At 33.7% G+C, this 72,089-nt stretch overlaps 1 protein-coding gene across 1 annotated transcript; it reads right to left on the bottom strand.

Annotated features, from left to right (window-relative positions):
• Positions 1-9,292: 9,292 nt before the first annotated feature.
• On the bottom strand, positions 9,293-32,057 carry LOC129228434 (uncharacterized). Its single transcript, XM_054863115.1, has 9 exons — positions 32,051-32,057; positions 28,074-28,276; positions 21,618-21,849; positions 21,056-21,073; positions 20,032-20,325; positions 18,655-18,815; positions 14,795-14,928; positions 10,658-10,843; positions 9,293-9,491 (listed from the first exon to the last, which is right to left on the bottom strand). The coding sequence occupies exons 1-9, from the start codon at positions 32,055-32,057 to the stop codon at positions 9,293-9,295; spliced, it is 1,434 nt and encodes a 477-aa protein (XP_054719090.1).
• Between the last annotated feature and the right edge of the window lie 40,032 nt (positions 32,058-72,089).

Consider the following 72,089-nt stretch of genomic DNA (forward strand, 5'->3'; position numbering starts at 1 on the left):
TCTAAAAGCCCCTATACATGAATTCCTGAGCATCAATTTACCTCTGTACCAAATTTGGAGGAAATCCGACGAAAACTGTAGATTTGTATAAGGAACATACACACACCCACAAACATACATCCATTTTTGTACGTATAGATTTTGCTATAAATGTGCAATAATTATTTTGTTTCGTATGAAACGTGAAATTTAAGAATGATTCACATTGTTTTACACAACAGATTGATGCATAATTTTCCTTTCTGAAACCATGTATCATAAATCACTTCACTGCGAAAAAATAAAAAGTTCCTGGAAAATAATGGGCAGATAGTGTGCCTATTTCTGCCAATAACATGTCCAGTAAATTTCAGGAAAGTTTCCCGCGAAAAGATCGTAATCCTTCATTAAACAACTTGGAATCTTTCTGAAATATTCAGAAACCTTCATAGTCAAATCCATTTCTAAAAGTAACCCAAGAACCTTCATTGAAAACTCATGTATGTATAAAGTAATATGTTGACCTTCCTGATAAACCAGGAAAACCCCTATATGGCTGAAGCTGTGACGGACTTGCAAGCAACTCCCTCAAGATTACAATATCCGGATACATTTTGCTCTTGATAGGGGCTCAGTCAACCCGGAGCTGCACTAAATAAGCTGAAGGAGAAACACCAAATAAGGATGCATTATAGTATATTTTTACACTGGTCGGTAAAAATGTTTTTCACCACAATGTAAAATCAGCATTTATGGAAATTGTCACGATTCAGGAAACTTTTCCAAAAAAAAAAAAAAAAACTTGAGTTTCACAGGAAACTGATGTAAACACTTGAAATTCCGGAACGTTACCCGGAAGTAATCGATGACATTTCGCATTTTTTTTAGTGTTTAATACGTAATGTTTTATTTCGCGTCATTAAAATTTTTACTCTTTACTTTGTAAAAAACCAGTTCTATGTAACATATTTCCATGGTAATAAACTATATATCATAGTGTTCTATATAGCATATTGGGATGGACAATATTATATCTCTTCTCTACTTAGTATAAAATTAAGTCTTCAAAAAGCGTCTGTTTGTTTAAATGCGCAAAACTCGAAATCTCCGGCCGATTTCGCTGAAATTTTCACAGTATCATTATTTTAGCCTCGGAAAGGTTTGCAGACCAGTTCGAAAAAAAAAAAAAAATAAAAAGAATCGAAGAGAAGTTCTTTTTTTATTCCAAGCCCAATTTTCACATAAATTCTCGAATATGGAGGTGAAAAATTACTTGCACATATTAATACTACATATCGGTAGAAAGGGTAGAATTTTCTGCCTTCTACGCAAATTTGTTCCAATGCTCTAACTTTATTACGGTGGGAGTTATTTGTATTTCTAGCTAGAATGTTTTTAAGCTTTGCAAGAATTGCAAGCGGGTTAGATTCTTGTTTCTTACTTGCAATTATGTCTTAGCTTTGGCCATGCTTGAATTAATGCTTTTGGAGCTTTCTTGGTAAATAAGGAAGAATGCCAAGCTATTATAGTTGACCTATCTGAATTTTAGCTGAGACGCGACTGACTTTAACCGGGGTAATTTCTGAATTCTTAAGAAAAATGACAGCATCCAATCAAGAAGGTTACTGAATTCTAGCGGGAAAGATTCTCGTTTTTTTGCGAGGTATGTTACTTGCAGAAATCGGACACATTAACTGCCAATTATTTTCAATTAAAGTTTTTGATTTTTTTTTTACAGTGTAACGCCCTGGTAGTGTCCAGCGTCGTCCGGGTAAAGTCATCACTGCCATATGGAGGCTGTTTTTGAGTTCTTTTACGCTTTTGGTAGTGGGGGGTACATAAACAAGGTCATTAATGTGTCCTCAAAGCACTGAGAGAACCGATGAACATCACGTATACTACTCTGTAAAAACCATGGAGCTATGAGTAATAAGGAGACGACATGAGCGAGATACGCTGAAGCCGTTTCGGAAGCTTAGTTAACTGTTCTTTTGACTGGCAGCCATCTTGTGGTGTTCAAAACATTGAAAGACTGCATTTCATAACATGGTGTGTTTCTCATGTTCAGGACCCCGTTGTAGGCGCAATCTATCATTTTTTATTTTATGTCAATGTAATTGCCCTTAATTTATTTTTTGTATATTTAAAATTTTTCTCAGCAAAAATACTTCTGAAAGCTGATCAATATTATTCTATTATCCGAGGGCTTCTTAACGTTATCTATGGGTAAAAATTTGGTTCTAGGATTTTTTGTTCGTATAAGCGGAGCATTCGTTTATCCTTTACCTAATTAAGCAGGCTGACAGTATTTTCTTTAATCCTAAAGTACAAGTGCTGTCCAAGAAGTATCTGACCTTACTGTTTTTGTGTGAAAAGTGTAAATAAAACTATTTTTGTTTATAATATATTTAAACTCATTTCACAGCAATTGTTCAGTTTTTGTTATTGTTCTGAATCCTTTTATTTATACTTCTGTGGTACAATGCTTTTACGCAAGTCCTTTTTATGTCGAAGTGGAATATTATAAGGGTTTTATTTCCTGTACGTTTTCAAAAAGTATTGTTGTCCTTGATTCAAACATTGTAAAATATTGTACTCCCTTTATTTTTTGGAATAAATATTCAAAAACACATTTTGTTGCTCTGGAATGTGCTTTTCAAAACTGAAAAATATATTTTATATTGATACAAGTAATATCCAGAGTAAAAATTCCTGTTTTTTTTTTTTTTGGAAAATAATGAAAAAAAATCGGATTTATTTGATTTAAATCCGATTTTTTTGATTCTATAGAAAAAAAAATAGAACATTTGTAAACTATAATTAAATTTAATATTGATATTTTTCTAAATTTACCACTATTATATTTTGAGTATTTCAGTAAAAAGCTTTCATGACATGATGAAAAATCTGTTTAATACAAAGCATATGATTCTTGTCAAATTTAATTTAAATGACATATTAGTGCACTTTAAATTGGTAAAAAAAGAGGAAAATAAACAAATTGGCCTTATAGCATATGCCTTTTTCTAATCTTCACTAGCTTTGTTATTTTTTATTTATTTTTTTTTTTTTTTTTTTGTATAAAAATTATATTTTACAATAGGAAAGAGCTGGCAATTTTATTTGCCCACTTTCTGGTAAAGTATTTCGAAAACTGGTCCCGAGACCATCTACAATTATAGTTAACAAAAAATGTATAAACTTCAATCTCTTCGATTGATGATTTCTCAAAAATAAATTTATGAGCATACTCTAAATTTTTTAACAACAATTTATGCTTGGAGCAGTATTAATAAGTTTATCTTTTCCAATGTGTACAAAATGCACACAATATAGCAACAAAGTATGGAATTTTTCTGCACACCCATTTTATATCTATGTGCAACAAAATCCCTCATTGTTTTCATAAAAAAAGTTCCTTAATCCAGTGACTACTTATTGAAAAAAATATTGTGCAGACACAAAAAAAAAGAAAAAAAAATGTGGTAAAAGAGAGATAATTTAAATAAAAATGGTCAAGTGAGGAAAAACACCTAGGACAAAATCAATATAATAAAAGAGGGTTAGACTAAAAAAATTCAGAACTAATAAAATTAAAAAAATTCAGGGAGATTTCCAGGGTTTAAGTTAAAAAATGATTTAAATCATTGACACCCAGGTAATATTTTTGTTATGTAATCCTAAAGTATTCAGTAAATAAATATTTGTAATATTCATTTTGATTTGCATCTTCCCTTTTCAAAAAATAAATTGGGAATAAGTAATTCAAATCAAGTGGAAAAGGCTCTATTCATTTTCTTATTCCCATCTTTCAATTATGTTTAAAGCTCTTTTTGAGAACATTTACTTAATGCAAATTATTTCGTTGGTTTTAGTTAATTTTACTTTACATAATACTTGATGAATAAAGTATTCAAATATCCAGTGGTTTAAATTTATTTCAAACACGATACGTAAAGGATTTGTTCGAAAAAAAGTCACCGTTCTTTATATAAGAGCCTTGAAATTATTACTAGACGGTTGGAAATAAATTTTATACCCTGCTTTTAGCATTATTTTTGATAAAACCTCCTTCGCTCTGAAAAAAAAAACACACACACACCCTATACAAAAACAGAATATATGCACAGTAACAGCATTTTAATTCTTGAATTAATTGAAGAGCTCTTATTCTTAGAGCACCGATTTTCCACCATTTCTTTTCATTAAACTGACGGGAAAAAACCCTGGATTATTGCTCTTCAGAAAACCATAAATTATCTATTATTGTTCAAAAGCAAAGGCATTGAGTCAACCAGCGCATCGAGTCGAAAGCGTACGATGAAAGCCACAAGATGGCCGCGAATCTTCGCGGTTGCTTCACTTCCACTGCGGAGTTTCAGTGGTGATGTCTTCTCCTTATTACTCATAGCTCCATGGTAAAAACGATTCAGAAACGTTCCTGAAAAATAGTAGGCAGCTTATGTGCCCAATTTCTTCCAGTAACATATCTTAAAAACCAGGAGCGTTTTCCGATAAAAGTGAGTAACGTTCCTAAAATACTTGGAAATCTCCCCTGTTAAAACCAGTCGTGAACTTTCTACAAAAATTGAATAGATTTCAAGTATTTGATTAGAACCTTCCTGGTTTATCAAGAAAGCTCCAGAAGCATAAAGCGCAACCATGGTCAAAGCTACGCCAATAATTGCCTGCCTCACAAAGCTGCAGCTATCCAGTGACTTATTTGCTCCCGTTGGGAGCTTAGTCAATCCAGACGGGCGGTAGTTAAAGTAAATCCTACACACTTAATAAACACGCTCAGTCAACCTTTAAACTGGTTGTAAAAAACATTTTTCACACCAGTGAAAAGTTTGCATTCGTGCATCTTTTAGTAATGCAGGAAACTTTCTTCCGAAGATACTTGATTTTGCGGGGAAAACCTCTGAAATTCGGAAACGTTTCACGGAAATAACCAGTAACGTTTCGGAATTTTTTTACAGCGTATGTAACACACACAAAAAAGTAAGAAAAAACACTTTTCTTGTTTTGTCATCATTTAAAAAATACTGAATTCGCATTATCATTTGGTTAAAGCAATTCCAAATCTTGGTAAGTTTGTGGTTATTTTCATATATTTCTCATTGTTCCAAGAGCAATACTTTTGGATATATAGCATTTCGAAAACAAATGATTCATTTATAATAATAACCCTGTATTTTAAAAACCTGATGGTATGGGTTGAAATATAGTATAACTCCTGAAATTAGTGTGAACAATTACGTGTATTTCGTCTACTAGTGGCACCCTCACGGCTTTGCCCGTAATAGAAAAATTAAAACATCTTTTGGTTCGCCTGTATATTTACAAATAATGTATGGTGAATTTTCTCGCTAATTAGCTTGTACCCATGCTACGGTAACCACGTTATGATAATTTCGTATCTCGCCAATTGGCTTGTGCCCATGTTACGGTTCCACGTTATGATAATTTCATAATTTACTCGTCCATCTTATGATAATTTTGCTCTTAAAATTGGAATAGAAAAAGAACCACATGGTATTTTCGAAAAATCGCTTCGAGATGCACACCACCCCCTATGCTACAACTAACTTTGTGCCAAATTTCATGAAAATCGGTCTAGGCGCTATGCGCGTCCCTACAGACATCCAGATATCCTTCGGACATCCAGACAGAGAGACTTTCAGCTTTATTATTAGTAAAGATATTTAAGTAGCTAACCCCATAAAAGGACCGTCGCGAGATAAAAGTTGAAGATATCACCATATCAATTATTTATGCAGACATAATTATTGAATTACTTGTTCTATGTATAATCTGACTAAATTCATGCTGATTTTTGTAAATTTCAAGTCGAATCAAACTATTTTTTTTCAATCTCAAAACGAGGTATTTATATATTTAATCTACGAAGACCAAACATTCAGTATGATATTACGCATTTATGATGTTACTAAAACCTTTAAAGCATATTCCTGCTCATAGAAGAACTGCTTAACTAGGTTTCAAAATCAAATTTAAAATAAAACAAATATTTAAAACGGGTGAGCATGATCTAGTCCAAGTAATAATTCTCTTTTAGAAGTACATCTGCGTCATAAAAAATTTATTTGGATTAAAAAATATTGATTACAGGCAATACTTCGGATAAAAACTGAAATCTGCTCCGAATTTTGATTGCCTTTCTAGATGTAGAATTTTTGTTTTCAGAATTTACTCATTGTACGAAAGACTCCTCTTCGCTGGAAACTAACTCCTAAATCTACATGCAAAATTATGCTGCTTTCCCGGAGCAATAAAACTAGAAGATGAAAATACACGCTACACACGTTTTGAACCAAAAAAAAGGCGAAAAGATCCCTTCAAAAAAATAAGTCAATAAAGTGGAAAAAAAAAGAAATAAATAATAATAAAAAGAAAAAAAAACTGTAAAAATTGAAACAAAATTAAAAAATAAAGATAGAAAATAATTTTAAGATAGAAATGGTTTTAGAAAAAAAAAGGCATTATTACTGCTCTGTACAGAGTTAAGTGTGTTGCCTGATAGCATAATATTTTTCATCAGTCTGCGACGCGGAATTAAAACTCCAAGAATTGTCTGCAAAATAAACCAACGGTAGAATGATCGTAAAATCTAAATCGGTAGGAGAAATGTTTAAAAATAAAATACTAATACAAATATGTGCTACCTGTGATAAATCCCGGAAAATATGGTAAAAATATTGATTAGCTGAAATTCTAGATATTATTCTTTCAAAAATATCTTAAATTGCGTTGGTGCGCTGGTTCATCATACGGTGTGGCGCTGCATTAAACGAAAACGCACAGAAATGAAGTCAACTAGCCAAGTTAAAAACACTAAAAATAGTAATTTGTGTTATGGTAATTATACTTCTTTCTTAATTTTTCACTTAGTTCAAATGAAAGGTTTGGTATAAAACTCACCTCAATCTATTTCATTTAAAAATACCCATTTCCTTTAAAAACAAAAAGTTTACAGAAGAGATTAAAAAAAAAAAAACTTTCATGCTCATGATTTTGGCAAAATATATTTTTTCCTTTGAAAAACATTCGGTGTACGGCTTCATAGTATTTCTTTTCCATTTTAAATTAGCAGTATTTACCAAGAGATTTTTTTTCCTTCGGAAAACATTTGTTTTTTCTTGCCCATTGCTGGCGGACTGTGCTATTTCATGGAATTCTATATGCCCTGTCAAATATATTTTATTTATTAAAACTCCCAAGGAAAGGAATGGAATAAAAATTGTGTTTAAAAGTAACATTGTTGCTTGTTTTGACAATAACTTTATTTTTTACTTTTTAGTGCAATTTGCAACTTCATGGATGTTGTCGCCTTTTCTTCCCTCTATTTCCTTTTGAAGTCCATACTGTATTTTCGCCTCAAAATGGGTTTAGTATTATTTTTCTATCTTAAACAATATTCAAAGTCATATAAATGTTAAACAAGAGTCCTAAATTTTATGTATTTGACAGATATCAACTGAAATTCGTTGCTGACATTCGCAAACTTCTATCTCTATTTTAGAAACGAAGTTAGAAACTCAATGTTTGCTTTAAAATTATAAGAACCATGGATTGTTAAACTTACTGAATTTTCGGCATAAGGTTTGATGTTTAAATAATTTGCAGTAACAGAGAATGAGTGAAAGCGGATTTGTCACGTAGATGACGCGCGGAAGATGAGCGTGGAAATGTCAGTGATGAAATAATATTGGGTTGATAAGATTTTCGGCTAAGTGTTATGATAACTGAGTTGTGATAAAATAAACAGAAAAATAAAGTCGAATGATGAACGAAATCCTTTAATTTCTGTACAATAGATACAAAATAATAAATGATAAATATACAACAGTTTTATGAGCATGATGAAGGAATAATTTAATGTATTTACCACAGGTACTATTAAAATAAAATTTTATTAAGTTAAGAAAGAAGACACGATGACGATATTTTTTGCATCATTTTTCAATGCTCATGGCAATACTTAGTAAATATACGGTAGGAACTCGCAAAATACACACAGAAATGATATTGGTGAACTAGATGATGGGGAGTATCTAATCTGCTAATATTTCGTGCGAAATATTAGCAGAAATTTCTTGTGCCGAAATTTGAAATAAAAAGATACATCAAAGTAATATCATTCATTATACAGCAGAAGTATTAATTTTATAGAATAACTCTTCTGAATTTAGCAGTCGGTCAAAATAAGTTCTTCAAAAACGAAAAATGGTTTTCACTTGTCGTTTTTTAATAGACTTTGGATAATTTAGTAAAGTCACCCAATGACGCATTTTCGTCCAAGACTTAGAAATACATGTCTTATTATATAGTGGCGAAGACCGAATACAAGAACTTAAATTTATTCAACCCTTTAATCTATTGCAATCAAGCAACTACTAACTTTAAGAAACGAAAATATAAATTGAAGCAGTTGGAAGAAAAGGGTTGCAAGCGGACTTTTTACAGTTGCAATAAAACACGTGCAAAGTTTGAACATTAGGTAGGCTTTCATTGAAAGATTTTTCTATATCATGCTGCATAGCAAGAGTTCTCAACCTTTGCACTGCTGAGGACCACTTGGTACCCTTCCGAATTCTACGCGGACCACATAAGGTATAAACAATATTTTCACAAGAATTATATTAAGTAAAATGAGATGAATTCAAAAGCGCAAGTGCGTTATTTTCACCCCCCTCCAGATTCAAGATTACTTTTCACAAGCTGTTCGCGGACCACATGAAAATTACAGACTCCATACGGACCACATATTAAGAATCACTGCTGTACAGCAACGCCTACCAAGTTCCCCCAAGTAGTACGCACGGTGGAGATATGGTTGGCCAACGGTGGCTAGGCAGTGTAGCATATCACTGACCCTTCGTTGGCAAATGATTGTCTGGTAACGGTTGCCAAAGCGGACATTGTCTACCGTTGGTCAACCATGAGCTCCACTATTCGACCAATCATCTTCCTACCGTTTGGGCTACTTGGAACTAATACCATATCTGTCTTAAAAAATCCAGATGAAAGTTTCTCCTACCATCTGTACTAGTTATTTCTTAATTTTCAATCTTGGCACTTACACCCCTTTGAATGTATAGTTGAGGCAAACCTAAACTAGCAGGATTGTGCAGATCCTAATCACAGCATTACGACGCTGCTGGGATAGGTTTGCACCTAACTAGGTGCTTCAATTAAAATGTAATTTTTACAGCTAAAGGTTAGAAAAATATGTGCGTCATGGAAAGTCGAGTTTGGGATATCCATCTCTTAACTTCGCTCACCGAGCGCCTTAAATAAGCGAGAAAATGGGGATCGTGATGTTGTTCAGCTGCTGCCGAATGACGTGGGTGACTTGTGCTTCGGCAACGGGGATGACTGCTTTAGGATCTTCATTGATTTGATACGTGAGGAGCATGGACAGCGCTGACGTCAAGCTACCCAGTCCGCGGAGACGCACGTTGACACGACCAAGTTTCCAGATTTTCAGCCTGTAATGTAATAAATAAATGGAAAAGATATCGAGTTAGTTTCTCACAAATTAAAGTTTTCGAAATCAGATATTGTAATCAGCTTATCTCTCAGAAATCCGTAAAATTTTGTCTACATTTCATTTTTTTTTTCATATTCTTTTATTCAAACTAAAATCATACAAAAAAAAAAAAAAAAAACTTTCATAAATCATAATGTAGTGAAAGTTATCTCATGATGTGTGAAGCAGTAATCAAAAGATAAATCATCTTTGCGGTAAAAAATATGTGAAATTGCATCAAAAATACTGACAAAAAACAATAATATTAAAAAAAAGTGCAATAACCTATTTATTTTAAAGCATACAAACTGATAATGAAAAAAAAAAATAAAACAATAATTCATTTAAATGTGCTTAGCTCAAGAAATTCTCAAGTAAAATATGATTTAAAAGTAATTATGCATAATTTTCTTTCGTACTAAGCTTTTAAAACAGTTATTAAACAAAAACGTTCAAATGTGCAATCTTAAAGAATCCTCGTGTGTGTACACGAAATTATCATAAAAATGATATAAATAAATAAATAAATGGAAACAAAAGTCAACAAAATATATTTTGTAGTTATACATGCGAAAAAGCATGATGCAAAATTACAGAGAATACAGTTATTTGGCCTTGTTGCACTGGATCTCGCGATCGCTGTCTGCCAATCGCAAATGCAATGGAAGGAAAACGTGAAGAAATCGTAAAGTGTCACCAATGAACAATCTCGATTGCCCCCCCCCCCTCAAAAAACAAGGAAGGAAAAAAAGTAAAAATTAATTTGAACTTTGACATCTTGAATTCAAATTATGTTTTTCGCAATCACGAGTGTGTGTGTATGTAGGCGTGTGTGTGGGGGGGGGGGTATTGTGTGTATGTGTTTGTGTGTGTATGTGTAGGTGTCTGTATGTATGCGTGTGTGCGTATGTGTGTGTAGGTGTATGTCTAAGTGTAGGCAAGTAAGTGACGCAACCTGGAGACGGTTTTCGCTAGAGGAGCAGCATCGTGAGGCGGCCGGCCGACGGTGGTGCTGCAGAGGGAGGCGGAGTGAAAATAAAATCATAGGAATTCAAAACTGTCAAGTGATAATTATAAGCAATCGTGATTGCTCAAAAAATGGCAATTAAACTGAGCCTAACAAACCTGTCTAGTCGCTGTCTCGTTTCTCCACCAGGTAAGGTGAATTGTGTCAACTGCACTAAGGTGATAACTTCACTAATTCGAACGTCTCCTTCACCATTAAAGAGCAGCAGCCTGTAGTCTTGCAGGACTCTGTATTTCATAGTTACTCGCAAATTCTCCAGACGTACGACTAATCCGAGAGTTGTGCTGTAATAAATAAAAAATATTCAGTAAGAAAATGTTACATAGGAGTAAAACCAAATACGCATGTTTTTAAATCACTTTTGAAATCTAGGATTATGTTTAGAGCTACTATTTTCGACTAGAACTAAACTGTGACCACATTTAAAATATTTTATTACTGTTTCATGTAGCAAAATTACGAAAGAAATTCGTGTGTCTTTTTTTAAAAACAAATTAATCAAAAGCGTTTATGTAATTTCACGCAACGAACATTGTATAAAATACAGAAAAGTAGTATGAGAGCATTATATGAATTAAGACCGAAAAAAGAAATTAAAAAAAGAAAAATATATATATGAGAAACCAACAATTCAAAGAAAAAATCGCAAAATACACGAGTTTCAGGATTGCAAGCATTCCCCCTTTCCATGCGAAAATGCTTTGAATTTTAGTAGGTAAATCAGAATACAATGCAGGTAGCTTATACATTGAAAGCTAAATGTTCTCACTGTTATATAAGAAAAAACAATGTCGAAGCAATAATTTTGCATGAAGGAATTTTAGTTTTTCTCTTTAAATTTTTTTTTAAAGACTACTAATAGAAAATCGCTTAAAACTTTTCAACTTACGTCAGATGTTTTTTAAACGAACTACGGCACTGCAAGAACTACTATTTATCTTATCAGATGGTATGATGAATATTTTTTGTGGTACTTAAACTATTCTATGGGAATACGTATGCACAAAAGAAATAATTCTGAAAGGAGTAAAACACGGAAAGAATGTTTTAATTATTAAAATTTAAAACCCAACCTTGATGCACTAAATCATCTTTAGGACAGTCTGCATATTCCAAATTTAAACGCTTAACGTTCGCTAGTTTTATCTAGAAGTCTTACACGTAGACATGTACTGATATTGATACACTGGCCAATGAATTAGAAACTTTTGAGATTTCAGATTGGGTTTGGAGGGAGTATCATGATATGGAGCATGTTCTGCTGCCTTGGAAGTGGTGCCCCGTTGTTCCTCGAGGGTAAACAAACAGCCTTGCGATACCTAGATGTAAAGCCCTGAATCGCAGCTTAAGTAGCGACACGTCCACCATCTTGGGGCCAAACGATGCTTTCTTTTATGTCTGCTATGGTGAAGTAGCGTGTTTTGCTACTTGAATGTGGTGTTTCTTGATTGCGGTTAATAAGAAACCTCAATCAAGAAACACCACATTCAAGTAGCAAAACACGCTACTTCACCATAGCAGACATAAAAGAAATCATCGTTTGACCCCAAGATGGTGGACGTGTCGCTCGCTACTTAAGCTACGATCAAGGGCTTTGCCTCGATGTACTGGCAGATCAAGTGCACCCTGCAATGTTGCATTTTCATTCTGATGGTGACGGATGCTTCATGGACGATGATGCAACTATACATTGGGACAGAAGTGTCTTAAATTGGATCGCTGAGCACCAGTCTGACTTCCAACACCTTTCCCTGCCACCGCGTAGCCCGTATCATAACCCCATAGAAAATGTGTGGGATATGGTGGAAAAACGCATCCGACTGCAATCTCCTCTTCCGTCTGATTTACTAGATCTAATAATCTGATTAGCCAAAGTATGGTATTCTCTGGATGTAAATGCACTCCAAAAGCTTGTAGACTCGATGTCCAAACGAATCAGAGCAGTTATCCGTGCAAAAAGTGGTGCAATAAAATACCGATCTTGGGTTTTTAATTCATTGGCCAGTGAGTATGGGGTCTTAAAATCTGCAGAAATTTTGAGAAAAGCAACACATTTAAGGACTTGGCGAGAAATTAATCATGCAACTTCACCGTCTGCAACGATCAACAAATCGTGTGAAAGATCTGTTCCATTACTTAAAAACTGACTTTTCCGAAAAATTCAACAGACTTTAAGACTTTATATTTCGATAACGGGGACAAAAGGTCAAATAATTTCTGCGTCTAGAAACATGGCTCACAGTGCTATTTAGATTGCTACTTATTTAGTGTTTGTTAATTATTACACTATCGTGTAGTTTCCGCATGAGATATTTTTGCTACTATTTTATCATGATTAATAGCGATAAAAAAAGTCTTTTATAGTTAGGTTTGTGCCTTAGTTAGGTAGGGGTAATGTCCATATTCTCACACTGTAAAAACGATTCAGAAACGTTCCTGATAACTAATAGACAGCTGATGTGCCCAATTTTTGCCAGTAACATATCACGAATTAACCAGGAACGTTTTCCGCTTAAATTCAGTATCCTTCCCGAAAAATCCAGAAATCTCTTCCCATTTAAAGCCAGTCGTGTCTCTGAAACTTCAGAATAATCTTAAGTAGAAATAAAATAACAGTTCCAAACCTATAATTGCAAACATGGCCAACGCTAAGCCCGAATTGCAAGTAGGTATCAAGCATCTCACTTGATCGCAATGCTTGCAAAGCTACGTAGTCCATATTTATTAGCACCCTTTGGGAGTTTAATCAGCATGGACGAACCATGATAGTGCTGAAGTGATAGTGCACTTTATAAATACTCTCAGTTATTCTTAAAACTGGGAGCTAAAAATATTTTTTTTGCAACAGATAGAAGTCTGAATTCGGACAGCTTGTAGCAAATCAGGAAATTTTTTGACAATGATACTTGATATTTCCAGAAAGTGGATAAAAACCATTGAAATCCGAAACATTACACGAAAATACTCAGTAACGTTTCGGAATTTTTTTAAAGTGCAAGTGCGAAGGCGTTGTGCCCAAATGCTATGGATTTTTGATTTAGGAACGAACCCCCCCCCCCCCCGAAAGTTACCATATCTCTTAAGTCATCCTTCTAAAAATTTCAATGGCGCATTAGGCGCTTTGACTCCTCATGTCCCACAGTAAATCACGCAAAGAATGACAGTTTCTTTTATTATAAGTAGAGACACTTATTCGGCCATGGGCAGGTAAACGAGAGTATCTACAGAGATGAGTTTTCGAGATGTTTGAAGAAATAATGATTTTGGATTCAACACTAACAATAGGGAAATGTTAGAATTAGGCACGCTTTTTTTTCAGCGGAAACCAAATATGCAAACTTGTATCAAAAAGCTTACGAAAAATAGATGATGAATATGATAGAAATGATGAATATGATAGATATGAAGATAGAAATGAGGAAAGGAAAAAAAAAAGAAAAAAAAAAAAAAAACGAAAAATTTGCAGTTACTACGTTTTACCTTCTCAGGGCAGTATTTCATTTTACAGGTGAAAATAGTGAAGTCTTTAGGATCTACACTGTAAAAAAATTCGAAACGTTACTGATTATTTTAGTGTAACGTTTCGGGATTTCAATGGCTTTTATCCACTTCCTGAGATGAAGTATTATTGCCGAAAAGTTTCCTGAATTGCTACAAGTTGCAAGAATGCAGACTTATCACTGCTATGAAAATTTATTTTAGCTCCCAGTTTAAAGATTAACTGAGCGTATATATATAAAGTGTATCTGTTTTAGTTCGGTCACGGCCTATCCAGACTAATTAAGCTCCCAAAGGGAACGAATAAGTCTCTGGGTTCCGCAGATTTGTCAAGCAAGAGATATGCTTGCAATTCTGTCATACCGTTGGTCCTAGTTGCAGCAATGCTTCTGGAGCTTTCTTGGCAGATCAGGAAGACGCCAAGCTATTATATGAAACCTACGTAAGTTTTCTCTCGACTGACTTTAACCGGGGAGATTACTGAATCATTCAGAAAGATTCCAGGATAATTTTAGGAAGGTTATTAACACTTAGAGGAAAACATTTCTGTATTTTTCTAGATATGTCACTGGCAGAAATTGGGCACATCAGCTGCCCATTATTTTCCAGGAACGTTTCTGAATCGTTTTTACAGTGTAGACTTTAGTTTCTTTTCTCTAGTCGTTCTTCTAAAATAAATGGATGCTATAAGGTAATAAAAAATTCATTTATTTACTTCTTGCGGAACTCTTTCCTACCTTGTGTTAGTACATTTCACATAAGCATTCTTTCTTCTCGAAAGATTGGATGCTCCTCTTACTCCTCCATTGTATAAAAAGACCGTCAGCATATCGTCAATCTTCACTGTCGTATTGGGGAAAGGAAGAGGCTCCTGGAAAAGAAACTTTCTTTTAGTTTAAAATAAATGCTGTTAGATATTTACAACAGCATTTGTAAAGAGCTGCACTCAGTTTGGATGTATGGAATACATAATGCGCAATATACAGGGTGTCCTGAAAAAGACTGACTGTTTTTAAAAATTAATAACAGGAAAACGGTAAATGATAAAAAAAAATTCTTGCAGAAAATTTATGTGGTGGATCGTAAATCCCCCCCCCCCCCTGAGTTTCAAATTTTAGTTGAAATTTTTTCCAACACATGGGGCTGCAGATAGTAAGCCCGTAAATAAAAAAAATACGTCATAATTTTTCAAAAAGAAAGAAAAAAAAAAAAAAAAAAAAAAAAAAAAAAAACAATATTTTCAAACAATTGTCGGTTGTAATCCCATGTCGCAATCGGAGAGAAAATCGGTGAATTTCAATTCCTCTTTTTTGACTTAACGACATACTATGGTGCAGCACCATCTATTGAAACATTTTTGAACTAAAATTTGGAACTCTTAGGGAAAAAAATTTAGAGCCCACCACCTGAATTTTCTGCATGAATTTGTTTTTTATCATTAACCGTTCTCCTGTTATAATTTTTTGAAAACAGTCAGTCTTTTTCAGGACACCCTGTGTTTGCACGGGTGTGAGATTTTGATGCTAACACTTACTTGATTTCTTGAAGTTTAAGCTTTCGATTTTAGTTTATGTATATTTTGCTGTAAAGTACCATCATGTATTCTCGTATAAAGAATCAACTTTCTATATTAAAAAAAAATGTATTCAAAAAAAAAAAAAAAAAGATTCGTACGCGATACGGGTGTGACCGTATAATTACAACCGCAACATGTAGAAAGTCATTGTTTTTAAATATAAATTTTACTTTTATATAAATGGTACTTTATAACGACACGTAATGTGTCCTTATATTCAAACACGAGAGCACATCAAATATAAACTGGATTTTTTAAAAAAATAATTGCACAGACCAAAAAAAAAAAAAAAAATGCATAAGTGACCCTTTTGCTTATACATATTTTCTCTAAGGGACTAAGAAGTTTTTTAATACCATCGTGATAGAAAGAAGAGGGACATGTGCAGAGCCAGTCGCGTACGAGCTCCGTTACACTCACATCATCATCAAAACTTGTTATCCCCTCAACCTTTTTTTTTGAGTAGATCCAACATATGGTAGTTTTTACAAGGCGATAAATCTGGACTGTACGGAGGAATTTCTAGGTGTCTGGGAAATTTCTCCAATTTTTTCCGCTTTAAAGTGGCAGTATGTGGTCTTGCTTTCCATGAAGAAGAATGAAGTTACGTATCGCTTGCCGGCATTGTGTGTTGCGATATGCAGCTTGTTCTTTATCCAAAACGCAACAGCAATAGCCTGCATTAGTTACGTGGCAACATTGTTGTCTGCAGCAATACCTATCTGCTGTCTCCTCTCAAGAGGTTCCCTTTCCATAACTTATCATCCTGCCCCAAATTTTCTAGTCCACTCATACTCTGCAAATCAGTTTGTTCCTCATCAAGTGCGTGAAACTGTCTCAACATTTCAGAGGGTTTGGTGCTTTTTTTTTCAAAATATTTAATAATGAGTTGCTCAACAGACGTGTGAATCTCTTGCTCACTCAGCACTGTAAAAGAAATCCGAAACGATGCTGATTTATTTCCGTGGCACGTCTCGGAATTTCCCAGGTTTACATCAATTTCTCCGTAAAGTCAAATATCTTTGCAAAAAGTTTCCTGAATTGCTACAAATTGTATGAATGCAGACTTTTCTCTGTCGTGAATTTTTTTTAGCCACCAGTTCAAAGATTAACTGAGCGTGTTTATTTCGTGTATCGGCTGCGGTTTGATTATGGCCGTCCATATTGACTAAGCTTCCCATAAGAGCAAATCCGCTGCTGTTTGTTTATGGCCCGTCCAGATTAACTAAGCTTCTAAAAAGATCAATTCAGCCGCTGTTTGATTTTGGCCCATCCAGATTGACTAAGCTTCCAATAAGAGCAAATAAATCATTGGATCACTGCAGCTTTGTAAAGCGAGCACTGTAGGCGAGGGAGATGCTTGGTTCTGATTTGCAATTCTGTCTTAACATTGACCGTGATTGCATTCATGTTTCTGGTGCTTTTTTGGTAAATCGGAAAGTTCCGTTAACCTGCTTAAATTTTCTGGAAGGTTCCAGAGACATATTTGGTTTAATCGGGGAGATTTTCAAAATTTTCGGAAGTTTTAAGGATAATTTCGGAACGGTTACTTACATTTCACGGAAACGTTCCTGGCTTTTGCAAGATATGTACTGGCAGAAATTGGAAACATCAGCTGCCCATTATTTTCCGGGAACGCTTCTGAATTAATTTTACAGTGATGGTGTATTGAAACAGCCCACGCCTCTAATGTGGGTGCGAGTTTCAGACATTCCCACTTACATACTGGAAAAGCCACATCGCGTATGTCTCAGTATCAGCAGCGTTAGAGTGAAATTCCGGTTTATATTTGATCTCTGCCCTCTTACATAACAATTAAAAACAAAATTTAAAGCTCCCAGGAATTACACAAAATAAGGCACCAGTGGAAAATAGCTATAAAATAATAGAGTATTATGTAAAAATTAGACACTCTGAGGATATTTGATGTTTTTTTATAAGCATTTTATTGTATTTTATTTTTCTTTGTGTAAAAATGTCTATAGTTCTTTGTACCACAAATTTAAAACACTATGGGAACATTTGATAGCTCTGGTATTATTTCAAGCGTCCACTTGAAATAATAAGAACTGTGAAAAAGCTTTTTTCTTCCCCATGTGAAAACACATTTTAGAAATGACATACTTTTGGTAATTTTAGGGAGAGTATTATAGGTTTACTTTTCGCGCAAGTCACAAACAACTTCAAATGTGGTACTTACGTTATTTAGTTTTAGTTTATTGTTTACATACATTGTGCTTACTCTACAATAAACTCATGACTTTGATTTACATTATGAAAACAGAAAATAATCAAATCTTGGAGCACTTAATGCATGTACTTTTGAACGGAATGGCCGACACGATTATTTTTGTAGCAAAAATGATGTTTTGGAAACTGCGTGTAGAGTTTTTCTCTTTTAACTCAGAAATAAGTTTTTCACGATGATATGCTTTTGCATTGCTCAAAAGCGTAATTTTTCTTTTCAGTCCTACCATCTGAGTATGTAATTGAACCTGTAACGTACTCGTATTTTTTTTCCTGTAATCCTAGATATCTTTGAATGCGATTTACTAATTCCTTACATCTACGACTTAAATGTCAAATACTGTTTCCTTAAGTTAAATTTATCCATAGTAAAATCTGACTCCATTTTAAGAAAATACAATACACTAAAACAGAAAGAGAAAATAAGGAAAAAATATGTCTTTTTAAACATAATAGTTTCAGCATTATGTTTTTCTCAAGTTACAATAATAATAATAATAAATGTTTCTGTTACGCTTTGTTAAAATGACTTTTGAATAAATCTCATTCCTTTGTGTTTTGGACACATTTTTTTGACTTTATAATAACTGCATGGTGTTGTAAAAGGTTATTTTAAACGAAAAAACTCAAAGAATAGTAATCAAAATAATTGTATTTACCTACTTGTAGCATTCAGCTCATGATATATAGCAGCACAGCAGTTTGAGTGACATATCGTTTTAACAGCATTTATTATGTGATGATAGTTTGGTTGATAAAGGTTAGATTAATTACCTGGAAACGGAGAAGTCGTCGTCCAAATCGGAGAAGTGTGTCTACGTATTCATCCAAACCTTCGCCATTTTCACAAGGAACTTGTCTCTTTCTACGAGGACTTCGGCCTTCATGCTCAATCGGTGAGTTTTCAGCTTCTGCGACAAACGGCGAAGTGTCGGCTGCTCGTGAAAAAATAAAAAGGTAGTTAGAGAACGCAATTTATTGCTACATAACACGAATTAATCAATTTACTCATCTTTGATTTTACTTTGAAAAGCTTTAAATGTTGATCATTGGTGACTCTGAGTTAAACAGTTAATCCTACACTGTAAAATAATTCCGAAACAATGCTGAGTATTTCCGTTTAACGTTTCAGGATTTAAATGATTTTTATCCACTTCCTGGGAGTATCAAGTATCATCGTCAAAAATTTTCCTGAATTGCTATTAGTTGTTCGAATGCAGACTTCTCTCTGTTGCAAAAAATATTTTTAGCTCCCAGTTTATAGCTTAACGGAGCGTATTTATAAGGTGTATCGGCCTTAGTGCGATTACGGCTTGTCCACGTTTCTTAAACATCCAAAGGGAGAAAATAAGTATGAACTACGTAGCTTTGAAAGAATTGCAATAAAGTGAGATGCTTAACATTTACTTGCAATTCTGGGTTAGCTTTGGGCATGTTTGCTATACTACTTTTGGAACTATTTTGATATGTCGGGAAGGTGCCAAGTTATTATACTATCCTAAACTAAGATGACCCTGAAGTTCCACAGACACGACAGTAAATATTTCTGAATTTTTCAGGAAGGTTACTGAATTTTAGTGGAAATTTCTGTAAAACTGCAGCAAAAAGGCGGAAAATCTCTGTTAAATGACGGAAGTTCTCCTTGAAACGCAAACGAATCAATTGTTCTGTAACCACTTTTACAGAAAACATATTATTTTCCTTCGCTTTTTTAAAATACCGAAAAAAAGCTAGTATTTCTGTTAAATTATGCAAGTACAGTGAAACGTGTGTAAATTGATCACTTGCGAAGCAGTACTCTAGTAGTCAATTTAGACTGACTGTCAACTTATAAAGGTTGATTTATATGAGATAGGTCTAATCCTGTGCCTGATAAAAGCGGTCAACTTAGACAGGTGGTCAACTTACAAGGGTAATCATCTTTACAAGTTTTACTGTTCTTGATTAAAACCTCCGAATCAAGTTTCTTGGCAAAAGCTTTATAGACACATGTTTATTATATTTTTTTTCCGCATTGTAAATGGCTGCTTTAAAAATAAAAGAAAGAAAGTCAGTAGTTTTGAAAAGTTGTACGAGTTCGCGTTCAAACAGATAATAGAATTATTAATTTCTGAAAAAAAAAAAAAAAAAAACGTTTTTTTAATATCTTACCTTCTAAATATTCAAAGTCTGGATCAATAAGTATAGGCGCGGTTTCCATCGGTACAGGTGGATACATTTCAAACCAGGATGTCTGCTTTGTTCTTCCCATGACATGTGCTATAGCCTTTTCTAGGCCCTCCTCGGCCATCTTTTGAATTTTCTCAATGACTCCCGTACACACAGCTTGCAATAATTCTCCTGCAGCTTGAAGTGCTTCTTCATTCTTCTTTAAAAAGCTGGTAAACGTGTGTGATACGGAATCCCAATGCGTACGGAATGCTGATTGGCTAAGGGTCAGTGATCCTGATGGAATAAGTTACATTTATTAGGTGTGGAACATTTAACTATTTTCATTACATTGTTATCAACAAAAAATTGCTGTTTTTTCTCGATTACAAACAAGCAGTTAAAGTTGTTGTTGTTGTTGTCTTGTCCCAGATAGGCTGGCAATTGCGCTGCTTCACTTTTGTAACTGTACCGTAATGTGTATGAAGTCCGACTTCCACAGTACAGACATGCCTTAAGGACCCATTTATAGCGTAGGCAACCATTCACAGCACAGCAACACATTCGCACAAAGAAAGGACCAGAACAGGAGAGAGAAAGCACATCCATGCCCGAGCCGGGATTCGAACCTGAGACTACCTAATCGCAGTCAGACTCCTCTGGGCTCTAGACAAGGTAATTGAAGTAAAAACTGTTTAAATTTCTTCGTTAAGTAAACTACATTTTGCAAATCATTATACTATATGATAATTTAACTCATATTGCAACTTCTATACAGGTCACAATTTTCTGAAATGTTTTACCGTAAAATTCTATTTGAGTGCAAAATATTGCGGTGAAAAAAAAAAAAAAAAAACGCTGTGACTGGTTGCCTTGAGTAAGAAAACGAGATGCATGCAGCGGGGCTCGAACCAGAGTTCCTATTAGTCGCAGACCGATTTGCTAGCACTCATACCGATTGGGTCTCGGCAGGACGCAAAAATTGGGAATAATGCCCATCCTTCGTATCATAAGTCACGTGGTGCACCGTTTAGCGATGCACTCGCTTACTTTTCCAGATACAATTTACTGTGAACATTTTCTGCATCGCAATCACTCCGTTTTACCAAAATAGTTATCTTAAACTTTTTCTGAATTTTAATTAGCGTGATGTAACGTTGTTAATTGGCTGTTTGGAATGTAATATAATAGTCTGCTGAAAGTATTTGCAACATAGAGGTATGTATTTCTGTGTTTTCTGCTATGATCACACTCAGTTTATTCAACTACGTATTTACTCAGTTACAGCGAAAGATTAACCACCTATATCTTGGTCGATTCTTTGCTCAGTTATGATAAAAAATTAATCACCCACATCTTGTTCTGTTCTGTGTCCAGTTATAATGAAAGATAATCACCTACATCTGGTCCTATTCTTTGCTCAGTGATAATGAAAAATTATCCATCTGCATCTTGTTCTATTCTTTGGTCACTTATAATAAAATATAACTACCTACATCTTGTTCTATCTCTTTGTCAGTTATACTGAAAAATATAATCACATGGAACTTCTTTTACTCTTGACTCAGTTACAAATGACAGAAAATTACCTGTATCTTGTTCTATTTTTCCAATCCAAGTAGCAGCCGAGTCCTGTACTTTGGCTTCGAACAGTCCTTCGTCTACTAGTGATTGTGGGATAGGAGGGTTGAGGTATCCCTTCAGACGATATGTAGCTCGGATTTTGATCTCCGGAAAACGTAACAGCACAGACGATCGCAGTATGTCTATGTTCGTTACCATGTCACGAAGCTGGAAGTTTCCCAGACCTTCCACACGCATCTGAGAAAAATCCAAGTTGAAATATTATTCGTGCATAAATCTTTTGACAATGTATGACACAATTGATAATCCCATATAACTGGCATATGCAAAATCAGAATAACACATCCAATACTGATAAACTATTTCTCAAAATGAGCAATAAAATAGTCTTTAAAACAATAAATATAATGAGTGTAACGTCTTTAAAATTACACCGTAAAACAATTCCGAAACATTACTGAGTATTTCCGTGTTATGTTTCGGGACTTCAGTGGTTTTTATCCACTTCCTGGAAAAATCAGGAATCATTGTCAAAAAACTTCTTGAATTGCTACAAGTTGCACGAATGCAGATTTCTCACTGTTGTAAAAAATATTTTTACTTGCCAGTTTAAAGATTAACTGAGCGTATTTTTAGAGTGCATCTGCTTCTGTTCGATAATGGTCCGTCCAGACGGATTAAGCTCCCAAAGCAAGCGACTAAGTGCCTGGACTACACAGCTTTGCAAGAATTGCATGGGAGTAAAATGCTGTCTCAGCTTTGGTCATGTTTGCAATACTGGTTTTGGAACTTCCTAAGTAAATCAGGAAGGTGCCAAGCTATTAAATTATACGATCCTAAGGTTACTCTAATTTCCCAGAGACGCGACTGACTTTAAATGGGATGATGTTTGAGCTTTTCAGGAAGCTTCGAGGATAATTTCAGCAAGGTTACTGCATTTTAAAGGAAAACGTTCATGTTTTTAGCACGATATGTTACTGGCTAAAATTGAAAATATCAGCTGCCCATTATTTTCCAGGAGAGTTTCTGCGCTGTTTTTACAGTGTATACGAGGGATGCTTTTAAAGTAAGTACCGTTTTGAAATAAAAAAAAAACAAGTAAAGATAGAGCAAAGAAATTTATTGCACAAAAATGTACCACCCTTACGCTATTTTCGACGTTGCTCCCGTGATTTTGCAAGCATTTGTCATAGCGTGGTACAAGGTTTTGTATACCTATTCGTAGAAAGTTGCCGCCTGTGTAGTTAACCATAAGGATTCTTACAGGTCTTTGGCTGCGACTTTTTGAACGTTTTCGGGACTGCCCCGACCCTGCTTGCAGCAGCTTTCATTTGTTTCTGCATATAAAGTCCTTCCTTGGCGGTCGATAGCACATCATCAATGATGAGCTCAGAGAACATATTACCCCATGGTTGACTACACAGGCAGCAACTTTCTACGAATAAAAAGACCAAACTTGTACCATGCTATGAAAAATGCTTGTAAAATCACGAGAGCCGTCGAAAAATAGCATAAGGCTGATAGAATTTTGTGCAATACATTTCTTTGCTCTGTCTGTACTTGTTCTTTTTTTTTTTTTTTTGTTTCAAAACGGTACTTACTTTAATAACCACTTATAGTAACTATGCAAGTGACTCGAAGAGAGTCATATTGATGAAAATACAGGCGAAAATTATTATTAATTGAACTCAAATTAACATAGAAGCAGTTTTGGAAATGATAATCAACTTAAAAGTGGCAAACAAACGGTGAAATAAAAGTTACGAAGTAAAAAATAGAGGCTCAATTAAATACCACCTGCACAGCATAAAAGTTTTATTGTGTTTTATCTGTGAAATGAAGTCGTTCCTAGTATTAAATCTGAGACATTGGTATGAAAAAAGGAGAAATACTGAATGTGATATCGCTAAGATATCGTATAAAAGTGGTTTTGAAAGTTCTACATAGATAAAGTAATTCATGCACTCTGGTTCTGTTCTGAGATATGTTGAATTCCTTTTCGTTCTCGCTCCAATTTGATTTTCCTCGACACATTTTCTCTGCATTGCAAAGTAGATGAGACAAATATTTAAATGCTGTAATCTCAGAAAAGCGACTTTTAAGGTATGTTGGTGTTGAACTAAGGCTGCAATATGCTGACTAGCCCCCCAAAGATGAAATAATAAAATATTTAATATATAAATGATACATAATATGGCAGTTTATAAATGTATTGTTATCTCTCAATTTGAAAAAGGATAGAAGGTGAATTTTTATAATCCCCATTTTATAAAAAGGACAGTAGTGTAATATTGTTTTTATGGCGAAAATACTTGCTTATACCTTGCGTTATATTACTCAATGTCTAGACAGCCATTTAATTAAAATTGAAATCTGATAAATAACTTTTTTTTTGAGGTATCATTTGACTAGTGGTTCAATTTAGTAAACAAAGGAGGACTATTGATTTATCTGGAAGGTTATAAAAGCATAAACGTTAAAAAAAAAGCAATACAGCAAATTAAAATTACGGTAGAAATGCAAAAAAAAAAAAAAAAAGTCAAGTTATATGTGTCTTTTACTTAAAAGCTTTTTTCGTATCATATTATTTTACGAGGTAGCTGGCTTGCGCAAAATCAAACTTGCATGCAGTTCTAGAAAGACGGTGATAGAAAATGTATTCAAACTAGAAATTTACTTCCGACACAGTGTTTTATATTGTGTTTTATTTTTGGAGATTGAATATTGAAACAATTATATCTTAATATTGCATGATACAAGGGTTTTCAACGAAATGAATGCTGCGCCAATTTGGTTAAAAACCACGAAATAGAAATTAGTGCGGCATTGCAAATAATTTGCTATGACATTCTGCATTGAACATAAACTAAATTGAAGTATTGTAATCATTATAACATCCTTATATATTATTTCTGTAGCCTGTTTTTGGTTTCTACGCCAAATTTCCCTCAATTCTTGATCGATTTCTTTGATTTACGGCTTATTTTATAGCTTATGGTGCTGGCTACTGACGAAAAATAGACCCAAGGTCTGAAAATTGTTTCTTTTAGCCGAAAAACCTGTTTTAAAGAACCAGAATAAGGTTTTCGGTCAAACTCATAACTTTAATTTGCGCTATGACCGACAGAGCTGAGTAGCTTGATCGGCAGAGCGTTCTCTTCGTAACCAGAAGATTACGTGTTCGGGCCCACGTCCGAACAATCTGCACCAAAAACATTAGAGAAATATCGCGCATTACATGAACACTGAATTAAATGAATAACAACTATGAAGGAATAGAATAAATGAGAAGGAAATGCTCCTTGCTGATATGAAAACATTCAGTGATTTTGTGCTAAATTACTTCGAAATTGCACGTGTTTTTTTTTTTTTTTTTTTTTGAAGCTTTGGCTCTGGAAAGAAAATTAAAGCATAATGTAAGCGAAAATATAAGCAACAGGTTTAAGATTTCAGACTACAATAGAATTGTTTTTTGTTCAGAAAAAAAATAATAAATCGTATATTGAAATATATATTCTTCTAATGAGTTTTTGACTCTTTGTACAAATAAATAAAATACTACCTCAATTTGAAGGGTAAAATATATTTTTTTTCTTCTTTTTGCTAAAAAACAAATAGCTTATCACATTTTTACTACATTCGAAAGCATAGTTCAATTTATTTTGTATTTTAACCGTGCTGTTAAATGATGAACACGTGCTGCCATCTAAGTTATAACGGTTTAAGCAGCCTGCGATAACAAATTGTAAAAATTTTCAAAAAAAAAAAAACATTTTTCTTCAATATCTTATCTTATATATTAATCCCCTCTCATTTTAAAACTTATCAGGCTGGCCAATGACGAAAAAAAGACTTACGGTCGAAAATTCAAGTTTTCAAAATCGCCTCTTGCTGTTTCAAAACCTTGATGCTGCCTGTAGTTCTTATGCATTTTTTAAAGCAAAGTTCTAATGCAGTTTTCCATTTTTTACGTCGCTTTCGGCAAAAAAAAAAAAAAAAAAAAAAGCCTGTGTGTGTGTTTATATTTTAATAAAGCTTAACAGCACTGGACTTAGTTGTTCGGTTTAATTGATAAGTTTTTTTCGGTGGAGCGTTCGGGTATAAGCTATCTGAACTTCGGGCAAGCTTGGGCTGTCCGACATAATATCAAATTTATATTAGTATTACACATTACATGTGCTCATAACATACACACCTAATAAAATAAATGCAGTGGGAATGCTACTTGGTGTTTCGACTCCTTTATGCAGGCTACAGTTATCATTCGGATAAGTTGATTGTTAATCGAACTGTGTTCTTTGACTACATCCAGACCACTCAACATAATGTAAGCATAAAAAAGTATTAGATTTACCTAAAGAAATCCTTTTTGTGCAGAAAAACATTTTTATTGTATGCTAAAATGTAGATGTTTCTAATAGCAGTGTTCGACCTTTTGTACAAATGAAAAAATACTACGCCCGATTAAAACTACGAGTTTCACTCAGTAATTCTTTAATTTTTTATTCGCGCGAATACGATATAAAGCATTAAAAGTATTATCAACTTCATTAGCAAGAAATTTTTTCTACTCCTCTGCTTTCTGCTGAAAAAAAAAATACATTTTGTCTACGTTCGAAAAATTACACTTAAGAACGGACTCAGTTCAACTGGTTTTGGTTTTGAATTTTAAGTGTTCGATTAAAAGAGAAACATGTGCGGGCATTTAAGCCGTAACGGTTAAAGCAACCATCTATGTGAAATAGTTCAATATTCAAAGATAAAAACACTTATTTTCAATCAAATTTATTACTTCTCTAGAATGTTTGTTTCAATCGCTACGTGAGATCTTCGTCATTCTTTAATCAAATTCCATGCTTTGCGAATAATTTTAAATCGTATCATGCTGGTTAATGACAAAACACAGATGCATGATCTTATTATTATTATGTTTTTTTTTGGCAAAAAGCTTTTTTGCTGTTTTTTACTACGCATTCCTTCAATGAATAGCTTTCGAAAAGGAAGGCGCAATTGCTAGGTTTGTTGGGGTGTTGGGCTGTTAGTCAGAATGGCGCCAATTCGAATACGTGCCAATAAATATCTCTTTAATGTTTCTTTTTTTCCCGTCAGATGCTGACATGTGCAGGACTGTATTTGCCACAACCTATTTTTTCACATGCACAATTATTGCTTTTTCACGAGTCACCACTCAGCCACACTTTTAATGACATTTATGTTTGCATTGAAAATATGTACGATTAAAAGGGGAGCTATGATCAAATTATCACAACGTTGTATTTAACGAGATTTTGTTACTGATGTCTTTAAATTACATGCCTTCTCTTCAGCGCTTACTTTTCTTCGGTTCTTCGTCATAATGTTCTTCCTTTGAAATTCTTAAAGAGCGAAATGCCTTATGAAACGATTTGAAGCACAGTGCGGAGTTCCGCACGGGTCGACTAGTTTTGCTTAAAAATTAAATTTTTTTTGAAAGAATATTAGTAAATTGCCGACTCTCTATTGCGCCCCTGTCAACAGTCACTCCCATCAACCCCTAGTTACGCCACTGTGCAGAAGCTGTTGAACTTCTGTCTTAAACTTATGTCTGTTTCTTATATCTATACTGAACTATTAAACTAACTACTAATAAACGCCCATATGGTAGAAATCTCCAGCATATAAACTACTCAACTGCTTATATGTGTGCAGCGAGTGCAGAGGAAAGACGAATTGTTTTCAAACCTCTCAATTGCTAATATAAATCATTGTTTACGTTTAAATAAAAACTATATAGTTAACGCCTTTTCTTTAGAAGGCTACTGAGGTAACAAGTTAACTACTTTAATGTAAAACAGCATTTCCATTTTGCAAAACACATTTTTTAATGATATTCGTTCAAATTTCATCTCGATTAGTCAATTTTTTTCCCATATACTTTAACCTAGTTTTAGTATATTGTAAAATTTTTGCTGAGAATCATTCAAGGGGTTCTTTTTTGTTTTAAGTTGCCATTATTAAGGCATACTTGACGAAGTGTAAATAAACATAGATGGAACCCATTTTTACGCCTCCTAATAATTTCCTGACATTAATCATTTGCCATTGACGTCATTAAACAAGACAAAGTACCTATTTTCCAATGAAATATAAGTGGTATAGGTGGAAATTAATCCATTTTTATGACTCCTCGAAACTGTCTGACTTCAATCAGGTGCTATTGACGTCCATTAAACAATACAAAGTACTCCTACTTTTCCAATGAAATTTAAATGATATAGGAGGAAGTTAATCCATTTTTATGGCTCCTCATAACAGTCTGACTTCAATCAGATGCCATTGGCGCCATTAAACAAGACTAAGTACCTACTTCCCAATGAAATGTAAATGATATAGGTGGAAATTAAACCATTTTTATGGCTACTAATAACTGTCTGACTTCAATCAAAGGCCGTTGACGCCATTAAACAAGACAAAGTACCTACTTTCCTAAGAGTGACGTTGACGAAACCTTTGGGTTCCCTCACTGTCATGGTAATGGGTTCTGTTACCACCATGGGATCCAGGATGGATACTTGTCCGGTGGTGCTTCCGTGCAGGACAACGTTCTTTGCGTCGGACATTTTATCCACCAGGAGGGAATGTAGGATGTGAAGCAACGGGTCCTCATCTTGACTGGCTTCAGAACCTAATAGAAATACATTTGATGAGTCTTAGTTGAAATTGTTCATAAGAGAGAAAATTATGTAATACTGCGTTTTTCAGTTCACTGTAAAAACGGTTCAGGATCTTCCTGAAAAATAATGGGCAGCTGATGTGCCCAATTTTTGCCAGTAACATATCTTGAAAAAGCGAGGAATATTTTCCGCTAAAATTCAGTAACCTTCCTGAAATTATCCTGGAACCTTCCTGAAAAAATCAGAAATCTTCCCGATTAAAGCCATTTGTGTCTCTGGAACTTTTGAGTAAGCTTAGGTAGGTATAATACATATAATTACTGGGAACCTTTCCAATTTTAAAGTTCCTAAATCAGTACTACTGGAAACATGGTCACAGCTAAGATAATACTGCTGGGAAGGAACAACAGTTTTACTTGCCTGCAATTCTCGCAAAATTACGCAGTCCATGGACTTATTCGCTCCGTTTGGGAGCTTAATCAGTCTAGCCGGGCCATAATCGAGAAGAAGTCGATACACTTTATAAATACGCTCAGTTAATCTTTAATCTAGGAGCTAAAAATATCTTTCAAACCGTGAGAAGTCTGCATTCGTGCAAATTGTAGCAATTCAGGAAACTTTTTGACAAAGATACTTGATTTTTCCAGGAAGTGGATAAAAACGATTGAGATCCCGAAACGTAACATGAATAAGTAATCAGTTCGGAATTTTTTTTCAGTTAATAATGAAACATACTATTGGAAACGCCCAAAAGAACTGGAATGAAATCATGGGCAGATTGAAGACTAATATTTTATGGGGGGATGCTAAAGAATGAGCCCCCCCCCTCCTCCTTCCCTATGCACGAAATTACGATTTTGGTGTGAGGAAAATTTCTGAAACTGCTTGGGTGTCAATAAAAGCAACAAATCAGCCAGGAATGATGCACTTAATAGGACAAATACATTACTAATTAATTACGTAAGCAATGCAAAAAAGTAATCTTTTAAATATTTACTTTTAGAATTTTTTAACGCATTATAAAAAGATTACTGAAATCGTAATAATAAATATAACTTTTTTTTTTCATTCTTCTTACAATATATCTCCTTTGCATTGGTTTTCATATTTTACAGTGTACTCATTTACTGAAACAAAAATTCCACTAAAAATAAATATTATTGTTATTTATAAGTAACAATTATAAATAAATACTTTATTAAAAAAACTTTTTCCATGCTTTGTTTTTCCTTACTAAAACTAAAACTGGAATAAAACAAAGCTTAAATAATAAAGGTACGGGAGTTTTTTTTACGGGTATCTTAAGATTTATTTAACAAAGGATTTAAGCAGGAAAAATGGCTAAAAATAGTACCTCAATGATACAAATAGATTTGGATTACGTTTTTTTGTTTATAGATTGAAAACGACATAATTGTTTGATGATTACTAGCAAAATAGATTCATTTCCTCTTGAGAGAACAATGCAAAAGAGTAACAAAGTAGCAGTTGCATAAAAATAATCATCGGATTCTTTCATATATAGTGTTTCATTATCTATAATGAAGGGAAAAATGAAAGGTAGTGAAACCGAATATGTGGTCTTTTTTACCAGTATTGACGGGAAAGATATTTAGGCTAGGAGATAAAATCATTACTTAATCTCATAAAGGAGTATTTTTAGAAATTCAGTAAAACAGAAAAGGAATTTTTGTAAGACGTAATTGAGGGGAAGTATTGAAGCTCTGTATTACTGGTGGTACGCCGGTCATCTAAAGCAGCACAATTATTAATACAAAAATACTAAGTTATAAGATACACACAGCTTGGGTATAGCATCTAGCTTCATCCTTGTTATGGATGCATCAGCCTGAACTAGTCAATGAAACGACACTTGCCTCCAGCTCGGTTACTGACTACTGCAGACTCATGAGCCCATAACAAAGACGAAACTGCAGTCTCAGGATGTCATTACGGGGTTGTCGGTTTATTGCGCGTACACAAATACTGTAAAAATCCAAAAAAAAAAAAAAAAAAAAAAAAAAAAAAAAAAAAAAAAAAAAAAAAAACAAGAAAAAAAAAAAAAAAAAAAAAAAAAAAAACATAAACAGGTTAAACTGTTATGATATAAAATCAATAAATAAGTCATCATTATCGATAAACCAGGTAATTGACAGGTGCGATGGTATTTTAGGGCGTCAACTGTAAAATAGATCATTATTAATTTTGCTTTAGTACGAATTTACTTAGTGAAATATATTGATTTTTGCGTTAACAAATTTGTAATGATTTTTAAAAGATTAGCTAGATTGAATGAGATTAGCAAAAATAAATCAGAGCTTAATGAATGATCACGCTGCGCGACACTTTTGGTAGAAATGGTAATTTTTTATTGATTAACTTGTGAGGATCTCTATTAGACATTGGATGTTTCTCCTTTTCTTTAGCCCTCTAAATGAAGTTCTTGCCAGTTGATCCATCTAAGTTAAAGTTGTCTAGTTGAGAAGGACAAGTTTTACAATTGTAAAATGAAGGAGGGCAAATTTGCAATGATATCAACAGTACACGTGGTGATAACGCACTAGGAAAATGTGGGGCAAAGTGAAATGGTGGGAGATTTACTCTATATTTAGCGCCAACTATCTTGTAATATTCTAACTATGTAGTAGCACATGCAGGCTATTCCAGACAGGAAAAAGTACCCCTGACGATCAAAATAAATAAAAATACAAGCAATTTTGAAAAATTGAGACTCATATTGTGTTATTTTGTTCTAAGTTTAAAAAAAATGGTATAGTAAAATGATACAGTTCTTGTTACTAATATTTTAAATACTAATTGAGACCTACTAATTTTCGGTACACAATTTATTTATTTAATATTAAGCTTATTTTTATTTTAAATGTTTTACACAATTAGCCAAGTGCATGCGGGATAAAGTTGATGCGGCACAGTTGGGACACTTTTCATTTAAATTCCTTCATTTAATAATTTACTTATTGATGCATTCACTCAATTATTCTCTTATTTGTTCGCTATTTTATTCCCTCTTTTAATTTTTATCCTATATTACTTAATTAGTTAGTAATTAACATTAATGCACTTATTCTTTCATTCATTTATTTACTCATCTCATGTATTTAATCAAAAATATTTTTAATAGCCAAATAAAAAATTTTCATTAGAAAACATATTTTATTTTTCGCTTCGCGCTGCAGAAAATTGAGTTTTTCACTTTCTTTTGAAGGTATAAGTTCAACAACCTGATTCCGAACTGCATGAAGCAGAGCAAGCAAAAAACTTTCTGATACAGACTTTCACATATTCTTCTTTTTGGAACAGAACATTTTCAACTGTGGCAATTCGTGCATTGATTGAAAATACTGTAGTTTTTATTATTAAAATAATTATTTCACATGTAACTTCATTCTTTTAATATATTACTCAGTTTGGATTGAAATTGTTACCTTTCAGATATCGAAACAGTTTGCGTTGGATATTTCAGTGTCCATATAATATAAGCTTAGTAGTACGGAATATAAAAAAGGTATTAGAGTACTAAATAAAAAATACATTTTGAAAACCGTTGTCTGAGACCATTTAAAAAATGAACAATATTTAAGAACATTTTACATTGCAGCCTAAAACGACCACAAGTTTTTTTTTTAACTTTTAAAATTTGATAAAAAGTAACGAAGCTATTTTCTTTTTTCAAATCTACTTGTGCTTCAAACTATCAATTTTGCTTTTAAAAATTTCGATTTTTAAACCTTTCGCATTGCACTTGAAAGCTTTAAACTACTTACAAGCCATTGCGACTAAGTCTACAGAACACAGGCTTGTAACTAAGTTGTGTTCTTTATTCAACTTTTTGAGCAACCATACGCTAATGATTGCATCATAATTTATTTCAGTAAAAAATAAGTGAATTTAAAATTGTTTGCAGCATGTACTTAATAAACAAAGCACAACAATTTAACCAATCCGAAACTTTAGCCAGATGGGAAAAAGTGTACTCATCCGTGGACTGTCGGCTTCTATGCTAATTTTTCGGTAGAGTAACATTGTTATATTATGCCGGTTTCAATGATAATTCGTCGGCAGATTAGCATTATTATGTTATGCCAGCCTCAAAATTAATTCCTTGGCAGATAGTCTATGTAACAGAACACTACTTTTTATTGTTATATCTTAGTATTTTGAGCAAAAAGATTAGGGACAAAGTTGTGTAATATCTGTGCGAGCTGCATAGTAAATTTTTTTTAAACGTAACGCTATTTCAAAAAGCAAAATTTCCCAAAATTAAATGCATGAATTCATAAGCAGAGTTTCTTATGTAACTTAAGTAATACGTTCCATTTCAGGAAACATTTTTTTTCCTTAAAAGATCTGATATGTATGCTATAGATATGAAGTATCGGTTCCCATGGCTAATCCTCTAGCTCTTTAGACGAAAAAAAAGTTTTGGGATAATTGTTTGATTTTTTTTCAGCGGAAAAAATATTTTTAGTGCATCTTGTATGTTTGACTAGAAAAGTGCACTAAATTACAGAAAGGTAATGCAAATAACTAATCTTTTTCAAAGACGGCCGGACAATAAGCATGAAAAACAAATCACCCGCCAGTTTCTGTTTATGTCCACTTATCTACCAAATTTTGTCGCATGCATATATTCCTGCCTTAGCCCTGGCTTAGGGGCGGCAACTTACTGCTATAAATACCCAAGCTTTGCCTTCAATTCACTAGTCGAACCGCACCATGCTTCGGTCACTCGCTATTCAGATAAATTTACTTTATCTACCAATTAGGTGGCACCCTCAACTTCGATGAAACGACATCTGCCTCCAGCTCGGATATTTACTAATCTAGACTGATGAGTCCTAATAAGAACGAAACTGAGGTTACTGGATGTGATAACCGGGCTGTCTGGTAGATTGCTTATCATTTTGCCTAAGCCCTGGCTTAGGTGCGATAACTTCTTGCTAAGTAATCGCATTGCGTCTTGAGATATAGCAGTTCATAATTATTTCGAGTGTGCTACTCCCCTTGAACACCATCGGCATGAATTAACATCTCCTCCTTCTGAGGATTATATACCTCCAAACAAAATTTTGACGAAATCTGAATCTATGCATTTGTCACAAATAACGAGAAGCTGTTTTTTTATTGCCTTACCCCCCAAAAGGATTGGCACCAAAATGGAATCAGCACCTGCATCTTCTGAGACCAATTTCTATCTGTACCCCTGCATTACTCCTTTGGAGACAGAAATCATGCTTACAAAAAAAAAAAAAAAAAAAAAAAAAAAAATTCCTTAGACGAATTGGCGTCGAAAATGAATCAGCATCAGTTCACATAAGAGTATACCAATGTACTAAATTTCGTTCAATTTCATGCAGTAGGTTTCGAGGTAGAGTCAAAAATCGGTACCCACATGTAGACACACACACGGGCACACACAGACATTTTTTAAACATACAATTCGGCAAGACTTCAAATCTACAAATCTTTCGAAAATGTTCGCGAATAAAATACTGTCTTCTAGCCCAGTCAATAAAGGTTTCGTGTCGCAACTAATTTAGGGAAAGCTAAATTTCTTCAGGTTGTTAGTAAATAAAGTATACATTAAAAAAATACAAAGTCCCGACCCCCACCCCTCTTACTTTCTCCCCCACCCCCTCCGAAACATTGCAAGAGCAGTACTATGATTATACGCTTTTCGTATCGCAACTAATTAAGGGAAAGCTGAATTTTGGCAGGATGTTAGTACATAATGTTTTCTTTAAAAAGGTACAAAGTCCCGACCCCCACCACTCTTCCCCCTCCCTCAGTCCCTCCGAAACACTGCAAGAACAGTACTATGATTGTACGCTTTTCGTGTCGCAACTAATTAAGAGAAAGCTGAATTTTGGCAGGATGCTAGTACGTAATGTATTCTTTAAAAAAGTACAAAGCCTGGATCCCCACCCCTCTTGCTTTCCTCCCCACCCCCTACGAAACATTGCAAGAGCAGTACTATAATTATACGCTTTTCGTGCGCAACTAATTAGGGGAAAGCTGAATTTTGGCAGGATGTTAGTACATTAAGTATACGCTAAAATAAGACACAGTCCCGACCCGCACCCCTCTTTCTCCCCCCCCTTCCGAAACATTGCAAGAACAGTACTATGATTATACGCTTACAGCTCGAATACTAGTGATGATACCGGAATATTCCTTTTTTTATTTCACTTCTTACAATATTATAAACCAGTGGTGCCCAACCTACGGCCCACGGGTCACATCCGGGACATGAAACTGATCAGTGTGAACCGTTGTTTTGCGAAATGTTACAATTCGAGGACTATGTAGCAACTGGTTTCTGAAAAACAGGTTGCATTCAAAAAAAAGGCATCAAGTCATTATAACTACAATTTTTCTCTTATAAGGGGTCATTTAACAGTTTGTTGGCTTGGTCTCAAATATTGTGACAATGCATTCTACTACAGTGTCCACACAAAGACGTACAATCGAACCCAGTTTTACGACAGCTACAGTTTGTAACACAATGTTTTACAGTTGCTAGATATTAGTAGGAGAATTTCATTTGGAGCAGAAGGGGAATTGTCATGATCTTAGGAACCAGTCTGTTGCTTGAAATATATTTCCAAATTCTTTCTTCTGCTGGAAGTTTAAAACCTAACCAAGTTTGAATAAAAGTTTGTGAAAAGCAGGTAATCACAAAAATGTCCCTAAAGTCCACTTTTGATTTACCAAAAACATTCACCAACTTCAGATGTCACTCGTCTGGGGTTGGCATTATACTTCATGCAACAGACTGGTTCCTCAGTTCATGAAGATTACTTCTGCTTCAAGTGAACTTCTCCAATTAGTATCTTGCAATTGAAAAGATTATGTGTTTCAAACAGTATCTGTCGTAAAGTTAGGTTCGATTGCACGTCTATGTGTGGACACTGTAGTGGAATGCACTGTAACAATATTTCGGACCAAACCAACGAAATATTAGAAGATGGCCCCTTATATAAGACTTAAAAATAAAAACCAGAAGTAATATTAAACGTTAATAATATCCGCTGAGAGAAAATAATCAGTTCAAATATACTATTCCTGATTTATTTAAAGCTTAAATAGTTAGCCAAGAATTAACATTATTTTGTAGACTATCGCCGACACAAACGAATTATAAACTGTTGTAACAAATAACTCTATTATGGTAGTAAATACTTTAAGTGAACGTCATTACATTGTTGATCCATTTCAAGAAAATGACTATTATCATATTATTATCTCTAAATTTGGTTCAAGCATTTCTTTCCAAGACGTAATGATAAAAAGCTATTAATTTGTTGAAGTTACCTTTTCGTTTTTGTTGTGAGATTTCTGCAAATGATTAAGTTGGTAAAATGGTGAAACTGAGTTATCTACATAAAAAATGTATGTTTCATAATTTGCGTATAACAGTGGTCCCCAACAATGTTTTCAGAAACCAATTTCTAACTATTTGGCTAACAATTTGTAACATTGTCATTAATCGTGCTCTTCGAGTTGTAACATTTCACAACACAACGGGCAACACAGTTCGGCTTCGCGGGCCGGATACGGCACCTGGGCCTCAGGTTGGGCACCACTGGTTAATAATATTGTTAGGAGTGAAATAAAAAAAGGAACACCCCGGTAACATCATAAATTTTCAAGCTGTACGCGTATAATCATAGTACTGAACTGATCATTGTGCAATGTTTCGGAAGGAGTGGGGGGGGGGGGGAGCAGCAAGAGGAGTTGGGGTCGGGACTGTCTGGGTTTTAATGTACACTTTATGTACTAACATCGTGCAAAAATTCAGCTTTCTCTTAATTAGCTGCGAAAAGAAAGGCGAATATTCATAGTACTGCTCTTGCTGGTCTAAGTGTTTCGGAGAGGGGGGGGAAGCAAGAGGGGTAGGGTTCGGGACTTTGTGTTTTTTTAGTGTTTAATTTATTTAATAACGTCCTGCCAAAATTCAGCTTTCCACTAATTAGTTGCGACACGAAAAACGTATAATCATAGTACTGCTCTTGCAATGTTTCGGAGGGGATGGGGGAGAAAGAAAGAGGGATGGGGGGTCGAGACTTTGTGGCTATTTAGTGTGTACCTTATGTATAAACATCCTGCCAAAATTCAGCTTTCCCCTAATTAGTTGCGACACGAAAACGTATAATCATAGTACTGCTCTTGCAATGTTTCGGAGGGGGGTGGGTTAGAAAGCAAGAGGAGTGGGGGTAGGGACTTTGTGACTTTTTAGTGTATACTTTATGTATTAACATCCTGCCAAAATTCAGCTTTCCCCTAATTAGTTGCGACACGAAAAACGTATCATCATAGTACTGTTCTTGCAATGTTTCGGAGGGGGGTGGGGGAGAAAGCAAGAGGGGTGGGAGTCGGGACTTTGTATTTTTTTAGTGTATACTTTATTTGCTAACATCCTGCAAAAATTCAGCTTTCCCTAAATTAGTTGCGACAAAGCCTATTTTTTTACCTTCATTGACTGGGCTTTTCTATGTATGAGATTTAGAAGAAAGTAAAGTTATCTGCTTATGCATAAAAATTACGCACGAAAAAACATTATTTCACAGTGATTCAAAGTAATAACCCACGGATGAGTTTAATTCAGTTGTGCGTAGTAAAATTTACAAGAATGTCTAATGTCTGCACTAATTTTTTGAAGCAAGATGTTTTTTTATATTAATGGAAAATTAAGGAGTATTCAATGTTCAAGTATTCAATAAAAAAAATTCAACACATTGAACATTTAAAGAAGACGCTAACCATTATTTTTCTTCTATTACTTTGACATTTATAATTAGCTGGGACATACCATTACATGTACTTCCAAGTTTTAGTATCGTCTTTACGGACTGTGAAAAGTCATACCATCTAAGAAAAAATCTTTCTTTTGAAATTAATAATAGAACATCGAAAATAAGATAGAAAAAGCTCATGAAACAAAATTTTTAAATTTGATGGGACGTCAATGAAAATGTAATTAAATTTCCAACATCAACGAAAATTTTCATCAATATTGTTCTAACAAATCTGAAATTTTTCATAAAATTTAAACTGGAAACTTGTTTTTAAGTTTTCGATGTCTCATATTTTCATTATACGTGTTTCATTAGCTTCTGAAAGATGGTGACGTCAGTTCTTAATTAAATATGTCAGCTTGCCGAACGTTCTTTTCTTATCAGCTTCTAGTACAAGATTAAGCGTGATCAAGTTAATTTTATTATGCAAATAACAAACGTTATTATTTATTATTAAAAATTATTCAGATGAAATCTACGTGTATGGTTTTAGTGTAATAAGGAATCAATAGTTTCTTACATAAGAATATTGCATAATTTTGTATTCGTTTAGTATTTGAAATTTATGTCACAATCAGAAAAAGGCGTTTGAAAAATGATAATTTTAGAAAATCTTCTTAGGAAGTCCGAAATGACAATAATGAACAGTCAAGCCCGTTTATTAGAATATCGGTTACAAGAATATCACGCTTAATGTAATACATTTTTAATGTCCATTATTTTTTATTCCTTGTAACGGAATATTCTGCCCATAAGAATAATTTTTCATGAAAAATTGGCTATTCCACTAAGCGGGATCGACTGTATTACAGAAAAGCATGATACACATATCGCATCCCAGCAAAAAAAAAAAAAAAAAAAAAAAACAGCATTGTTGAAAATCAAGGTTTTACGCAATAGTAATTTTAAGTGATTTTGTCTCAAATATTACGATACAATCAAAAAAAAAAAAAAAATGATGATGTGATATTTACTGGTTAGTTTTTGTTAACTGAATTAACAATCTTCAAGTTCTATGCATCCAGTAAACATATGAAAGTAATTTAGAATGAATAGATAACTGATATCTAATGTGCTCGATGAGAGAAACTATGCGCATTGTCAGGTTTAAGAAGTAACTACAGTTTGAGGAAAATTGCATATGCTCAAAAACTTATTCTTGGTAACCAATATACTCACACTCTGAGGGTGAAAGTTGCTCATCCCAGAAGCAAAGTTTGGTTAGGTACGTCCAGGAAAAGAGAAAAGGTTGATTGGCTTTTGTCATTCAAATTTTTTTTCTGTTCCTACAGTCCAACCAAAGTCAAGAAAAAATTTCACTTTGGAGATACAAATTGACCTCCCATCAGTGCGTGATTAGAGAAACTAAGTACATTTTCTGGTTTAAGAAGCTTGAGCAGCATCGTTTGCCCTTTAAAAAGTAATTCTTAGTGACCACGATGCCCAAAATCTGATGATACAGCAAACTTATCGAAGAAGCAAAGTTTGATTAAAACCCGAGAAGAAAAGTTTGATCAATTTCTATCATAACAAATATTGGTATTTTTTCCGATAAACTTGCCCAAGTCAAGAAATGATCGTCCTTTGATACACAAATTGAGCTTCAAAAAGGCTTTGATTTAAGGAACTAAGCGCATTATCTGGTTTAAGAAGTAATTATAGTTTGAGCAGCATCGCTTGCCATCAAACGTTTATTTTTAGTAATCACTATGATCACAATTTGATGACAAAAGTCGCTCATCCAAACAGCAAAGTTTGATTATGTCCCAAAAGAAAATTTTAATCAGTTTTTATCACTTTAAAAAATATATATTTTTTGCTCCTGCAGAGACGCCCAAGCCAAGAAAAGATAGTACTATGGACGCACTAACTGAGCTCTTAACAGTGCTCAATAGGAGAAACTAAGCGCATTATCTGGTTTAAGAAGCAATTACGGTTTTAGCAGCATAGCTTGACATCATAAACTTATTTTTAGCAACCAATGCTTACAATCTGACGATAGAAGTTGCTCATGCAAAAAAAGTTCGATTAAATCCTAGAAGAAAAGTTTAATTATTTTTTATCATATTAAATGTTTTTCTGTCCCGACAGACCTGTCCAAATCAAGAAAAGACTGCACTCTGAACATGCAAATTGTACAAATCAAGACAAAGAAAGTAAGGATTGGCGAGACATCTAGAAGAGAGGGAAATCAAAAATTTAAAACGAAAGAATAGCCAATTTTCCCGTCATTGCCCTTAACAGTGATTTTTGTTCCTTTCCCCGCAGCGGTGGAGAACGTTCGATGATCGTAAAAGGAGTGAAAAAGGAAAACAAAACGGGGGTGAAAGCTCCAAACGAAACTATTTAGGTCAAACGACGAGGTTCATTGCATTGGGAAGTTGCTTTTCACTTAAACGATACGGACTCGTGCCGTTGAGACTCGTTGGCACGTACTTCGAAGATTTTTTTTTTTTCTGGTTCCGATGCGGTATTGTTTTGACAGTATGTAAACATAGTAATACGTTCAGATGAATAGTGATTTTGCTGATTATTTTTGTTTATTTTTTATCGTGACGAGATTCAAATGTTCTATCAGCAGAGAGCTTTTTAAATTTTTAGGTCTACGTTTTACTGCATCCGAAAATATTACAGGACTGTATTTTTTTAAATTTAAATTCTGCATTGTAACAGACGTCACATTCATTTCTTCAAGTAATATCAATGGTGTATACACAGGCCTGTCATTTAGAGTGGTCAAGAGGATCAATTGCTCCCTCCTAATTACCTGACCGTATTAAAATGCAAGTAGAATTTTGCTTTCAAACAAGATTTTTTTCAGAACGTCAATTTTGTTCAAAAATTGTCAAAAATTGTACTTAAAAATTTTCAACCAAATTTAATTTATGTGTTCATATTAAAGTGAAATTTTTGCTTTTAGGAATTACATTTTTTTTAAACAATTGTTTTTTTGGTCAACAAGAGTATTTTTCCATTTAAAAAGTGACTGTTAAAATTAAATAAATTATGAAATAATCAAAATTGCCTTAAAATATCACTCCAGTGGGCTGTTCCATATCTCTTGAAAGCACCGTAAAAATTGAAAGTTTATATCATAAGAAGTTTTGAGAGAACGGTACATAAAGTTTAACAATTTAACATTAGGCGCACACAGATTACCGACTCCCCTTAATATTTTCAAACTTTGTCCTGAATGCACGATGACAGTTTTAGCAAGAAACTTTCTCCTAAATGTTTCATTCTAATTTAAAAAAAAAGGGGGGGAGCCAACTAGCCCGGTCTACCCTAATGAAGACAAAAAAGAAAATTTATATAAAATTAAATATTATTTATGTTAAATTAAGTTGTAAAAGAAAATTTAACCGAAAAGCCGTATCAGAGTGTTTTCCGGCTACCAGTGGGCATCACTATTTCGCCGTTATTAAAAATATAAGATTTTAAAAATGTAGGTAAGAATCTCCTAGCTACTATTAAAGATTCCATGGCTGTTAAGTTGACAAAAAATATCATTTGGAACTATACCGAGCTAAACATCTCTACTAATAATAAGGCTGAAAGTCTATCTGGATCTCTGTCTGTCTGGATCTCTGTGACGCGCACAGCGCCTAGACCATTGTTTGGCACGTAGTTTGTAGCATGGGGGTGTGCACCTCAAAACGATTTTTCGAAAATTCGATTTTGTTCTTTTTCTGTTCCAATTTTAAGAAAATTTTACCAAGCAAATTATCACAACGTGGACGACTAAATTACAAAATTATCATAACGTGGAACCGTAACATGGGCAAGCAAATAAATATAGCAAATTGGCGAGAAAATCATCATTCAACATTTGTAAGTATAGAGGCAAACCAAATGATCTTTTAATTTTCTACTACGGGCAGAACCGTGCAGGTACCACCATTACTAAATAGAGCTAACAAAATAATAGAGATAACATAATCGAGCTAACATAAATGGGAAATTCCGCCAAGAAAACAGATCGCGCCATCCTGCTAGCCATAATACGAAAAAATGAACCGCCACCATGACCGCATCTCGGTCCTTTTAATCACTAACGCAGTCAAGATATGCCTTCTGGAATCTGCGTTTTGGTTATAATAGGATACTTATATTCATATAAAATGCTATTATATTTAATAGTTTCTTCAATTTCATTTAAACTTATTTCCTCATACCCTGCTAGGTTAAGCAACTGTTCATCTGTGTGATGGTTATCTTTCTGCTTAACTGTCACATTGTATCGTAATAGACCAATAGGACGCTTTTTTACTGTTATTTTCCTTACATACCATAATGGTTTCATCTTACTCTGAGAGGTGGAACTAGTTTCATATGAAAATATAACTGGTAGGTATGTATATAAAATGCTATACTAGGATTGGTAATGAGTCTTAAAACGAAGAGTTTTGAGGAGGGGTTGAGCTTCACAAACCACCCATCTACGAGTCTCTAGTATGATATCCTGAAGATTTTCCGGTATTTTCTCAGATTTTTTTTTTTAAGTGTAGCAAAATTTTGTTCACCATTTCGTCAATTTTTTTTAGTCTTTGAAAATTTAATTTTTACTCTCTGTAATTTTACTTCAATCTCTCGATAAATAATTTCCTGAAGATTCTCATGTATTTTCTCAGGAATTTTCGCAAAGGTATAGCAAATTTTTGCTCAAAAATATATTCTCAGAAACCTGATAAATTATTTCTTGAAGATTCGAATGTACAGGGTGTCCTGAAAAAGTGATTGTTTTCAAAAATTTATGACAGGAGAACGGTTAATGATAAAAAAACAAATTCTTGCAGAAAATTCATGTGGTGGGCCTAAAGTTTTTCCCTCAGAGTTCCAAATTTTAGTTCAAATTTTTTTCAATAGATGGCGCTGCACACAGTAAGCCGGTAAGTCAAAAAAGAAGAATTGAAATTCACCGATTTTTGCTCCGATTGCGACATGGGAAGACAGCCGACGATTGTTTGAAAATATTGTTTTGTTCTTTTGTTCATTATTTTCAAAAAATTATGATGCAATTTTCTATTTCTTTTTTTTTTGGATTTACGGGCTTACTACCTGAAGTGCCATCTATTGGAAAAATTTTCAACTAAAATTAGGAACTCAGGGGGGAAAAAATTAACGACCCACCACATGAATTTTCTGCAAGAATTATTTATTTATTTATTTTTTTATCATTTACCGCTTTCCTGTTATAAATTTTTAAAAACAGTTTTTTTCAGGACACCCTGTATTTTCGTTATTATATTTTTTTTGTGGAGTAATATTTTATTTACTATATCAGCAGTCTTGATGTAAGTATAATAACAACTAAATAGAACGCTTTTTTGCTCCTTTTATTTCACGGTTCAGTTGCTTGTTACTTTGAAAAGGAAAGTTTCGCCAACGTGGAAGAAAGTGAAACAATTATTCACTTTTCCGCGTTTCGGTTTTATAGGCTGAATTTTCCTGACACTGATGATTTCCTTTGTATAGCTTAAAAAGATATAAATATTTTTTCATTACCTCATCAAACATGATGTGTTTATTTTGGTTTTTCAAATAGTGTTTGTCAATGCTAGTTAGAGGTCTACAACCTTTCTTTCTTGTGGATCACATCAATAAATTCGGTATTGCATAGAAAACCTTAGAGCAATACATGAGACGAATTATTGTTCTACTGGTAATTGTGATACAGCTATTACGCTGGGTCATTTTAGTGTCGGGGTATTTGGAACTGTTTGTCCATGGATTTGGTGCGCTAAATTCAAATATGACATTAGTTGTAGCCTAGGAGCTCAAATGTCTAAGATAAGTTATTTTAATGAAATATACGTGACACTGGTTTAAGTTAAGTCCATAGATCAAGCGAAACACAAAACATGAAATTTTTATTACTATTATATAACACAAATATTCAGATCCGGCTTATCTAGCAGGTCAACTGGGCCAGGGCCTAGGGCCCCCAAGTTTTAGGGGCCTTAAAGAGCCCAAAGTTGAATGCGTCCCTTGAAGAAGGGTATTTGTTACATATTAAAAATTTTATGGTAATTTGTAACATATGCCGTTCATCTATAATGGGAAGGACTAAATATTAATGAAGATCAAGTATAACATATGCCCTTCTTCCACTGTAACATATGCTTTTCTTCTAGAGACCCATTCAATTATTCTATTCTTATTTAAGAAAAGGATTTAAATTAAAAAAAAATTCTAAACGATCGCCACCTCAAAAAATGGATGAACGACCATAAAGTGTACGAAAATTAATTGGTAAAATATTTTCCTCTGAAATCAAGAGGCAGCCTTTATGAATGAATGAATTCATTAAAAATATATTACTCTCATTAATTTTCGCAGCAGTCTTTATGAATGAATCCAATACAAATATACATATTATTTACATTAATTTTTGGAAGTGAGTATTTGAGATGATTAAAAATAATAAATGGAAAATATATAACTGTAAGCCCTAAAAAGAAAAAGAAGAAAAAAAAAAAAGACAACGGTTTAAAAAAATAAATAAAAAATAAATAAAAATAAATAAATAAATAATAATGGTGATACTAGTGTAATTGTTACTGCAGACTACTGGTGACTGTGGCCTGTTTGTTTCTTTTTGATCAGTCAGTCAGAATGCGTTTTCTGTCGCATACTAATTATTTCACGAGCCACATTATTCAATCATTAGTCAGCTGTAATAGAAACAGCTATTGGAGTGACGTTTGATGAAAAAAAAAAATCTGGTTTTCAATCTTGGGGGGGGGGGGGGGAATGCTCATTGAAACTCGTTGAAATATTTGTTTAACGTACATTTTGAACTATTGTTTGCTGCTGTAAGAAGCAAATTTAAAAAAAAAATTAATTTCCACTTTAATACTACAAATTTATTTATTTCACTGCGTTATGATGGAGATTATTGCACGGTAAATTGAGAATCAAACTGTTTCTTAATTGTTTTCACTTTTGCGAGTACTATGATTTTGTAAGAAATGCATTCGACGTCGTTAGGGTATGAAATTAGCATTTTTCTTGATGAAAAATTTCGCTTTCCATTTCGAATCGTCTTACAGAGCTCGACAAATTTCAAAAATTCTTAATTTTCAGGGGTTTCTATAAAACTGTATCGGTTTTCAGAGTGTCCATACAAGACATTTTAATCAAAAATTAGTAAAACGCAGAAAAAATATGTACAAGAAGTGTTTTTAAGACAAACTAAGTAGATCATATTGATGAAAATCAATATCAAATTCATCTCGATGACATTACGAGTAAAATTATTGTTTACACTTTCTCATATTCTTTTACCGCGAACATTTAGAAACAATCACTGTCGTTTGATATTTTCATCATTTCAATATATTTTCTGCGATTTAATTTTCCCAATGTATATATAGATAGATCTCATAAGCACGAGTCTTCGATGACGGTGAAATAATTGCTAAACATATAAATGTAATGATTGAAATAGCTGAATATGATTTCTCAGAGAGCATAGAGGAAGTTACGTTAAAGAAATACACAAAAGAATGAAACTTCTCACTACGATATCCTTTCATCTCATATAAATGTACACATGGGATGCAAACTTACTTTGAAGTTATTTCAACGAAATAAGAATGCTAAATAAACTTGAGCATTTGAAATTATCATGTCAATTTCTTACATTTATGTTTTTCGTTTTTTTTTTTTTTTTTTTTTTCCAATTTACTGCTGAACACTGTAAAAAAGTTCCGAAACGCTACTGAGTACTTCCGTGTAGCGTTTCAGGATTTCAATGATTTTCATCCACTTCCTGGCAAAAATCAATCATTATTGTCAAAAAGTTTTCTGAATTGCTACAAGTTGCACGAATGCAGACTTCTCATTGTTGTGAAAAATGTTTTAGTTCCCAGTTTAAAAATTAACTGAACGTATTTATAAAGTGTATCGACTTCGTTTCGATTTTGACCCGTCCGTACTGATTAAGCTCCCATATGGAGCAAATGGGGTATGGACAATGTTGCTTTGCAAGAACTGCAGCGGAACACAATGCTCGATACTTGCTTGCAGTTCTGGCTCGGCTTTGTCCATGTTTTCAATTATTGCTTATGGGACATTTTAATTAATCAGGAAGGTGCCAAGCTGTTATATTATTCCTACCTACGTTCTCTCTACGGTTCCAGAAACGCGACTGGCTTCAATACAGGAAGATTTCTGAATTTTTCAGGGGGCTTCCGGGATAATTTCCGGAATGTTACTGAATTTTAGCGGAAAACGTTCCTGGTTTTCTTAAGGTATCTTACTGGCAGAAATTGGGCACATCAGCTGCCCATTATTTTCCAGAAACGTTTCTGAATTGTTTTTACAGTGAAGCAATGTGCTAAGTTTTATTTTGAATTAAAGACTTGTTTACACTTATTTACTTTTAAGATTTCATCATTGATCGCTTTGAAAGTATTTAAACTTTGAGAGCCTAAGATTTTATTTTATCTGATTGAATACGACCTACTATGAAACACACAATGGCCTTTTTTATCCTCATAGTTTACCCCAATACTAACCACATTTTACCACAATATAACGCATTATAATCAGAAATCTAGGAATAAAAGATGACACTAAGTCCATGACATGCTATTTTTATATGTGTATAGTACCAGTATACCACGACGTATAGTAGGGTATACCGGGGCACTTTTACGTACTTGGATTTTTTTCAATGAATTTTTAAAATTTTAAAAAATTTAAATTGATTGAATACGACCTACTATGAAACACACAATGACCTTTTTTATCCTCATAGTTTACCCCAATACTAACCACATTTTACCACAATATAACGCATTATAATCAGAAATCTAGGAATAAAGATAACACTAAGTCCATGACATGCTATTTTTATATGTGTATAGTACCAGTATACCACGACGTATAGAAGGGTAGACCGGGGCACTTTTACGTACCTGGATTTTTTTCAATGAATTTTCTAAATTTTATGTTTCAACTTAGGAAAATTTAGACATAGCGGTTTTATGAAGCAGTTAATGGAGACAACATTGGTATATTCAGTTGTTGCTCAGTTTGTGTTTTTAACAGCTAAAAAAAATATCTTCGAGTTCAAGTCGGTTGCGTAAACATACCCCGGACACGCGGCTCGTTTACGCATATCTATTTTGACAACGTAACGTGGTTCCTGTTAGTGTTTTGAACATAATGTCTTACAATCGTTAAAATAAAACAAATTGATTACAGCCTGAATCTACATTAATATTATAAAGAGAGAGAGCGGAATTTTAGATGTTTATATGATCGAGGTAATCTCCGGAACCACTGCAACTATTTGAAAAATTCTTTCAATATGTGAAAGGTACATTCTTACTGAGTGACATAGACTATAAATTATGCATATACGTATTTATATCAAATTTTTTTAAACCAATAGTTTGTCTCCGCCACCAGTTTATGTTTCGTACCATTATATTTGTATAAGCGTAAAATCTGTCACCGATTGTCCTAAAACTGCAATTCGAGAATCCTCGAAGGTTCTCTCTGAACTGAATCGTTATGTCGGTGTAAGAACCGGCGAAACCTTTACATGTATTTTCGGATGCGTAGGATAAGGTATTTAGCATTCTGTTAGCTTTGACAATTGCGAAACACTGAGAGTTGCAGAATGTTTACGCATCAAAATTTATTTAAACGAATTATAACTGAGATCCGCTTCGGGTAAATACGAATTCAAGTAGTGCAGATAGACGCTATTAATCCGTGTTTCTAAAAGTTGTAATTTTGCATGCATTTTGGCCTATAATTTGAGGTTTTATTCATTTATACTAATATTATAAAGAGAGAGGTTTTATTTTGATGTATATATGTTCCGGGTATCAGGTAAATTCCAGAGCCACTGCACCTATTTGAAAAATTCAATCACTACATGAAAGGCACATTTTTGCTGAGTGACATAGGCTATAAATTATGCATTGGGGAGACCGGGGGCAAGATGACTATGCTAACAATTTTCTTGGTTTATTAATTTATTTTTAAGGATAGTAAAATTAATTTTCCATGAGCTGCTAGAGTAGTCTTTTGTAGTATTAAATATATTGCCATTTAATTTTTCAAATAAATATAACAAAGGCTATTTTTATTTTTTCATAACCTTAACAAACTCGTCATCTTGCCCCAGTACTGGGGCAAGATGACTTTGACCAAGAGGCAAGATGACAACGGTGAAAAAGGTTGAGCATATTTTTTGTTTTGAATATGTTATCTAGTTTTACAAATGATAACTGTGTTCTTACATCTTACTAAATAACAAATTAAGCGTAATACGTTGTAGCGTAATGTTCAAGTGTTAAGTTGTGCAGCTAACAATAGACACAAATAAAAATACCATTTTCATGATCGGAACATTCCTCATCGCCACCACTCTAGGCTTTTACAGCTCTAGATCCATTCTTCCGTTGGAGGGTCTCAAAATTCCACCTTCCAAGCAAGGCATCTTAGAATACTATTCTTTGAAGTTGATGCAACTGCATTGCTTGGCATGAATAAGGGCCCACAATAATAGACTTGGGTCTACAGGAACTGGGTCTGAGAATTTTTTTACCCCCTTTTTAGCTCAACGAGCTTATTTTCCCTGTTTTTTTAAATAATTCTTTTTTTTTTCTTCCTCTTTGTTCCTTGTTCTGATATTTCTTTGATGACTGTTATTTGTAAGAATGTATGAGCTTCAGTTTTTGTTTTCAAGCATTGTGTTGCTTTACGCAATGCATTGAAATCAAAAACACTAACATGCTTCTTTTGTGTATCGGAATCAGCATTTGGCATAACTTCTGCTTCGTCTGGAGGGTTTATATGTTGGTTTTCTACTCCCAAGGTCTGAGGATTAGCACTATTATTCTCAGTTTCAGAGCCAATAACGTCATAGTCCGCTAAAAACAAGAAAATTATGAGACTCGATACCTCATTCTTTAAACCCTTAATCGGCATTTCCAACTGTAGCTGCTTTGAAGTAAGCGGTGCTCAAAAGCTCGCCAATATATTTTTTCTGTGATAGTTTGTCCTTGATGAATGACCATAAAGTTGTCACATGTTTGGCTATAGTAGGTTTTTAATGGGCAGAAAAATGATGCATCAGGAGCTAGAGACGATGCGATGTGCGAAATGGCATCCCAACCATGATAATGTTTTTTCACTGCAATATAAGATAGCCTGCAAATCTATGTGAGATTTATGAATGTCAATAATCAGCAGAGCAGGAGGTTCTTTGCTTGGTTTAATTCATTCTAGTCATTTGGTCAAATAGTTTATAAATTGCCCCTGGTCACCCACTTTCGAACGATACCTACCTTGATTCAATGCGTCCTTTAGCCCCAGAGGAGAAGCGCAAGGTCGCGTGGACAAGCAGACAGCGTTTACATGAATTTAATAAAGTGGACCACATAGTTTAATAAATTCCGAAACATGGGCAATAGGTAAAGCTCGTCATCTTGCCCCGCGTTGCTGCCCGTCATCTTGCCCCAGACTGCCTGTTTGAACGGATTCTTCTCCATTGTCATACCAAAAGGCGATTAATTGACATTTATTCATGGTAATAGGTAGTATTTAAACTAAGTTACTCATAAATACTCAAGAGACACGATATATCCTATATGTATATCCAGCAGAGCTTATTTACACATGCATAAAAGTTATATCGTGGAACCGGTAAACAATCGGAGCTTCAGAACTAACACAAATATGGCGATTTCAGCGTCTCTATACTATTGCTGAACGAACAGCGGAAATGAGAGCCAGTAGCATGCAGTTGATGCAGTTACCTAGTTTAAAACGGAAAAAATAAGGCATTCGTCATCTTGCCCGGCTCGTCATCTTGCCCCGGTCTCCCCTATATGTGTTTATTACGAATTTCTAAAACTAATAAGTTATCTTTGCTACCAGTATGTTCGTACTGTGTTGTTCTTATATAAGTAAAACCAAATTCTGCTTAAATGTTTATGTCTGGTAAAAAGTCCTCTTCGAGCGACATGCTAAGTAAGAGAGAAGGAATAACGTGGTCACCTTAAGAACTATCAAAAGCTTTAAAGGTGATATGACACTTCTAAAAGTATCAATTTTGCTTACATTACTTCAGGTATTATATGCGTACTAAAGTCAAAATAAAAAACATCTGCTAACGAATTCACGTAAGGTGTATTTAGTTTAGAAAATTCTTAAGAGGTTTTTTTTGTAACAATTTTACTATAAAATCAAATTTTTGAACTTTTAGCTTTATGACAAACATTTAAAAAATATATTTGTGATGACAAATTGAAAAGAGAGTAAAACAGAAAGGGAAAAAAAGCCAGAAAAGACTATATGAAGTGGAGAGTCAACGGGGAGTTTTGATTGCCAGCGCCGCAGAGAATCAACGAAAGCGATTCTGTAACAAGATTGATACATGATTGCAACTTACTGAATAAGTACGTTTCTATTCAAGCAACTAATTAGTAACCGATCAGAAACTCGCCTATGATACCAAAACGCAAAAGTAATGTTTATCGGCATACCCGGTGAAACTGAATTGGCGACCAAAGGACTGGCGATATATCGCCAAGTGTCCGCCAAATTGTAACACCACTTGAGTTTACATCGAAGTTAACAATGATTTCGCCCAAAAAGGGGCAAAAGACCCCCTTGGACACACCCAAATGCAACCAAAAGAGATGGTGCACAACAAAATCCCACTAGGAGTCTGCGGACCGAATTTCAACTTTCTAAGACATACCGTTCTTGAGTTATGCGACATACATACGCACATACGCACATATGCATATACGCACATACATACATACGTACATACAGACGTCACGAGAAAACTCGTTGTAACTAACTTGGGAATCGTCAAAATGGATATTTCGCGTGTCTATTTGTTCTTAGGCACTTTTCCACGTGTGGTCGAGGTCGGGGAAAAAAAAAAAAAAAAAAAAAAACTTTCCATTCATTCGGGTTTGAGGAAAAATTAAATTAAGGTTGATTTTTGAGCGACTGCAATTCGACCCATAGTGAAATCGCATGCGAAAAATATGGTGCCTTAAACAGCCTCCAAGTCATGGTTGTGTCTCAGATGAAAATACCGTCACGCCTGTGATACATTATGTGTGCTGAACGAACATTTTAGGAAACTATTTCATTTGGACCAGTCTGTAGCAAACAATTTCTTAATTTCACAAACTGTGAGAAATTAATTAATAATAATAGTTAGAAAAATTTAAAAAAAAAATGAAAAAAACAAAGGCAAAGCGTGGTATTCTCAACACAGTTGTCAAATATTTATTTATACTTGGATGAAATTCAATCAAATGAGAAAAAAACATTTTTTTAAAATTAATTTTGGAACAAAATTAATAATTTATTTAAAATGTTATTCACATCTTTCTTGGGACTTTGATATGTGTTGTCTTCCCTAATACATTATTTATTTGTTCTGTACATTTACAGTTGTTTAAATGAAAAAGCTAAATGTATTGTTGTCATTCAATAAACTATATTACATATCAGTTACATGATGCTTGAAGTTTATTGCTTTGATGTATTTCATTGCCTTTTTTAAAACCGAAATCTGGAAGTTCCTGTTCTAGAAAATTTACCTAAATAAGAAAATACGAGTAAATTGTTTATAGCAGTTACTCTATAAAAATACAGAAAACTTAACGTTCAATGTCTCATCATCAGGTTGTGCATGAGAGCAATACTGTAGGTACGCACAAGCACTTATTTTCGAGATGAGTAATTTTCGCGAAAATGAAGATGTTCGTTATTTCGCGAGTTGAAAATTTCACGAGTTTTAAACGAAGAGTCGAATATTGATTGTTACTAATCTTAAAGCTAAAAGTCTGTATTTCTGGATGTCTGGATATCTGTTAAGCATATAGCACCAAGATCGTTCGGCCGATTTTACTGAAATTTGGCACAAAATTAGTTCGTAGCATAGAGGTGAGCACCTCGAAGCAATTTTTCAAAAATTCGATTTTTTTTTTCTTTTTCTATTCCACTTTTAAGCCACGATTGGTGGATTTAATTCCTCTGCAGCAATACCGAGGGAATTACCTTAACATTTATCGAGAAAATTCAAATTACCGTAACATAGACGAGCATAGTAACATAGTGGCGAGAAATTCATCATCCATTATTTGTAAATATACAGGCGATCCAAATGACCTTTTAATTTTATACTACGGGCGAAGCCGTGCGGGTATCGCTAGTTATAAATAAAAAAATAAAATATATATCGTGAGGCTTAAATTTTCGCGATTACGTCAGGCTCGCAAAAGTCGCGAAAACAAGTTCTTTTACTTTATTACTTTCTTCTATATCTAATATATAGAAGAAAGTATTGGATTCGTGCAAATTTTCGAATTTCGAATTTTGACGGATTCGAACGTTTTGAGGTGTGCTGAGTCCATTTCGACCATTTTTGGAAAATGTCTGTCTGTGTGTGTGTGTGTGTGTGTGTGTGTGTATGTATGTATGTGTGTGTGTGTGTGTGTGTGTATGTATGTGTGTCACGTCTGTGTGTGACCAGTTTTTTGTGGCCGCTCTACAACAAAAACTACCGCATGAAATCGAACGAAATTTAGTACACATATGTGCCCCTATGTGAACTTGTGCCCATTAGTTTTTGGCGCGAATTCCTCCAAGGGGGGTGGAGCAATGGGACGTTTTTCGAGTTACGCGTGCTTGCTATTCCTCAGGAAGTAACTGGCGGAATCAAACAAAATTTGGTCCATATGTTGGTATTAACAGGAACAGGTGCTGATTCAATTTTGGTGTCAATAACTCAAACGGGAGTTGAGCTGTAGAACGTTTTTTGTCGTCAATTGTGACTGCTGTATCTCAAGAAATAATGAACGGAATGAAAGAAAAATTTATCGGCAAGTAGCCCTTAGTGGGTATAAGAACTGATTTTATTTTTGTGTCAACAGCTAAAAGGGGGGTAGCGCAATCACCCGTTCTTTTTTTCCATTTTGAGTGCCCTATCTCAAGAAGTAATACTACGTTCTTGTTGAAATTTGGAATATATGTGAATCCATATGTAAACAGGCTTTGGTTCTATTTTGACGCCGATCGCTCCAAGAGGTGTTGATTTTTTTTTTTTTTTTTTTTGCGAATAAAAATATTTTATTAATGCAACAATAAGAAAGATAAATCGTAATAGATTGTCGTCTGCGTATTTCTCGTGATTTTAATTGTATGGAAATGATAGGAAATATTATCTCAATGATTTAAAATTTTGAACTGTTGCCATCTTATGTTTGTTAACAAATAAAATATTTGTAATTCATTCAAGCAAGGCTTTTAAAATAACTTTCAATTTTCGCTCTTTGCTTTGCTTTTGCAATAATTCAGACATTGGGATAGTCGTCAAGTTTTTGCATGTGTCATTTTGTTTTTGTTGGGAATATTGCTTCCTCGTCAAGCATGGGGAGGGATCAGAAAAAAAAAAAAAAGAAAAATATAGAAGAAAGTTTCGTGATGGCCACAACATACTAGTTTTTACTTTCTTCTATATCTAATACATAGAAGAAAGTATTGGATTCGTGCAAATTTTCGAATTTCGAATTTTGACGGATTCGAACGTTTTGAGGTGTGCTGAGTCCATTTCGACTATTTTTGGAAAATGTCTGTCTGTCTGTGTGTGTGTATGTGTGTGTGTATGTATGTGTGTATGTGTGTGTGTCACGTCTGTGTGTGACCAGTTTTTTGTGGCCGCTCTACAGCAAAAACTACCGCATGAAATCGAACGAAATTTGGTACACATATGTGCCCCTATGTGAACTTGTGCCCATTGGTTTTTGGCGCGAATTCCTCCAAGGGGGGTGGAGCAATGGGACGTTTTTTGAGTTACGCGTGCTTGCTATTCCTCAGGAAGTAACTGGCGGAATCAGACAAAGTTTGGTCCATATGTTGTCATTAACAGGAACAGGTGCTGATTCAATTTTGGTGTCAATAACTCAAACGGGGGTTGAGCTATAGAACGTTTTTTGTCGTCGATTGTGACTGCTTTATCTCAAGAAATAATGAACAGAATGAAAGAAAAATTTATCGGCAAGTAGTCCTTAGTGGGTATAAGAGCTGATTTTATTTTGGTGTCAACAGCTAAAAAGGGGGTAGCGCAATCGCCCGTTCTTTTTTTCCATTGTGAGTGCCCTATCTCAAGAAGTAATGCTGCGTTCTGGTTGAAATTTGGAATATATGTGAATCCATACGTAAACAGGCATTGGTTCAATTTTGACGCCAATCGCTCCAAGAGGTGTTGATTTTTTTTTTTTTTGAATAAAAATAGCTTTATTAATGCAACAATAAGAAAGATAAATCGTAATAGATTGTCGTCTGCGTATTTCTCGTGATTTTAATTAAATGGAAATGATCGGAAATATTATCTCAATGATTTAAAATTTTTAACTGTTGCCATCTTATGTTTGTTAACAAATAAAATATTTGTAATTAATTCAAGCAAGGCTTTTAAAATAACTTTCAATTTTCGCTCTTTGCTTTGCTTTTAAAATAATTCAGACATTGGGATGGTAGTCAAGTTTTTGCATGTGTAATTTTGTTTTTGTTGGGAATATTGCTTCCTCGTCAAGCATGGGGAGGGATCAGAAAAAAAAAAAAGAAAAATATAGAAGAAAGTTTCGTGATGGCCACAACATACTAGTTAAATTTAGCATAAAACTTTACTTCAGGCATTTGCAAAAAGTGTTAAAAATACCCTTTGCATAACTCATAACAAAGAGCAAAAGCCATTAAAAAGAACAATAGAAGCTTCGTGCATAAGAGTGTTTACTGTGTAGCAAGATCTTGTCTTACAGTCAAGGGCGAAACAGTTTAGAATCGGACACATCTTTTTCGCTTATTGTGTCATTGTGTGTGCGTGTTTGTAGTACCTACGTATATTTATTCGCTTATTTATTCAAGCGTGCGTGAGTGTCTGGTATCTATTTTTACTTAAAATAAATATTTTATACTGTAAGAGTGATGGGAAAGCATTGACTGAATAATTTTAAGGTAAAAGGTTTCTATTCCTGGTTGAGGTTCAGGCAAAAGTCACTAATCTAAAACTCCAGTTTTGAGTTTTTAATGATTTACACTTTTGACTCGTTATGAAAAATTACAAAAATCATTTCAAACAGTAGGTTTGCTGATGTAACTTTTAAATTGTGTAGCTGCTTTATGTAATAAAATAACTAACTGTAAAACTTAATTCTCAGCAGTAATCCATCGTATTTATTTTGTGGACTTATTGGACATTTTTCTGAACGCAGATGCCTTGAAACGAAAAGAATAATTGCTATTTTTTTGAAATTAGCAACAAAACGAAAAAAAAAATATCTTCTATGCTCAAATATAACTTTTGAAACCACGGTGAAGATAAACGAGCTTTCTACAATAAATAATATTAATGTACATACGAGTAGTTACATAAAATAGTACTTCCTGAGGTAGCCTCGTGTCATAAACGCTTTAAAATCGTTGTATACGTTATGACAATTCTTTCAAAATTATGAAACGGTTAAGCTGTACAAGTGGAACATAAACCGCTATTAACTAAATTTAAAGTTTATAATCTGTACCTCACAGTCAGACTACAGTAAGTCCGAAAATTGCAATTTTCCGTTGTTTAGTGCGTTGTATGTAGAATTCTGTTCCACATCGAGCCGTGTGAATGTAGTTCTAAGAAAAAATCCTTTGTAATTATTTACCAGTTTGAAAAGAGCGATCGTTCCATCCTTTACATGCGCCAGAAAAACGTTTTCCTTCTCTCCTGTAAAGTAGCGATTATGTGACTTAACATACATTATTCTGTCTCTAAGGTAGAGAAATTACCCTTTAATTTCAAATTTTAATGAGCTGTGGTACTTGTTCGTTTAGCGTAATAGCAAATTTTGTTTACAATTGTTTATTCTAAAATTTAAATATTACTGATTCAATTATCTTTATTGAATTATGTTCCATTTTCAAGAAATAAAATAATTCACTCAAAAACAAGATTTTCGACATTTTCAGCTTATGAGTCACACAGACTCTTTCATTAAGTTGCTTCTGTCCTTAAGCATCTCGGTTGTTAGTAGCTTTAAGGATGAATTTAAAATATTAATGACAATTAAATGTTGAAAGTTATTATGTGCTAGCGGTGCCTGCGCGGCTTTGCCTGTAGTAGAAAATTAAAAGGTCATTTGGTTCGCCTGTATGTTTACAAATAACGGATGATGAATTTCTCGCCAATTTGCTATGTTCATTTGCTCGCCCATGGTCGCATATGGTAGTTTGTTCGTACACGTTATGGTAATTTTCTAGTCCACGTTATGATAATTTGTTCGTCCACGTTATGCTAACTTGCTCGGTAAAATGTTCTTAAAATTGGAATAGAAAAAGAACAGAATGGAATTTTCGAAAAATCGCTTCCAGGTGCATACCCCCTTGCTATAAACTAATTTTGCGCCAAAATTCATGAAAATCGGCCAAATGGTCTAGGCGCTATGCGCGTCACAGAGATCCAAACATCCAGAGATCCAGAGACTTTCAGCAGGCCGGGTAGTAGATCGAATCAGTTGTGTGTGGAGCCCGAGGTTGGCTCTTGTGTTGTTGGAATTCTCCGATCTAGTCAAATTAGGGTCGTGCCGGTTGCAAACCGGAAGCAATGAGTAAATACATTGCAGAATCCTAAAAACTATCGTTTTAAATGTTGGTCGATGTTGATTTTCGAGTTGTGTTGATATTTCATAAGTTCGATTATTTCAGTATATATTTTGTATAATTATAAATAGCGGTTACGCAGCTAACTTCAGAAGTGATAACGAAGTTATGCTTGTTTTTCAATAGATAATGTTCTGTTGAAAATCATGAGTTACTGTTTCCGAAAAGACGTTATTGTTTTAGAAGGTTAGTTCTAAAATCCATGTTTCAGTATTTAATTTTTATTTGCTTCTACTTTTTATGGCGTTATAATCAGTCTCTTCAGGACTTTAATAGCTTGTGGTGCTCAAAATTTTTATTTTTGTTGAAATTCTTGTAATAACGTGAATAATCTTTCATTGCATTACGTCAGTTAAATGAGAATCTGAAATTGTGTTGTACATACGCTTCACTTGCTTTTTAATTTTTTTTCACTTTTTGGAAAAGTTCACCATATTTGGAGTGTTAATAGGTTTTATCCATATATCCACGACAATCCATTGTTCCCTCAAAAAAAAAAAAAATCACTTTTTTTAGTGGTTTGGTTATTTTTGATTCCCAATATTAAGATTTAAAGCCATTTCTCCAATTATCGGTCCAATTTAATTTCGCTTCCTACGAAATAGACATTCCTACTTTATGAGTAACTCATTGCAGTTGACTGACGCTTTTGTTCGTTCTAGAAACATACTCAGTGAATTTAATTATATTGGCTTCATTAAACGTTTCTTACAAGGCAGTGAAAAGCAAAGAGAAAGTGCCAAAATTAAAAATTTGTAAATTACCAGTGCTAATAAAAGGAGAACCTCTCCTCTGTTTATAGTTAAGAGAGAGTACTAGTAGCCTTGGTAGATGCTGCTACATAGCATGATTTAGAAAAACTTTTCAATAAAAGCTTATCCAAGATTTGAACTTTGAAGAACGCTTTTTAACCCCCTGACACACAAAGATACAAAGTTTGACGTGTCTGTGTATCTGTGTACTGTCTGTGGCACTTTAGTTCCTAAACGGATGGACAGATTTTGAAAAACTTTTTTGTTCGAAAGGATAGTTGATCGAGAGTGTTCTTAGCTAGTTTGCGTTTTCGGATGACATTAATTAACGAGGATATTAATTAAAAACCTCTTAAACGGTTTTATCGATTTTTGCAGGGAAAACAGATTTAAAAATTGAAAACTGTAGTTCCATAGTACCAAAATAAAGAGTATTTTTTTCTGCGTATAACAGACTGAGTTTAGAAGTTCCATGTTGCTTGGAATTCAAATTATAACTTTTTTTAAGCAGATTTTAAATATGGCTAAGCCTTTATTCACGTGATTGGTATTGTTGGCCGACGAGGAAATTAAGCTATGGTTGAAAATTTTTATCTGCTGCCAGTTTCTATTTGTCAACAAATAAAATACTTGTAATTGATTTTTAATAGTACAAGGCTTTTAAAAGGATTTTCAATTTTCCCAGTTGATTCTGCATTTGTGACCCAGTCGGGGTTTTTGAAATTTTAATTTTAATTACTTGTTACTCAAAACTTTTGCTTATCACTGTGATTGTCTTAAGTATTTCTATCCAGATATAGTTATTTTTTTTATGATACCACTTTTCGGAGCATTTTACATTCAAAAGTAGACAATGTTAGGTCGTCAGCTTTTTCTCTTGAACTATTTAATACAAAAGATATGATATTTTTTTTTATAGTTCAGACACTCTTCTTTTTAAAGCAAATACATTGACGTACCTGTATTTTGCACTGAAGAGACAAAAATTCCATTGCAGACCAGCAACAGCCCCAGAACGAACCACATATTGCTTTCTCTCATGCTTTTTTCAGCATGGAACGCGAAGAACTAACATAGAACTCGCAGACGGTAATCTTGAGGGCCAAGTGACCCAGAGAAATCGAGGAAGTGGGTCGCAAGCACACCTTCGGCCATTCACTTTCAAACGAGGAAAACAACCTGTGAACCTCTCACTTTGAGGAAGAACTTCCCATCTTGATGAAGTTTTGATTGGTGCTTTTTTGTGCGTTTCTTTGTTTTACGACATTTCTCCAACTTTCTTCGGGATCAAGTTCCCTCTTTAAAGTATTCTATTTCTGTTCTTCAAGGGGACTGATGATATATTGAAAAGCGAAAATCTGCCGCTTGGTATTTAATCACCTTGGCAACTATGTTTACTTCCATTTCCTTTGTAAATAAAATGAATATAGACTAGATTGCATTGAGTCATAACAACATACTGCTGTAGAAGAAATTTCTTCGTAATTATTTATCAGTGTTGTGATAGCGGGAGTCCCAACCTTTGTGTGCACCGGACAAACGTTTTTACACTCTCATGTCATTACTTTCAACGCCTTCTTCAAAATGTAAATTCTTTAGTCCGTGCTATTAAAATTACGTTCAACTAGAACTGAGCAAGACTACTTACCCGAATGTCAAATTTCATTTTCTAACAGCATCCTTGTCTCTTTGGACTGCTTGGAGATCTAAGTTAATGAAAATAAAACAATTTAAAATTTATGGGACCGATTGAAAATAAAGGAATATATTAAATACTCAGAAGAACACACACACACACAAACACGCGAGCGTGCCAGCGCATACGCGAGTGATTTTAAACAAAGCACTATTTTTTCAATTTGTAAATACGTGGAAATAGAAAGTAACAAACCATGAAATATATTTAAAAAAATATTCCTCGAAAATTAAAATGTATATTTTAATAAGTTAAAATAGTACTCAAATGAAGTAAGAACAATTTGAAATTTTTAACAAAAGGTTCCACTTTTTAACAGATAGCATTGCCTTAGTTTTTATTGGGGCAACCTCCCCTCCTTAAAAAAATCAAAAGAATTTTGCGTCTGCTTTTCAACCGTTATCAACGGTTGAAAAATGATCAAAACAAAAATGATCATTCGGAATTTTAAAAGTTATTGTGAAAATAAATATACAATGCACTTACCATTCATTTCAAAAATAACATTGTTTGCAACTTCTCTTGCATTGAATTTGCTTCATTTTGATTCAGCCAACCCTTCAATGTTAGATGTACAAGAAAGGGGATTTTGATTTTTATTAATAACTTTTCTTCCCCATTTCTTAAAACTGAAAATTCAGAATTTACACAATATTCTCACTTTTTTGAAACAGAAAATCCAGGTTGCTTAGAGGTACATGGGGGTAAAGTGAAATAATTATAGTCACTTATTTTTTTTCAAAGTAGTCAAATTGGGAATTTGTTTTTAAAATTACAGCACATAAAGAAAAAACGATGTATTTTATAGTAGAATTTGAAACACTCAAAACACTCAATAAAAAATAAAAATATTAATCACAAAAATTTATCATCTTAAAGTAACAAAACTTATTTTTGATTACCCGCATAATATTACATTACGCGTATCAAATTTTGAAAATGATTTGTATAATTATATTCCTCGATTTTTAGAGCAATTTCTTTTTTGACTGGTTTTAGCTATAGGTTTAAGAAACTAGTTAACATTTTGTTAGATAGGTGGCGCTGCAAAAAGAGAAATTATTTTACTATTTCACGCTGCAATGTGATGTTTCGTATGGCCCTATATTCCCTCTATTAATGTTATCTGCTCAAATATCTTTTAAGTTATACTTTGCTTTGAGTTTTTATTAAGAGTAAAAGATATACATTTTAAATAAAAATGCTCAATGGGTTGGAAGTTTACACTATCCCTTCACTCAATATTTTGAATTTGAAGTGAATGAGAAGAAAACATTTGTGTTTCATGTATCCATTGCGATTTTTTGCAGGGGAACATGAAGTAAAATGGGACTGCGAGGCATAGTAAAATGGTCAAGTATTCTCATACTTGAAAACGCCACCTATCTAGAAATATTTGAACTATATCTTTGAACAAATAATTGATTCTAATCAGAAAATAAATGACTAAAGATCAAGGTATATAACGATACAAGACATTTTCAAAAGTTGATACACATGTTGTAAAGTTTTGTGGTTTAAAAAAATTAGTTTTGTTACTTTAAAGTAATAATTTTTGTAATTAATATTTAATGTACTGATTGACATCTACTACTTTCCAATGCAGTCCATATTTGTTTCAATATTAGACACGTTTTGATGTTTAATGTTTTAAACAACTTGTCAAGTGCACTTGGAGAAAAATGAAATCGTTCATTTCCTATATCATTCACTTATTAAATCCCTTACGTATTCATTCATTAATTAATTCATTTACAGTCCTTCATTTATAAATTCTCGTACTTATTCATTCTTTAATTCATTAATTCACTCACAATCTCTACTGCGTAGCTGTGTATCTTTTGTGTAGCTTATGCGGACTGTATTTCAATAATTCATTCAAGTAAAAACATTACATTTATTTAATTAGTGTAAAATCAAATCATACGAATCAATTTAACTAAAGAAACTGAAAAATCGCCATAACAAATAACTGAATAACAACTGACTAACTTTCTAAAATAATCAAGACCAGTTTGTATGACATAGAGGCACATGTGCGCTCCTTATTGACGCACACTTCCAATGCACCCTCTGCATTAATTTATGCAAGGGGTTTCACACAATCCTACATTTTTTAAATTCACTTATTTATTCATTTGTTAATTTATTCATATACTCGTACATTCCTTTCGTTTATAAATTCACTAATTTATTCATTTATTTTCAGCATTTTTGGTTAAAATGTTTCCACAAAGTAAAATTTAAAGCTAATTTTAATTTTTAAAAATTATTGACATTTGATTAATTAATCAGTATTTTTTTTGTGACTACGTTTTAAACCTAATAACAGAATTGCAATCCATAGTTTTTACGGAAGCTTTTTTTTTTTTTGAATCTGAAATGCATTTGAAAAACTCGTGTTTCTCATACTAACATTCAGATTTAAAATTGCATAAAAAAAGTATTTATTTACTAATCAATTAGCATTTGAGGCCAAAACATCCAGAAGTTTAAGCAGATTCTCTTGATAAAAAAAAATTAATTAATCTATTAGTGAAAAAATAATAAAAATGAATAAATAAATAAATAAACGAAATAAATAAATAAATGAAATAAATGAATAAATACATAATCAAATAACTAACTAACTAAATAAATACAGTGGCTCCCAAAAGTGTTCGTACACCTTGAAATTTTGCAGTAAAGCCAAAATAACGCAAAACTGAATTCGAATATGAAGTTCAATTTTTTTTCACACATTCCTATGCCATTCTGAATAAAACCCAGTAGTTTTTTTAAAAATATTGCCAGATTTTATTTTTGGAATTTGTCAAAAAACGAAGAGAAAGAGAAAAGATACGCCACAAAAGTCATCGTACACTGAAATATTTTCGAATAAATTCATGATTAAAGTTATCTCATGTCGTTTTTTTATTATTCGTGCATTGTGTTGACTCTTAAAGGTCATTTGGCTTTAATTTTTTGTGTATTTATTCCTTAATATTTTGCTTATTACTTTAAAATGGCTGGTATTCGAAAAAAACCACAAACACCATTCGAAAGTTGAATTTTTCCCCCACAGTAGCGGTGAATTGGTTTGAAATGTCTCTAAAATAGTTAATTTATTCCATTCTATAGTAAAGTGCTTGATAAAATGCTTTAAAGAAAGGAATCGGATCGAAAACAAGGTAAGAAAAGGTCAACTGGCAAAGTTAACAATGCGTGATCGGAGGTTTACAGTTAAAAAAATTATGAAAAATACACGTTTGAGTGCTGAAAAAGTTTCTGCAGAATTGAATGAAACATTTTACGTTTAATTTTCACCTAAAATTGTTCGCCAAGTTCTCTGATTATCTGGATTAAATGGGACCTCATCCCGCAGAAATTTTCTTGTTCGTGCGAAAAACAGTAAGCTTACGCTTTTCGTCGTAATATCAATGATAAATAAACTCAAAATGTTTTGGAACAACATCTTACTTATAGATAAAAATAAATTCAACACTTTGGGTTAAATTGTTGTATAATTGTAAATAGAAGAAAAAATGAGGAATTTAAAATTAGGAACTTAGTTGGATCAGTTAATCAGGACGGTGAAAGTGTTCTAGTGTAAGGGTGTATTACAGCATCAGGACTTGGAAATTTGGAATTTTTTGATGAAATAATGAACCATTATGTTTATTTAAATATTTTAAAAAACAATTTTAAACTATTAGCCCAAAATTTGGTAATCGGAAACAACTTTTTTTTTTTTTTTTTTTTTTTTAATCAAGATAATGACAAGAAGCACGCGTTTGCGTTTGGTGCCGCAAAAATTGTCCTTAAGCTTAGAAATATCTCCTCAATCACCAGATTTGAACTTAATGAAACATATTTGGAGATATCTGGTAGCTGGTTTACGAAAATACATCATTGAAACGAAAAGCGAACTAGAAACAATAAGACTCGTAGTGTGGCTGAACACTTACTCAAAAATTACACAAAAAAAGAAAGAAAAAAAAACAATGAAATCTATTCCCATACGTTTAAAAGCTGTTGTTGATACTGTATGATATTCTACTAAATAATAACTTTGTAAAAAGTTAGATTATTTACTAATTTTTTGACATTTTTTCAATGTGTACGAAGACTTTTGGAGATAAAATTTCCAGCAATTTTTGGTTTTTGATTTAAAAAAAATTATGTTTAAATGTTTTATTTAAAATTTTCATGTAGTTTTGTTAAGAATAGATCATAGATCTCATAATCAAATACCTATTCCGAAATATTAATTCTAACTAATGGATAATGGCCTGTTTCATTGAAAGTCGTAAGTGTACGAACACTTTTGGGAGCCACTGTACATAAAAAATAAAATAAATAATGAAATGAGTTTAAATTGGATTTATTACTGTTTGAAAGATATGCAAATTTGAAGGGGGGGGGGGACAACATTCTAAGAAAATCGTGTTAAAAAAATTACATTGAAAGTGACGTTTTGAAACTTTTTGCTTATGGATGAAACTCATTTTTACAATTTTGCTGCCCTCCGTTTGATTAAAATTTCATTCATATATTAATTAAATTAAAAAACCAATATCAATTTCGTCGTTTTTTTAAATAAATATTTATAACCTGTTATTATTCCTTTCCATTTAAATTCCTAAATAAGGTAATAAGTAAATGCGAAAGATATTTTGTGTACATCCCCTTCAAAACTTTTACTTTCGGCAGAAACCTTTTTTTTTTCTTGTGTTTGCTTGAAAATGAGGTCAACTTTTGTAATAAAGCGTCAATAGATTCTTGATTTGAATTTAATGAACCGTTGCGATACCTTTATATAAAAGTGTTTTAAAAAGAAAAAAAATCGAATCTGCAAGTACCGATTACGCCTTTGCAGCTTGTAGAACGCTCCCATTTCAGTGAAAGTTATATTTGAATGGCAAAGTTACGCATTAAATCCTTACAGCACAAAAAGTTGTCAAAATTAAAAAAATGGTGGAGTATATTTATGGTAGAAAATAGATCTGAGTGGTTTAACAAAATGTGAGTGGGTGATTTTCAAAACGATTGACAGTTTGGTATCCTGACTGTTTCCGTTCACTTTAATATTGTTTTTTTTTTTTTTTTGGCATTGCATAAGCATGTAGAGATGCAATGTTTTATACTTAATTCATTACATTCAGTGCCCTTTTTTCATGAATATAAATTAATAATCCTTTTCTATTAATTTAGTTTGCTAGTAATGAAAATTTCTTTGTCCTGACTAGAAACTTCGCATAAACTTTATCTTTTTTGTACTCTTTCGAGCAGTTTTTTTTTACATTTTGTGCAGTAATGAAAGAAGCAATATTTGTAAGTTAAAACACAAAGGAAATTAGTTTTATTTTGCTGCTTATCTAAAATTTTAAAATTTCAATGCAGTTTGTGTTCTTAAGTGCAATTTATGAGTGTTACACTGTAAAAAAAGTTCGAAACGTTACTGATTATTTTAGTGTAGCGTTTTGGAATTTCAATGGGTTTCATCTACTTCCTGAGAAAATCAAGTATCATTTTAAAAAAAGTTTCCTGAATTGCTTCAAGTTGCACGAATGCAGACTTCACATTGTTGTTAAAAATTATTTTAGCTCTCAGTTTAAAGATTAACTGAGCGTATATATACACTGTGAAAACGATTCAGAAACGTTTCTGGAAAATAATAGGCAGTTGATGTGCCCAATTTCTTCCAGTAACATATCTTGGAAAAACCAGGAAGGTTTTCCGCTAAAAGTCAGTAACCTTTCTAAAATTAATCTTGAAACTTTCTGAAGAAATGCAAAATCTCACCTGTTAAAGCCAGTCATGTCTCTAGACCCTTCTAGAAAATTTACGTAGGTTTAGTGTTATTGATTAGAACCTTCCTGATTTTCCAAGAAGACTCCAAAAAATCAGAGCGACCTCAGCTATGCAAGTAGGAATCGATCATATTTCTTGCCTGCAATTCCTGCCTTGCAAAGCTGCAGCTATCCATTGACTTTTACGCTCTCATTAGGAGCTTAGTCAACCTGGATAGGCCGTAAGCAACCTTAGGCCAATACACTTAATAAATACGTTTATTCAATCTTTAAACTGGTTGCTAAAAATATTTTCCACCACACTGAAAAGGCTGCACGCGTGCAACTTGTAGCGATTCAGGAAACATTTTTGTGAAGATACTTGTTTTTACGAGGAAATAGGTGAAAACGTGTGAAATCCCGAGACGTTCCCCGAAAATAACCAGTAACGTTTCGGATTTTTTTTACAGTGTATATATAGTGTATCGATTTCAATTCCTTTAAGGATCATCCAGACAAATAAATTTCCCGAAGGTGACTAATTTTCTGGGCTCCGCAGCTTTGTAAGAATTGCAAGCAACAGCAGGTGCTTGCAATTCTGTCTTAGTGTTGTTATTAGTTGCAATATTGCTCCTGGAGCTTTCTTGGCAAATCAGGAAAGTGCCAATATAATATATTAAACCCACGAAAGATTTCTCTCGACTAACTTTAAACCGGGAGTACTAAATCTTCAGAAAGATTCCAGGATAATTTCAGGAAGGTTACTGACATTTAGAGGAAAACATTGCACATTAGCTGCCCATTTCTTCCAGGAACGTTTCTGAATCGTTTTTTTACCGTGTACCGTAGGGAATTAAATATTTTTATGCCCGAAATATTTCTTTATCGTTGTACAGCAAAAGTGTTAGGGAAGCCATAATACTTTCTTCTTAGAATGTGTAAGTCAAAAAATGGCTATAATTAGTCCTTATATGTTATACAATTCAATCTGTAGAGTATTTTAATCATCTCTCATGAGTGCTACTTATTTACTTTGTAATATTCTTTTAAGTGTAGAAATATACATTTAGGCAGTATGTATTTCTTGTTAAGGAAAAAAGAGACCTATTTAAAGTTTAAAAAACACCCATAGAATTTATTCCAGCGAATATTTTAGAGGATTTACAACCAAAACTCTACAATAAATTATTTCATTAGTCATCTCTCATGAGTTACTCTAGCTAAAACTCGGCATTTGTATTAATAAACTTTTTTTTAAGCTTTAAAGATTGATTTTAATAACGAAATTTTTGAATTACTCATGGTAATTGCAATGAAAACATTTAATTTTTAATTTAATCTCTTCAAAAAAAAAAAAAAAAAAACAATGTTGTAAAAATTTCCCTGCCAAGAAAACCTTTAACTTTTCTGGACAAAAAAGAAAGCCTTCATCCTAAACCCAAAAACCCTCAGCCTTAAAAAGCTATAATATCTAGTTTGCCCGCCAAGTATCTGCCAAACTATCATCCTCCCTGTTCTCCTTTTTCATCACACTTACTTCCGTTAGAACTTCCTCCCACCTTTAACTCTTCAGAAATATGGATAGATCCTTTAAATTGTTTATTCTGTTTGGCGGGAAGCTTTTCAAAGTGAAGTGGTTGCTTAGTGAGCAAAAAGCTTCCCGTCAGCAGGATAAACAATTTAAAGGATCTATCCATATTTCGGAGGAGTTGGAGGTGAAAGGAGGTTTTAACGGAAGTAGGTGTAACGAAAGAGGAAAACAGGGAGCATGATAGTTTGGTAGATACTTGGCGGGAAACCTAGACAGCATTCTAATCTCATTCATTAATTTGTTTCTCTGCTTTAATATAAGCAAACAACATGGAATCTTACAGAAAGCCCAATGAGTCAAGTCCGCGCGCATGCGCAGTCGCTGTGGCAAATTTGTGATATCCGCGATTTAATGTCTTAATGCGACTGTTGGAACTGTTTCAGTCTTGATTGAATTTCAATTCCTAAAAGACAACTTTTGAATAAATGTTAGATCTGTTCTACCCTTGCAATTGCAGTCAAAGATTAACAAACCCTATGAGCCGAGAGTAAGTACATAAAAATTTAAGGGAAATTAGTGATTTACAAATTTTAATTACTCCGGCTCATTATGTCCATGGGGGTTGAATTTTCGTTAATGTACTTAATGGCCCCCCAAGAATATGTATACCGAAAATCATTACCATAGCCCACCGGGGGCCTGTGACAGAACCCCGGGAAAGTACAATATGGGCGGGTAAAAACGAAGGGGGAGGAGGAGGGGGGGGTCAAATTTCGCAAAAGGCACATCAATAGGGCACAAGGAATGTGTGTGTGAAATTTCAGCTCGATTCCTTTTCTCGTCTAGGCTGTAGCCCTATCAAAGAAAGCGAAAACCTTTTTGAACAGCGATTTTCTAACTTAAATTCCTCCTCCCCCTGATGGTTCAGGGGATCGTATTTTGGTTTACGTCTTTAGGGGCCACTAGAGATTGAGTATACCAAAAATCAACTCCGGTGGTCTTAATCGGGCTGACATACAGAGGGGTGGAAAAACCCAGAAAACTCCAACTTGTTCTGTCGTGTAAACTGTACTTAGTCGCGTTTATCTTTCAGTTTATCTTAGTCGTCTTTCTTGGCAGCGGAATTGCTTTTGTTGGCTGCTGACTTTTATTTTCTCGGCGGTGATATATTTTATCGTAAACATTACCCTTTATATAGGAAACAAAGTAACACTCGTGAGGAAAACAGTTATACAAATACTTAAAACTCCTTAAATAAATAAATATTTATACCATTTTGACTTAGTACTGAGTATTTAAGATCAGTGCCGGAATTAGCCTTAACGGGGCCCGAAGCTATTTCAGGTTTGGGGCCCCTTTATAACGTTTCTCTCGGTGGTGTAAGAGGCACTGTTTTTCAAATTATTTTTTTCCCTTTACTATGTTGGTCTCTTTCCTCTGGGAATGGTATGAAAAGAGTGACCCAGGACTGCCCTTTAAGTGGAGTGCGGGTGCGGAGAAAATTTTCAAAAATAGATATCAAATTCTGCATTTTGAAGCCTTATATGATGAAGTTAGAACTGCAAAAATATCCGGACAGAAATAGGGAAACAAAACTTTTTTAAAGTTATATACTCTTTCGCAAATTAAGATAATACACAGTAAAAATTGCTTTGATTCGACAAATCAATGGCATCAGTTGACAGAGAGAAAGAGTGCAGAAAGCGAACAGGCAATGCATTGTTACTTGTTCACATTGGTTTTCGGTACAACTAGTTTTTAATCACACCTCCTACCCACCGACAAATACAACAATGAATTAAATATAAAATGATCAAAAGTAAAAAATGCTTTAAAACAAATGGTGTACAGATTTAGAAAATAGGTAAGAAGAGAGTAAAATACAGCCCATTTGAAAAATTCATCTATACTAATGTTGTAAGGAGAGAGAACGGATTTTTGTGTGTTTATATGTTTGAGGTAATCTCTGGAACCTCGGCAACTATTTGGAAAACTCTTTCACTACATGAAAGATGCACTCTTACTGAGTGACATAGGCTATAAATTATGCATACATTTATATTAATATTAATTTGTATTAATACTGGTCATGTATTTATACTAATTTTTTAAACCAATAGTTTGTCTACGCTATCAGTTTATGTTACGTACTGTTTTATTTTTATAAACGTAAAAACAAGCGCCGTTTGTACCGCATTTGAAACAACAGCATAATTGAAGGTTCTCGAACTGAATGTTGAGAGATGGAACTGCGTAAATAAAAATAACATCACGTTGATAGCATAAGAACCGCAAAAAGCTTTACATGTGTATGAGGCTGAAGAGGAGAGGTATATAGTCTTGGGTATTGAAAACCACATAGAGTCACAGAATGGTTATGCGTCAAAGTTTATATTAACGAATTATAACTGAGATTCCGTTCGGGCAATTTGTTTTTAAATTCAAGCAGTGCACATGGACGATATTAAGCCGCGTTACTAAAGGTTGTAATTTTGCACGCACTTCGGGCTATCCTTTAAGGTTTTTTATTCATACTAAAATCGAAATAATAAAAACATCTTCCAAGGAATTCACTTACGTACATTTAGTATAGGAAATTCTCAACTCAAAGAGAGGATTGCACATAAGTACCGTAAACAAAAATTCTTATGAGAAATATTCTTTATGATGACCGTATTTAAGCATTTAAAACGGTATAATTAAATAACATAGCTTACAAATTTAATATCAGAAAATATGAGAAGGAAATTATCAAAAAAGAAAAAAAAATCGAGGCATGTAAAAAAGCAAGTGTTCTGAAGAAAACGAGTAAAAGAGATTGAAGTTCATACCGGGATTGAAAAAAGACTCACTTCTTAGTAGAATATACAATATTCATCCTACTAGCCAAACGGAATTTTGCTACTTAAGAGTTTATTTAGAACATTTTCGTGGTCCAACATATTTCCAAAGGCTTTTGACAGTTTCTGGTCCTGCCAACCTATAAATTAGCGTGTAAAGAATTCGGTCATATAGAGGAAGACAAAACTTTGGAAACTAACTTTATTTGAAGCATGTAACTTTCTGACTCCGCTCCTAAACTCAGAGAATAGTTTTTAACAATTTTAACTCTTTTGACAAATTTTAGATCTTATTGCTTTAAGGCAAACAATTAAAAAGATCTCTGTGACGACATATTGGAAGGAGAGAGAGCGTCAGCAGAAATACTAAGATTGTCGTTCAATGTCAAACGATATAAACTAAATCTAACTTTAAAAAAATAGGCAAAATTTGTCAATGAAGCGGATACGAAACTTTAATTTTTCTGATGTATGCAATGGAAATAAACTCCCATGTAAAATCAATATGGACTAATATGATTTAGAGCAGCTGTACCTTTTTAGGTTTGCGACCCACCAACTTTGTAAGAAAAATTTTGAGGCCCACTAAGTACAATATGCAAGTAAAATTTGGTGAAAAATCGAGACATAAAACAAGTATGGTGTTGTATATGTGTTATTGTACGAGAAAAATAGGTGTACGCTACATCTTTAGTTTGTGGCTATTTTACATCATAATATCCTTCCATTAAAAAACTGAACCGAATCACTATTTTGTCAACACTTCACTTGTTGACAGCCACCGAACTTTCTAAGGCGATATAAGTTAGCGTAAGCTTCCAGTTTCATCAGACGAAACACCAAACAATGTAGGAGTTTTTGAATATTTACCTAGCAGTTAACATTTTTACAACATCTTCAAGTTGAACCCGTCTTTGCGATTTTAATAAAATTAGTTCAAAAACTTTTGTGCATTCAGTTTGCTCTGGTTTGAAGATTTTTCGAAATTGTTCCCATTTTGGAAACATTTTCTTTCTTGATTTGAAAGAAATACCAAGTTCGATCGGCTATCGACTTGGTAGTCAAGCGTCTATCGACTAAACACTCCGAATGTTTAGTCGATAGACGCTTTTCAGGTTTAGAGAGTTCCATTCATTCATTGGATACCGTTTCGAGCCCTTTCTGAGAACCAGAAAAGTAAACTCTCATTTTAAACTTCAAGGCTTATGTTTACAAAAATGTTTTTATTTTCCTTGCTATTTTCAACTAGTTGAACTGAAAATCGAGCTATTAACTCACAACTTTTGGATTATAGTTGAAAGTCTTTTTATCAATTGGCAATCTCGCATTTTCCCTTTTGACTCTATATAGTCTTAAATATTAACTACGTCCTACAAAGAGATTTTTAGTGACGCAACATCCTAGCAGTGAACTGTCCCGAAAAACGGATACTAGACTGCAAGTTTTATTTTGCTGTAAAATCAGTGTCCACGGTCCAGTACCACGCTGCAGTGTTGCCAGATTGGGGGAAATTTCCCCATTTTGGGGAAATCTGGTGCTCTCTGGGGAAATTTTGGGGAAATGAGTTTTGAGGGGAATACTTTGGGGAAAAATTTTTTTCTTGGGGAAAACCTGGGGAAAAAAGAATTTTTATCGTATTTAGATTCGCGTCAAGAAGTAGTAGTTACATTGTTTGTAACAAACAGCATTGGTTTAGCTTTGCTTAACTTTATGGAATTCGCATTTCTCATTATGTGGAATATTATGCTACGGAATTCGCATTAATGTTCTGCGTGAGTAACTAGTTGATACGTGAAACAGGTAAAAATAAGTGTGATGAAGAATGTTCTTGGATAAATATATACAAAACTCATAGTTTAAATATACATACCGAAGCAGAGTAGTAAATGCGAGTAGAAAAAAAAAAAACGTTTGGCTATTTCTTATCTCTCGGTCAGGCGCTTGTATTTATGACTAGTGGCGCACGTACGGCTTTGCCCATAGTAGAAAAATTAAAATGTCTTTTGGTTCCCCTGTATATTTACGAATAATGCATGATGAATTTCTCGTCAATTGGCTTGTCCACGTTACGGTTCCACACTGTAAAAACGTTTCAGAAACGTTCCTGGAAAATAATAGGCAGCTGATGTGCCCAATTTCAACCAGTAACATATCTTGATAAAACCAGGAATGATTTCCGATAAAAGTCAGTAACCTTTTTGAAGTATTGGAAAATCTCTCCTGTTAAAGACAGTCGTGAACCTTCTAAAAAATAAATTATTTGATTAGAACTTCCTTAATTTACTAAGGAAGTGTTTTCACAACCATGGCCAAAGCTACACGAAAATTGCTAGCAAGAACCAAGCATATTCCTTGCCTTGCAAGATTGCAGCTATCCAGTGACATATTTACCCCCATTGGGAACTTAGTCAATCTGGACGGGCCGTAATCATGCTAAAGCCTATACACTTCATAAACACACTCAGTCAATCTTTAAACTGGTAGCAAAAAATATCTTTCACACCAGTGAGAAGTCTGCATCCGTGCATCTTTTAGCAATTCAGGAAACTTTTTTGAGCAAATACTTGATTTTACGGGGAAATAGGTGAAAACCTCTGGAATCCCGAAAGGTTCCACGGAACTAACCAGTAACGTTTCGGAATTTTTTTACAGTGCACGTTATGATAGCATGGTAATTTACTCGTCCATTTTAAGATAATTTTGCTCGGGAAAATGTTCTTAAAATTGGAATAGAAAAAGAACAAGATCGAATTTTCGAAAAATCGCTTAAAGGTGCACACCCCCATGCTACAAACTAATTCTTTGCCAAATTTCACGAAAATCGGCTGAACGGTCTAGGTGCTATGCGCGTCAGAGATCGTGACAGACAGACAGAGAGATATCCAGACAGAGAGACTTTCAGCTTTATTATTAGAAAAGATAAAGACAAAAAAAAAAAAAAAAAAAGCGAAAATGGGAAGAAGAAAAAAAAAGTTGGGGAATTTTATAAGAAAATTTGGCTATTTGGGGGAAAAAAATTGTTTCAAGAGACAAAAATATTAGAGGAAGTCAATTCATTTTATGAAAATATTAGTGGAAAAATAATTTTTGAATTTGGGGAATTTTTATAGAAAACATCGCTTTTTGGGGAAAAATTGGAAGGGAATTGGGGAAATCTGGATTTGACCATCTGGCAACACTGCCACGCTGTCCACGGCCCACCTACGGGCCGTGGACCATGGGTTGGGAACCGCTGATTTAGAGCATAATTTTTACTGGACCAGCAGCAGGTCAGTCAGCTCATCTTAGCGGATTCTCATGGTCCATGCAAATTTCCATTTTCAATGTAAGTAATTGCAATTTTCAATGAAAATTTCTTCTTATGCCATCATCAGCATCAAAACTGAAGGTCCAACGTACAATTATGCGCAGAACGACGTTACATTTTGGGATATTATATTTATCCCGGGGAAGTAAAGAGTGGTCTTTCATGATTAGGAAAGAAGTGAATCAATTTCTTTCAAAACCTCATAAAAACGGATTATAAAATGTTGTATACCATGATATTTTATTACGAAAAAAATCTGCACAATGTTTATTTAAGACAGGCAAGTTTTCAACCCGAACAGGTTCGGGACGTGAAACCTAGTTATATTATAAGTCGCCCGTCCAGGTATGACGAGTGAAAAATGCTTCTCTTCTTCTACATTTTAAGCAATTGCCTGTTTGGTGATAAT

The sequence above is a fragment of the Uloborus diversus genome, chromosome 8 (genome assembly GCF_026930045.1).
Source record: "Uloborus diversus isolate 005 chromosome 8, Udiv.v.3.1, whole genome shotgun sequence".
NCBI classification, from domain to species: Eukaryota; Metazoa; Arthropoda; class Arachnida; order Araneae; family Uloboridae; genus Uloborus; species Uloborus diversus.

What these genes read in the sequence shown, in the direction of transcription:
- LOC129228434 (XM_054863115.1), bottom strand. An exon ending in TCAACGTCACTCTTAGGAAA is followed by an intron (nt 21,850 to 28,073) that starts GTAGGTACTTTG and finishes GATTTTTCTCAG; the next exon opens with ATGCGTGTGGAAGGTCTGGG. An exon ending in GACGACTTCTCCGTTTCCAG is followed by an intron (nt 14,929 to 18,654) that starts GTAATTAATCTA and finishes TTTCTTTTCCAG; the next exon opens with GAGCCTCTTCCTTTCCCCAA.